This window comes from Vigna unguiculata, chromosome 9, assembly GCF_004118075.2.
Source record: "Vigna unguiculata cultivar IT97K-499-35 chromosome 9, ASM411807v1, whole genome shotgun sequence".
NCBI lineage: Eukaryota > Viridiplantae > Streptophyta > Magnoliopsida > Fabales > Fabaceae > Vigna > Vigna unguiculata.
Genome location: NC_040287.1, coordinates 38444806 through 38515194, shown reverse-complemented (window position 1 = coordinate 38515194; position 70389 = coordinate 38444806). Strand labels below are relative to the sequence as shown.

Here is a 70389-nt window from a genome sequence, read left to right as displayed (position 1 = left end):
ATTGTACTTATTTAAATTTAAAAAACAGTTATTAAAAGAGTAAAACTAAGAAAAAAAAATATATACACAATAAATAAAAAACATTTTGTCATTGAATAGTGAAAATATTTATGCTATGCACATGTTATTGTTTTTTATAATAACAAAAAAATAATAATTATTACTTATAATCATTGTATGTTGTTATAATTATAAAATTAATTATAAATAATATTTTTTATTTTATTGTAAATATTTTTTATTTATTTATTGGTTACTTTGATAATTAAAAAAGTATTAGGTTAAAAAAATGTCAAAGTGAAATAATTGGTTAAATTTAAATAAATAGTAATTTAAAAATAAAAATTGATAAAATAATTATTTTAATTTAAAAAAATATTAATTTTTTTTATTTAAAATATAAAATTGGAAAATAAATGTAGACACCAAAATGATAAATTTCCTTTATTATACACTAGTGTAAACACAGGCGCTATCGCGCCTGCGTGTACACATTTTTCGAATTATATTTATAATTGATGATATTGTAATGTTATTAAGTTAATGAACAAAATAAAAGTATATTTATAAAAATTAAAGTGAAATGTATGGAGAAAATATGAAAAAAATAATTGTTGATGAATAGTATGAGAAAAAAGAAAAAGGAGATAAATAAATAGTTTTATAAAAACTTGTAAAATTAACCGTTAATTTTTAAAAATTTAATAAATAATTAAATTGTAAAGGGTAAAATTGGAATTATGAAATGTGGACACAAAAGAGGGAATCCCCTTTATATATAGTTATAGATAGATATGGATAGATATAAAAATTTATTTATTAAATAGGTATTTTTGATGAATAATTAGTTAAATTTAAGAAAACAATTATTAAGAAAAATAAAACTAAAAAATAAAATTGTGTACAATCTTTCTTTGGTATAGATAAATATAATTTATTTTTCAAATCTGGGATTTTCTTCTAAATATTTTAATATATTTGTGATAATATTTTCTTAAATGTTTCAAAAAGAATTTAAAATGCAATTCTGTGCAGCAAATAGATTTTGGGATGTTGAGGTGTAACAAGAAAACTGTTGTCATGCATACTTAATTCAAGCCCAGCCCATTTCGGTTTGGTTTTCTTCTGGGTGATGGAAGAAGACAGTTAGGTGTGGTGTTTTTTTTTTTTTTTTTTACTGTAATTTCCTTCCTGCATAATTTATCTAATTTAAAACATATTTTAAAGGTAAGCAATTTAAAAACATGTTTTAAATTATATAATTTATAAATCTAAAATATATTTTTAATTTTAAAGATTTAGAGATTTATGATAAATTATGCAATCAAAAATGTATTTTTATATTATCTATAACAGATTTAGAAATATAGTTATTAATTCTAAAATATAACTCAGGTGATAAAACTGCAAAAAGAAAAGTTGATGTAGAGATGAAATAGGCTCTTAATTTTTGTCGCCATTTGTGCCCCAAAGCAAAAGCACTAGACTATCTCCATTGGACTAAACACGTGTACACAATTCATAAAACACACGCACTGCGCTCGCGGCTTTTCTTAGCCACGTTGCCGCTTTTACTCTTAACGTGCGCCACCTCCACCGTACCCACGACGGAAGGAATTCCATTTTGTCCGATCCGATCGTCCGAACCCTAGCTCTCAGTGATTCCCTTACTTTCACTTTGCATCAAAATTCCGATTCTCTCATCGTTGAACTCGGAATATCATATTATGATCTTCAAATTGTAGAAACAGAGAACCAATTTTTGACTTTTGTCGACGTCGGATAAGATGCAGAGACGAAGTCCTCCAAAGCACAGACACGATGGAACTTCGCCGCTGCCTCTCGGCATGGATTGGAGTCCCGCGCCTCGTAAATGGGTTAGTTGTCTTATTCTTCTAATTTATTTTTAGTTTTATCCGCGATCGAATGAAGGAGTTCTGTTTTCATCAATCAACCTCCTTGTTAATACTTTTCTCACTGTTATCATCGACGATCAAAGAGTTAATTGTTGCTCCCTAGGTCTCTATTGTCGAGATTTGATTTATGCGTGTGATCTTGATGACTGTATTTGCAAGCATAGTAAGTGTGAATTTTATTCAGCCAGTAGGGTGTGCCATTTTTCTGTTTACCATGTGCCAATGGTGCTTACCAATCTCCATGTGAAGCTTGGCTGAGATAATAAACTCTTTTTCTTAAATTGAAAAAATAGCAGCTGTATGTCAAATGTCAAATGGACATTGACAGGATTATACGGTATATATTACCGTCCTAGGCCATACTATAACTTCGCATAAAAGGGAGGAAAATTGTCTCAAATTCACTTGGGCCAGTGGAAAGTCTTATATGCATGTCTTATTTCCTGAGATTCAATTTATATGTCTATTGTGGAAATTCACTAATGCTAATCGGTTATAAGAAGAAATCTAACATGACATCAAAGCCTATAACTCATTTTCTTTGTTTCTATGGTCTGTGGAGGAGATCTCCAATGTTTCCATAGTTTTTGTAGTTTCCTTCCATGGAAAGTCCAGCCTGGTGTGTTCAATTACTTGGATGCAGTTTACATACCTATTGTGCAATTTTATTTAATGTCAATTAGTTTTAAGGTAAAATACAACATGTTTTTGAAGCCTAGAATTAAGTTGCTTGTGTGCTTTGGTGGACGTGCTCTCTACGACTTCCACAGTTTCCTTCCATGCAAAATCCCACACAGATTGTCTCTGTTAATGTGGTGCAGTTTATTGGTGTGTAAATAAATAAAAAAAAAGCAAGGATGTTCCTTAGTTAGTCAGCCATAGATAGTTCATAGCTGTTTGGTAGCTGCCTATAAACAAGGGAGGTTATTGTATTCTAGACAGCTGAATCAATTATTTCATGGTTAAAATTGATATTTTTTCTCTTTTTGGGACTTCTGGAATGTTAAAACATAAAAGCCAAACACCCAACACAAGTTATTTTAAAATCCAGTGTCCAAAAATCATTAAAACTTGAACGACATAGTTGTCTTCTCAATGAATCATGCATGAATGATGTGTTATACCCAAAATCTGAAACGTCTTCTACTCTAAGTACTAAATCTTCCTTTGTCCTGAAATTAGGTGTGGAAACCACCACCTTGACAATACATCTTCTTGTTGGTCCTCTGTTTTTCATAGTTATGACTTGATTGACATTCTTTCTTATGGTTATGGTGAACTTAAGTTTGATTGAGTGTTTTTAAAGTTCAACTATGTGACTAATCTATTTTATTTTTTCATGTTATTTGCATGGTTATATGTGTTATATTTATGTAAAGTAGAATCTAGTATCCATTTTATGATCCAACGATTTATGATCTTGTGAGTCTTTCACTATCTCAACCATAATCTTGAGTTTGACTACCTTAATGAGAATACAAGCGCAAATTATATGGAAAACACTGAAAATCCTCATTGATAACAATTGTTATTTCATGGAATATGATTTAGACAAGAGGTTGGGATGGAAGGAGAATGGGGCCGAACTATTTGCAGTGGAGGAAGCTAGAGGGAGGAAGATTGAAGGCGTATGCAATGCGGAAGCATTTTGAAAGGAAAATTTGCATGATGAAAATTTAACCTTTGATTTAAGGATTTGCATGTATGACATGGTGATGCAAATCTTGAGAGATTTTTTTTTGGTGAAGAGAAGTGCACATTTGCAGCCACCAAGGTGAAGTATTTAGGGCATATCATTAGTGAAGGAAAGATTTGTGCTGACTACTCTTAGAAGACTGAATCATACATAAATATGAAGCAGCAGGGAGCTTTCCTTTGGTTGTCTTATGGGCACTTCATCAAGAATTAAGGAGCTCTGGCCCAATCATTGACTAGTTCACTCAAGAAAAAAAGGGTTTAATTAGTCAAAGTCAGCATCACAAGTCTTTTAAATAGTGAAAAATGTGCTAGTTTCAGCACCGGTTTTAACAGTCCCAGTATTTTTCAAAGGATTTTGTAGTGAGAACTGATGCTTGTGAAGATGGTTATGACGCCGTACTTTTGCAACAGGGGAAACCTTTGGCATTTTTTGGTGAAGCACTGGCCCCACAGTATCAATCTTCTAATAGGGAACCAAAACATGACGGTGAAGTAGTTCATAACAGATAATTGTCTTGAATTTTGTTTGGAATTGTTCAACAATTTCTGTAAGGAGAATAGGCCTAACTGAGAGGTTTAATAGGAACATTCTAGACTAGGTGTGATGTTTGTTGTTGAGTATTGGAGTTCCAAAGGTAATTGGCAACATTTCTCATAATGGTGTTGGAAATCTCATGTTGACTAGGGATAAGGCCAATTTGTAATATATAAGTGGGTGCAAACCTCACCTTACAAGCCGGTTTTGTAAGGTTGAGTTAGGCTTAAAGTCCACTTCTTAACATGGTATCAGAGCCAAGTTAGAGCTTATGTGTTGTTTGTTGGATCTATTTTGCTACGCGCTATTGGACCACCCAACAATGCCTAGTCCCATATTAGAGATGTATATGTCTTGGCATGAGGGTGTGTGTTGGAAGTCTTACATCGACCAGAGGTAGGACTATTGTACGGTATATAAGTGGGGTAAACCTCACCTTACAAGCTGGTTTTGTAAGATTGAATTAGGCTTAAATTCCTGCTCCCAAGGGGTGATTTAGGAGTGCAAGCAACATATCAATGCTAGAAATTCCTCTTTTGTGGAAAAAGATGGTTGAAGAGGTCTAGTATTTTATTGAACACTATGATACATGTGTACAATGTATATATGAGATATTTACTGCCCTTGGACTTTTTCTGCCTCATCCTATTGATAGTCAGATTTGGTAGAGTATTATAATGAATTTTATCGAGGGCCTTTCCAAATTCAGTGGCATGGATACCATTTGGGTTATTATGGATTGTATGAGAAAGTATGCTCATCCTGTTTTCCTTTCACATGCAACACTTCCTTAGTATTTCATGAATCAGATTGACAGAATACATGAAAGAACCATTGCATAAGTAATTTTGTGGTGGATGCACTTGACAGAATATTTGCAGTAAGAGAATCAGTAAGAGGAGTTCTTAAACATCACCTACATATTGTTGTAATGTGATTAAGCAAAAAACAGATTCGAGAAGGCTTTATAAGGATTTACAGATTGGACAGTGGGTGTTCTTAAAGCTTCTGCAGCAACAAGATGCTTCAAAAACTTGCTACTAGGTATGGACCTATAAGATTCTGAAAAGTTGTACCCATAACCCTCTATTAAGCAAATACATCCTCCCATTGACTGTTCAGCTATACCATGTACTATGTTTCCTAAAGGGATTCTCAACAAATGCATAAGGGATGTATAAAAAACTTTAACAATATGAAATCTTGGTGCAGTGGCGTGATTTTCCTGACAAAGAGGCTAACTAGGTTTCTTATATGAAGTTTCAACAAGTCCTTACATTTGAAATGCAAGACCCTTGAGGAGGAGGATCTTCTTTTGGGGGTGGGGTATTGATATGTAAATTGAAATAAGACAAGGATGTTAGTTGGCTATTTAGTCAGCTATTGTTAGTTTATAGCTAGCTAGTTAGTCAGCTATTGCTAGCTCATAGGTGTTTCTTAGCTACCCATAAATAAGGTGGCTTGTTGTATTCTAGACAGCTGAATCTGGATTGAATGTTAACAACAGAAAAGCAGTACGCATATTCTTTGACCTCTATTCTCTCCTCTTTACCTAAAACATCCCTATTCTGTTTTTATTATCTCCTCTTTCTCCGTCTTTCTGTTTCTTTCTCCTTTTTGTTTCTTTCATATGTTCCACCTATATCATCTATATACCTACTTTGCAATTTCACTAAATGTCAATCGGTTTTGAAATGAAATCTAATAGAGTATGAAAATCTATTGCCAATTTCCATTTCTTTTTGGTTTTTGGAGGGGATTTCTCCTGTTTACATAGTTTCCTTCATGTATCTCCTAGTTGGCAAGCATCTATGATGTTTGAAAGTCTTTCAGCGCCTACCTCAAGTATTGGGATGCAGTTTGTATACTTATTGAACAATTTCACTTAATTTCAATTAGTTTTACAATAAAGTATAACATTGGCAGTTTTGTTCAAAACTATTCCATTTATAATAATGGTTCACATAGTTTGCTAGCATTATCAAAGGCAAAAATTTCTTCAAATTTGTTTACATCATTCTTCTAAGTGGATTAGAGGTGTGCATAGAACATCAAGCTAATAGTTTCTTGTTCTTCTCACAAGTATATATATACCAATTGTTTTTAAAAGTCTAAAGAGGTTGATAACTCTTTATCTCGATTTATTTGTTAGAGATTTTTCCAAATCTCTTCAATCTTAATTTGCTAATACAATTATGTAATTTCAAGAATGTTAAAAATATGGTATTGAAAGCTAATGTTCCTCCCATTTCCATTTTGAGCTATTATTTAATAGCTCATATTTTCTGTGACTTTTATCTCTAGAATGGTTTTCTTTTTGCAGTTAATTTTATTATATTTTTTTTATTTGACTTCCTTCTAATTCTGAAGTCCTATTGTACAGAATGGGCAAGATACAGTATGGCCACACAATCATCGTACTGGATGGAGTTATTGTGTCACGATACCTTCTTGGTCCTTTGTTCCAAAATCAAGGAATTCAGATCCTGTAGTGGTAAAGTTTATTGAGATACAAATTTTCATTCATGGCCAGATTTAGGACTAATTTTGTACAGCTTTTCTAGTTTGGATTTGTTAAGAGCAGAGGTAATATACGCAGTCAAAAGCAAGTGGAAGTTATCATATACTTAGTTTAGAAGTTTTGTTTAAATTAGTGTGTTTTAAAGTACAGTGAGAAAATTTGCAAGCATGAGGAGCTTTCCATCTTTCCAGATATGCAGTGAAAGAAACAAAAGAGTGTTGAAGGAGTAAATAATAATTAAAGATTTTAAAACCTAATTATAATGTTTGACCATTGTGGGAGTTTCCTTTATAATATAGTATACATGACACTATAACGAATTTGAAAAGAAAAGATTAAATAAAGTGTATTTCCACATTCCATTCATTTATAGTTTGTGGAGTAACAATGGCTTCCTTGTGAATGTTCATTTCTAACATCATTGAGGGACAGTTCTACAGGGTTCAAGTTGGTGTACAGTCACCAGAAGGGATTACAAGGCTCCATGGAGTATTAAGAAGGTTCAATGATTTTTTAAAGTTGTTTGCTGATGTAAGTGTACTCTTTTATAACTGCTGCTCTTTTTGTTCTTTTCATGTATTTGTACTTCATTCCCGATTCTGACTAGAGTTTTTATTTAAGCATTATTACCTCTACACACATATTGATTGGTACCCATTTCTGTGTTTAATACTCCATACATCCATTGAATTTATTATAATGTGAATGTAGTGAGGGACAAGCAAGATCTTTAAGACGGAATATTTAAACCTGTTTGATTGGGGTCACTTTTATCCATTTGTGTTGCCTTCTTAATTCATAGAAGATGAATGGCCCTAATTTTGTTTTAATAAACAGTGTAGCTCTTTTACGTAAATTTGAAACATCCTTTATCAAATCTGCAAATGGCTTTCTTTCTAATTTTCATATTAGACATTATTGCAGTGCAAATTGGAAGTTAATGAGTATCATGATTCTATAAGTATTTTCTATCCCAAGAAAAAACGGTACAAGGTGTAGTATATGGGCGTTTCAAACAAGAAATTTTGCCATCATAAAACATATGTCAAATTTCCAAAATTTGAAACTTTACAAGATCAAACGAAATTGAACATTAACATTTCACGTGAAAACACAGTCATGGATGGAAAGTTTTGAAAATAGAATGCCTTGCAATTAATGGACAACAATGGTGGTCTCACAAAAACATGAGATAAGCCTGTGTTTGGTCTTGTTTGTGTATGATAGATAAATATTTTTGATGTCTGTGCTTTGTTTAGGATACACTGATTTCTAGACTTTTGCCATATGCTGTCTTTGTAGCTTAAAAAGGAGTTTCCCAGGAAAAATATCCCTCCAGCTCCGCCCAAGGGACTCTTGCGTTTGAAAAGCCGAGCTTTGTTAGAAGAGGTTGCAAATCTTTTCTCTATCTAATTAATTGTTATCTTTTATCTTTGACCTAACAACAAGAAAAAAACGCCATTTTTGTCTGTGACTGCAACTACTTAAGTTTTCAGCACAATTTTCAGTTCAAATTTCTTCATTTTGAGTTTTAAATAAATACTGAAGAACTTTTACAGAGCCAATTTATATCTGAACAGACCGGAATGTATTTTATTTGCTTGTTGAACAATTCTTTCGATTGGATAAGGGTAATCAATTTTGGGGCATAAAAAATGTAGATGAAAATTGCATCCATATTGTCTTTATTTTTTTGGAGCTAAAGAGCTTATAGATTAGTATAAATTTTCTTGAAATACATGTAGCAGGTTTCTTGATATTAACTAACTGAATCTTAAACAAGGTTGTTTATATGTTCCAATAGCTGTTATCTACACTAGTTTAGACAACTGGGCAGGTTGCTCCGTCTAATTTTACAATCTCCAATTACAAATTCCATTCCACGATTAGATTGAGCTACTTGTGCAGTATGGAAAATTGTGAATGCAAGACTTAAATCAGTGACTGTAAATTAATACATTCTTTTGCTACAGAGAAGGTGCTCTTTGGAAGAGTGGATCACGAAACTATTGTCCGACATTGATGTATCAAGATGCGCTGCAGTGGCATCATTTCTCGAACTAGAAGCAGCTGCTAGATTTTGTATGTGATTGTTTTTGCAGCTTTGATTTAGTTGCCTCATACATGTTAGTATGGTCTATTTTACAGATTGATAGCTTTCCTAAATTTTGATACTTTAAACCTCATTTAATCACTTCTCAGCATTCCAAGATACAAGCCAGCAAAATTCTGAAACAGATCCTGATTCCAATAACACAGTTTATTCTGTGCAATCACCTCTCCAGTCAAGCTTATCGTTACTTGCTGGCAGTTCATCGGTTGCCTCTGATTATGGTAGTGATACCGCATATGAGCCATCTGACCTTGGAACACCAAGAGTTGGACGGGATGATAATTCTGATGTTGGTACGGATGATCTAACATTAGATGAAGATATGACAAATCCAATAGAAAAGCTTGTGAAATATGGCATATCAAATATTGACGAAGGTTTATTTATGGGTCAGACTATTCTAGAGCAATTGGAAGGCCTTCCTAGGCATAAAGCAAATGCCAGACATGTGAACTATGTTACACAGAAGGACAAAAATAATGGAAATTTATACGATTCTTCACTTTTAGGTAATAATACCATGGAGCTTTTCTCTGAGCCTGGGCATGCCAAGGTTGTTGGTCATGTGCGTAAGCTTTCAAATGAGAGTTTTGGAAGTGAAGGAAGTTCATTACGGGGTAGTGACATCTCTAATTTTGGGATTCCAAATTCCTCTGGTGAGGGCTCTCATGACCTTCCTGGATCTGCTTCGGTTTCAAGAGACACGGATATTATGGGCCACACAAAGTTGAAATCTACTGGTGATACTCAATTAGTCTTTCCACTAGATCAACGCAATAAATTGAACAGGATTCTTTCAACTATGCAACGAAGGCTAGGCACTGCAAAAACTGATATGGAGGACCTTATTGTTAGATTAAATCAAGAAATAACTGCAAAGGATTTTCTTGCAACTAAGGTATTCAAGTTGTGTGTGTATTTTTTTTTAGTTTAATTGTATGAGATTAATGAGAGACAAGTCAAGTTGAAGATAAATATATCTAGAAATCATGGATATATAAGGATTTTATGATTCTGTGACAAGCATATAAGCTGAATCTTTACATTGGATCTGTTCAGGTCAAGGATTTGGAAGTAGAACTTGAAACTACCAAACAGAAAAACAAGGAGAACTTACAGCAGGCTATTCTAATTGAGAGAGAAAGGTTTACCCAAATGCAGTGGGATATGGAGGAACTTAGACGAAAATCAATGGAAATGGAGATGAAACTAAAATCAGAAACGGTAGGAAGTTTTTGCATTTAATTTACATATATTTAACTTATTTGTACACCTCGTTGATTTCAACAATGGCTCATGACATAATATCCAGGGGGGGAATTCTTACCAGAATTCGACAAAGGAATCAATTGTTCTGCAGAATGATGTGCTATTACAGAATTTAGAAACTGCTAAAGAGCATCTAGAAGTTTTGTCAAAACAGTATGGAGAGCTAGAAGCAAAATCCAAGGCAGATGTTAAAGTTCTGGTTAAAGAGGTCAAATCTCTTCGTAATTCCCAAACAAAGTTGAAGAAGGAGCTTAGTGAGTCGATAAAAGAAAACAGTGAAACTGAGGTAGGTTACAAGTCTGCATATATCATATTCTGCAGGAGGTTTTCCCTCAACAGTTCATGCTTTTCCTCGGAAAAATAACTTTGTCAATTTACTTGTCTTACTTTGAATTGGTATGTCTCTGAATTTGTATATTATGTATATGTATATACTCTGCTTTTCTATTTGGGAAGGGCAGGGGGTGTGAAAAACACATTCTTCATTTGACTGTTCTTGCGTTTTTAGGTATTGCACTAGAGACTCCTTTCTTACGTATTTGTTATGCTATGCATTTATTTGTTATTCTTTACTTCTCCATGATGTTCTGTAATGCCTGTTTCTCTTAAGTGGGAATTTAAATTAATGTAATGAGCAGATCATAATATTCCTTGTTTGATATATGGACTTCATATCCCTAACGTATGACATATATGATGACGCTATGCCTTAAATTCTTGTGTATTTAGAAACAACTACTTCAGGAAAGAGAGAGGAGGGAACAGGCAGAAGCTGCACGGAGAAAACTGCTGGAGAAATGCAGGTTTCTTTTCAACCAGCTTCAGGAGTGCAATGTCAGTCTTCCTTACGAATGTGAAGATAGAACAGTCATGAATTCATCGTCATTGAGTGATGCTTTTAATCAGTTAACGACATCCGATGACCAAATGGACACCCTATTATCAGAGGTAAGTCATACATTTCTCTCTATGTTCTAGTCAGTTAGAGTTGAATTTTTTGTGACTACTTTTAATGCAACGCATTTATAAACAGTTATTTCCAGCAAACTCTGCAATTACTGAACTTGTTTAAATTTGTCCAGGTAGAAAATTTAGATAAGGAATATGGAAGTGCGGCTTCGAGTGTAGATAAAGCCAATGGCACCAAAGATGGTATAATCTGTGATGATGAAGTGGGTAAGATCATAGCAGACTTGTTGATGGATAATGTTAGACTGAGAAAACAGACAAACCGTGTCGCAAAGCATGCTCTGAAATTGGACATGACAGCAACTGAAGATACCCCTTCAATGGAAACTATATCAGGTATTTAGAAATATATGCGAAGTGCTAATATATATTGCCGTTCGGCTTTTGACCAAGAGCCCACTGTTTCTTATCCCGGTGGTTCAGCATTTGCCGTTCCTAATAGGTGACTTAATATATATTACTCAGTGCAGTAGCTCCCCCTGATGTATTTCAACTTGTACCAGTTTATCTTCACACGCCAATACGAGCCTTGCACCACATTTTTTTGTGAACTTAAAATAATGAAAAGCTGGAACTCATCAAAGATAAAGTTATTTTTCTTGTCTTTTTATTTTTCGTCTCTACTTTTTTAATAGAAAACACATTTATTGCTGTGATCATGTCATGGAGAAGCTATGCCAGCGTTATGTTAGTGGGCGTTTGGGGTCTCAGTCGTGACCCTGATCTTATCTTGCAGCTCATTTTCGAATCAACTACGTACTTGTTAGTATTATTGATAAAACTTTAAGAGAATAATTTGTTTTATGGTTTTAAAGCAAATTATGCATTGTTAATGTGATGTTAGATTAATCTAAGATTATGATTTATTGTTGTATAAATTTAATTAAAACAATTATCAGCACGCAATGGGTCGATGTTAGTTTTAATATACTTTTGCTGGGGGAATTCGTGGTGACTAGGTTTATTATTTATTGTGGGTTGTGAAATACTTAAGTAAAGTGTGATATAGCATCAATGAAAAGATCTAAGTTTGGTCCAAGGAACAGTAGTAAAATATTCTATAAAGTTAACAAATCCATGCTAGTCATTGGAATCCCTTTCCTCACCTAAAAGCGTGAACATATCAGAAATATGCGTCAACTTTAATTGTATCCATATGGATTAGTTGAATTAGCCACTTATTCTTTGATTTCTTTGCAGTCAACTTTAATATTGACACACTCAATTAATAATGATAGTTTAAAAAATTAATATAACAACTAACATTAGACACTATTATTAAGAATTCGTTTGATACTTTTCTTCTATCAAAGATAAATAATCATTGTATCAACACAGTTTTGCTGTATTGCAAAGCTTTTTAGGTTAAAATAAAACTTGAAAAATGTACTAAACGTTCTAGTTATTATAAGATAGCAGTGAAATGCCTGAATTGTATAACTGACAGATGAATAAGGTATAAACGATGTATGTTAGTTCGGCGATATCTATTCTACTGTGTTTTTCATATGAAAATTCGGAGAAAGCTATGAAACTAAATATTTGAACCAAGACATTATATTAATTCGATATGGCATGTCAAAATTCAAATTGAGATTAATTGATGTTGAAATAATGTTATCATTTAGTTTTTATAAAGGTATACTGAATTTGATATAGTATGTCAATATTAAAAATATACATTTTTTTTAAGATCAACTCAAACCGACTAATAAAATTTCATAGGAGTAGAATATATTATAAAAAAAGAGAAATTTATTTTAAAATATTGGTATGTTTACCATATGTGTGTGTGTTATTTATTTAAGTGAAAAGATAAAAATTAGTTTATTGATTTGAAAGTAACAGTAAAATTAACAAGTGTAGAATATGAAAAAAAATAAATTATATATGTTTATTTTCTAAACTTGTATGTACAATTATAATTTGTCTATGTCTCGAATTTTAATAGTTTAATCCTTAAATTTTAAAAATAAATAAATTTAGTCCTTATAATTCAATTATGTGAAATTTTTTTTATATGTTAAAAAATATATCATGTTGATGTTTGAATTGTTTATACTGTTTGACAAATTTGAGTTCAAATACCAACCTAAAACATCGTTTAATATATATATATAAAAAATGATAAATTTTGATATCGAGTTAAAATGACTATATTTATTTATTTTTTAAGTTTACAATCAAAATGTATCAAAGTTTAAAAATTCTAATTTTGCATAGTTTAAAGAATAAAAAAAATTTAATCCTAAAAAGAAATAATGAGAAGAAAAAAACCTTAGAAACATAAATAAAATCTTGAAAAATATTACTAAAATAACTAACATGTGTTTTTTTCTCTAACAGGTCTAATTTAGTTAAATAAACTTTTCAATTTATAAAAAATATTAGAAGCTAACTGAAAAATCGTAAAAATTCATGCATCTTTATTTTAGTTATTTGAAGAATTCTTCATTTAGGTTTTCTTTTGATGATTTTTTTTGCAAACATTTATGGAAGAAATATAAAAGAAAATATTTTTTCTATAATCTAAAATTAATTTATTCACAAACTAAAATTAATTTTTTGAAGAAGCTAAAATATTTTAACTTCCTAAGAAAATAAGGCTCCATTTAGTTTCATGTTAAGAAAGAAAATGCAAAATAAAAATAAAAACAAGGAGCAACGACCATTAGCTTCAATTATTATCCACAAAGTAGATGCAATACTTAATAAATGTATAAAATAATTTTAACTTTAAGAGAAGGTATCTGATTACATCTTTTTATTTATACGGAGAAACTTATATGATTAAAACTTTAATTTTTCAAAATGTGAAAAAGCATTACAAAACAAATAGCTGTTTGGAAAAAACCTAATGTGAATGTGTGATATGTTTTTCAAAATCGCTTTAATCGTTAATAAAGTGTAAAATAAGGATCTAATTTGCACATGTGGAAAACAACCAAAACAAACACGGCTATGCCTAGTGTGAACAGCCAAATTATAGCGTTAAAAGTTGTAAGTCAAATCTAACGCTGAGAATTTTGGAAAATAAATAATGACTTTTATTTTTAAAACTTTGCAAGATTTCTTGCTTTTTTTCGATTAAAAAGTTATACTAAATTAATTGATTTTTTTTTACTTTAATAACATGTATTGATCATATTTTTCTTAGTAAATAACCGAAGCACTCAATTGATAAAATACAATTAAAATAATTAAGCGAGTGAGCTCCAAGTATAAAAGGATTTTTTAAACAAATTGTAATATAATGTTTTCATTTGTTGGTGAAATGAAATAAAGTAACTTGCTTGTGATGGAATAATGAAGAGATAATTGAAGAAATGCAAGAAGAATCCAACCCTTCTTTAATAATGATTGTTCAAAAGTGTTGGCCATGATGGCTAACATGTACAAGAAGATAAAGACATGAATTCCCAGAATGATATTTTTGCCATTTTCCAGAGTCCATGAGCCGAAAACTTATCACATTACGCTCTCTCTCACCAAACTTCCTTTTCTATGATCCAACTAACATCACATCTGCATCAACATGCATAAACACTTTTAGACAAATCATTCGTGTTCTTCTAAGGATAGGATAATACCTCAAAAAGCAAAAACCAGTGTTAGATTTCAATAATATAGGTCTTTTCCTTCGGCCAAAAGCAACCACATTGCGGCACCCATATTGGCCCCTTCTGCAAATCAAGGGTCAAAACCAAACCCTAGGAAACTCTCTTTTTTGTTTTAGGTTCATAGGTATATGTCAAACACATAGAACAGTTAATGTACTTTTTTACACTGTTCTCTGTTCATAATTTTATTGATTTTACTTCTTTTATTTAATAAATAAACTTGCAGGTTGTTATGCACAATATATGCTCATTTACGGTTAACCCTAAAAGTGCAGCCTCATTTTAGAGGGCACACTAGTCAAAACTGTAGAGCCTTCACTTTATGAGATTGCCATAAAAGGCAGCACCAAGGGTCAAAAGTCGCCAAAAAGATATGAAATATGTTTACATTGTGAGAGAGCACGAAGCAAAACAAACTTTTCTTAAGGAATTAGTGGTTGGTGGCGTACCTTAATAACATTTATCTGCTTTACGCGGCTCAACAAGAACATAAAGTGGCTTTCCAATGAGTCTGCACTGCCCCTGAAAGAGAAAAGTTTCAAAGTTTGAGCAGAATATCATTTTTCAAAAACAAAATGATGTTTAACATCTAACAGAGGATTCCCTTTTGGTGTTTGGCATTATGCAGAAGTTGAAAACGTTGTTGTTAACCATCCAGCATAGAAAAGAAGCAAGATTTTGGTTTAAGAATTTTGAACTTGTGGTGGTGAGGTTGAACAGCATAGAAAATTCTGAGAAAGGTAAACATAATTAGTGGTTACCTTGACATCAGGCACACCAATGACACAAGCACATTCCACTACTTCAGCACCAACACGTTCTACAAAAGAAGTTGAAAGAAGGCATTGGGACCACATGCATTGAAGCATCACAAGTGAAATAAAGAAGAAAAGAATATGTAGTAGACAAATCACCTAGAAGTTTTACTCCTGCTGACAGAGTTCCACCTGTGGCCACCAAGTCATCAATTACTATGGCCCGTTCACCTGGCTGGACAGCACCAACATGCAACTCCAAACAATCTGTCCCATATTCTAGAGCATATTTTTCTGAAATCACTTCACCTAAGCACAACATTCACATTAATTTAACATTTCATTCCAGCTAACACCCATTTCAGCTATTTAAAACTCTACATGGAACCTGATTTGGAAAACATGTTCAAACCTCATCAATGATATGTTTGACCCCCTTCACATCATCAATTTACTCAGTTTTAGAGGAACCAATTTGAAATTCTTGCAACAATGAAAACATTACAAGGCTTGACGTTGTCTTACTCTACTCCAATTCAGTATGCTACAGTTGCTGTATCAGTTAAACTTTAAACACACCATTACAATGATTACTGATCCTAAATGACTTTCATCTGATGCATGTGCTTCAGTATTCAGTACATAAAAGTAAGCTCAAAATGACCTATATCAGTTTTGTACAAGCACCTCCTCAAAAAGAATTTGGTGTAAATTTTCTACTGCATGGAATACAGTTGGATCCGATTTTGGCCTCCAGTAGTTAATAGGTTGAAAATGAATGGCAAGGATGAAAAAAACACATCAATTCCCAACTCAAGAAAAGTGGTTGAATGCAGACCAGGCTACTAACACAGAAACTCAGAAAGTGATCTCCATATTCTGTTGTTTTGGTGTCAAAGTTTGGTACTTTCAAGTCTCAGATTTGACCAAGTTTTGACACAATCTCTTATTGAAGATTTGAAAAAAATATATATATATATACCTGGCAGCTTCCGTGGTTTGCGTAAGGGGACAAACTTTGCTCCAATGCCCAACGCAATTGAAGGACCAAACATGAATCCTCTTGCCTCAATTCCTACATGTAAGTCAAGTGCATTAATAATCAACACAAATCAACCAAAGGAAACAACCTCAGCAATTGCCATTAAATCTACTTAGCCCCTTCATTCGTTGACGGGTTACTGTTAAGAATAACAGTGCTTTAGATTTGTTTTCTCGAACAGGCTATCATTACAAGACATGTATGTGGCCTAAATTGAGGTTGCCATTATTTTCTCAGTCAAAAATCAGAATCAGAATCGGAAGACTTCCAAGGTAGAAAAGAAAATACTTTGAATGTTACAAATGATGCCAACCCACGACCTAACTCTCAAGTCCACCGCAAAAAGGTATATATTTTATCGCCGTGAAAATCAAAACACCAATAAAATAAAATAAAAGTAACCGCAAACGCGAATAGAAAAGGGGGAAACTGAATGCGAAGCATTTTTTATAATAAAATAGGTAAAAAAAAATACCGCAAAAGAAATTGTGTGACAAAAAACGAAAAGAGGGAAGCGTAAAAACTTACTCCAAAGAAGACCCAAAAATAAACCCCATAATATAAAATATTTAAATATTTAAGAAATGGAAAAACACAAGAATTAACAGAGACAAATAAGGAATCAGAACAAGCCGTGGTCTCATTCTGCAAATGAAAGGAGAAACCTTGGTGCCAAAACTACCACCCCATAAAATTTTAACTTCACATTCTGAAACTTTAACTCTAAAAAAAAAGTTTCCGCTCTGGAAGCAACAAGAGGATACAGAAAAAAGAAATGTTTTTTCTTTTTAAAATAGTAGCGGACAGAGTGGAAGAGAAGGTGATGGAAGAGTACAGTACGGTACCGGCAACAACGGAAATGTGCATGTCTCTGTAACGATCGACAAAAATGTCGACCGTATCTTTAAACGCCTTGTGATCCAACAACAATGTCGTTATGTCCTGGAACATTATTCCTGCGAATTTCACCACCCCCATTAGTTTAATCCACCAAAACACACTCCTTAAAAATAAACAAAACTAAATGAACGGCCGCAGATCTGTTGGGTAAAAGTTGAAACTGCAGCAACAAAACAAGAAAAAGATTTCCAATAATAAAATAAAAACAGGAAGAAGAGGAGAGAGCGAAGGAGAGAAGCTTCAAACAAAATAAAATAGTTTGAAAAATCAAAGAGAGAGAAAGAGAGACCATGCTTGGGGAAGTGAGGGACGACTCTGATGGCTTGAGAAATGGCTTGAAGTCTGGGGTCTCCCTTAAGGCCATTCTCTTCAGCAAACATGTTTGTGTTGTTGTTTTTGTTGTTGTCGTCGTCTTCGTCTAGGTTTTGTTTTGAATAAAGTGAGAGTGTTGTGTTATGTTTGTGTGTGATGTGTAGAGAGATTGAAAAAGGTGATTTGCTTTGGGGCTTTTTGTGTGTTCCCTCCGAAACTGTTACTGATGCTGCTCCTGCTGCTGCTATTACTTTTTTGTTGGTATGGAAGAAGAACCAAAGCTTATATAAACTTAACAAAGTGTGGGCATTTTGTTTCAAGCTTATTTATTTATATCCAGCGTCACTCCCAACCCACCACATTCTAACTCAACTCATTATCCTCACGCGATTTCCCAGCCCCTACTCACACGCACTTTCTTTCTTTTTTTACACTTTTCTTTTTTTCAAATCTATCATCAATTTTCTACCTAAATTCTGAAAAAATATAACAATTCGTCTAATTACTTTCATCACACGTTGCTTAACTGCACTCTTCTCAATTAAATATTTATTAATTGTAATAAATACTTTTGTGCAGTTTCAAATTGGCAAATACGTTTCATTGTTTTACTTTAGTGAATAGTCTTTAATTCATTTATGAGTATTTAATTGTATTAAATATTTTTATTAAAGAATGCCCGTCTCTATTTAGTTAACTTGAACGGACCTATAGTATTTAATTGAAGATAACAAAAGAGTTGTGTTGATTGTTTTTACTTTAATAGTTATCCCAAACTTTAGTCTTACATATGTAATTACATTAATAATTCGATATAAAATCTATCGATGTACTAAAGTCATGTTAACGTTTTTATAACCGGTTAAAAATAATTAATAAAGTAGTTTTATTTTTATGAAATATCCAACTTACATAGCATTATCGTGCTTGTGTACACATTTTTTAAATATACATGATATTATATTAGTAGATGATAAAAAATAATATTATTAAGTTACTATATAAAATAAAATTATATTTATTAAAAATAAAGTGAAATATATAAAAAAGATTAGAGAATAACAGTTGATAGATAGAGATAGATAATTTTATAACAAAGTTTGTAAAAGTAACGAACAATTTTCAAAAGTTTAATAAATAATTATATTTTAAAGGAAAAATTGGTATTTTAAAATGTGGACACAGAATAGAATCCTCTTTATATATTGTTATAGATTATATATAATTTTGATATTAAATAAATTCTGACATTAATAATTATTAATACAATTTTATTTATGTTTATAAATTTTATACAATTTTAATTAATAATTTATTTGATGTATATCAAAATTTATCATTCATGCGTATTCAAAACAAAAATAATAATAATTTGAACGAGTGACAAAAACAATATGAAAAAATGATAAAATATTTCATAAAAAATTACAATCTTTTTATCACATTATAATTTGAAAAATAATAAAAATTTCAAATAACTTTTATTTTTGCAAAACTTTAAGAACTTACCTTTCAAAGCTTTCAAACTTTTACACTTCAAGTTTTTTCATAAAGAGGAAGTCTTCAACATCGAGATATTTCTCTTTACTTCTCGGTGAGAATGTGAAAAATTCTAAAATGTTTGATTTGTTGTTAGAAAACGATGGTACAAATAAAAGACAAAAAAGTTATTTTCATTTTTAAAAAATTTGTTATATAAATTTATATTTTTAATTAGTGAAGTTAATTATTTTATATTTTAATATAAATGCGGTGAAATTAATGATCGTTATTATAAACTATTTTAATTAGTAGAGTTTAATATTTGAAATTTTATAATAAATATAGTAAAATGAAGGATTATTGAATATATCTTAAAAAATGTCCTTAAATAGTATTAATTACATCCCTTTTCAAAAATATTTTTATAGGAAATCAAAAAATTCTGCATAATTTTATTCTTTTTCATTATTACTTTAAAACGGTTAGTTACTATTTTTATTAATGGTATGACTTTTCACGCGCGTGCTCTTCTAAAATAAATATTTTCCATGTACATTTAGATTTTTTTCTATTCAATTATAGGTAGTATATTATGCTTTCATTTTTTGCGATTTTTTTTATAAGTAAATACTTTTATCATATTCAACGTACATGCCATGTTTTCTATATTAATAATCTAAAAATATTTAGGATAAAACATTTCATTATTCTTATATTTGTTCGTTGGAAAATCTCATCTAAATTCTCATAATTAGATTGAGTTTTTAAAATGTATAACAATTAATTAATTTTTGTTAATACTACACTAATACTGTTAGATATGTATCTTTAGTTCATTACCTTTTTTTGTTTTTATTTATTTATTTATTTAATTATTTTAAAAAAATATTTTATCACGTGTCAAGTCAACATCATGTCATATGTTTCAATCTAAGTTTAATATCTGTATTTATTATTTTAATTCAATTCAAATTTTTTTTAAATTAAACAATTTTATTTCTTTTCAAAATCAAATTTAATCTTTATATAAATATTATAATCATCTTTTTATTAAAATTGATATTTTAGTTTAATATTTTTTAAAATGTTAAGTTTTATTTAAATTAATATTTTAGTTTAATATTTTTTAAAATGTTAAGTTTTATTTAAATTAATATTTTACATTAAATTTTATTTAAATTTTGTTTTTAATTTTAAATATATTTACTTTATATTATTATAAAACTGTTTTAAATTTTGATATTTAAATTTACAAAATTATTATTTTGAAATCAAATCTAATATTTATATAGAAATTATTGATATAGGATGTTATACAAATATTGAAATATAATTTTCTAAATTTTATAAATTTATATACAATTATTTTAAATATTAATTCAAATAAAAAAAGCAATATAAAACTTGATGTAATAAAATATCAACCCATATATTTAAAATTTAAAAATAAATAAATAAAGTTGGATGTAAAACATGAATTTAAATAAGTATAATATTATTTAAAATATTTATTAAAAATATCTATGTAACATAGCTAAATTTGGACGAAATAAAAAATTGTTGGATTTAAAAAGAAGACGAGACTAAATGGAATCAAAGTAATAAATGATCAACTAAAATCCAGACACCGACTTGATGTAATAAATATTTTCCACAAATTCAAATTAATGAATAAACATCAAATTAAAGGTGTTAAAAAATAAATGCATATTAATTAGAGAAAAGTATAAAATAATTTCTCTTATAATGGATATTTCAAAAATATTAAAAGCGAAAGTTATTGCATAAATATCACTTACGGAGTTTAATTATCATTTCCTTTCAACAATATGTTAAATAAAAATATTTCTTACTTCCTTAGATAATTCGTGAGTCCAAAAATATATTTGGAAGAGATTTAGATTTTTCACTTTAATAATTAAAAAAAAACTTATTTAATTAATTATATTGTTCTAATATAAATAAATAAGTATATAAATAACAATTTAATCAAGTATTAATAATAATTGATCAAATGTGAAATGTGTATTTGAACTAAACTATCTTACTTGTTATAGTATAATTTATCACTACCAATTTAAATACACAAAAAAGAATTAATTATTTCATTATTATCAAGGAAAACAATTATTTTTATAATTATAATATAATTAAGTAATTGAGTTGTATAAATCTGTAGAGGCTTTTCTTTCATAATCACTGCTAATTTTTATGAGAACAAATTAGTTGATTAATATAAGGAGTTTGAGTTTGAGTGAAATGTACAAACTATGATTTTATGTATAAAATTCATAGTTAAAAAGGACAATACTAAAATGAATTATATTATATACATACTAAAAAGAATTAGTAGTACTATTCTAAGATTGTTGGTGAAATTTTTACTTTTCCGTGAAGTGAAGTGCTGAAAAGGGTAAGTAATAAATAAGAATAAGAATGAGAATTTATTGAAAGCGATAGATATCTTGAAGCTGAAGTTATTTTTATTTTTATTTTTGAAATTTGACTTTAATATGTTGAAAAAAGTGGTGGGAAGATAGGTGTCGGGCAATAGGACACTCACCGAAATGCGTACAGGAAAAAAAGATTTTGTTACAACATATGTATCCACGTACTTTTCTCAACCATTATCATTTTCTTTTTCACTGATACAATGGGTTGGCAGGTGTGTAGCTTTTAAAATAGATAATTCGATCCGATGCGATTAATTACAAATTAATTATTTAATGAGTTAATTTAACTCAATTTATTTATTAATAAGTTAAAAAAATTAAATATTTGGTCTAATTTATCATAGGTTTGTAGATTAAACGGACTAATTCACATGTTCATTTAATTAAAAAAAATACATTTTTATTTAATTTTTTTTCAGTCGAAACTAAATTTTAATTATAATTTAAATTTAAATAAATTTTAATAAAATATAAATACAAATCAAAATCACAAAATTACAAATTATATATGTGTTGACTAAACAAAACAACTTAACATGACCGAAATGCAAAGTTCAACTTAATAAAAAACACATATATGACCCTTTATTTGTGGGTTGGTGAGCCAATCCGGTTCACCACAGGTTCAACCCGAGTGAACAGGGTTGTAGATGAACCAAATCAAAAATCAACTCGTATTAAAATTTGTAACCTAACCTGGCCCATATTCATGATGAGTCAGGTTAGCTCGTGGGTTTCAACCTATTTTGACAACTCTAGATAAGTGGATTTCTACAAATTAGATGTTTAATGTTTATAATACTATCACCAAAATCCATTTTTACCGACCTAATTAAAAAACAAACATTGAATCTTTTAAACATGTGAAAACATAACACATCATAATGAATATTTAATTTAAATTAAGTTTTACAAGTAAAAATAAAACGTCTCATTATTCATTTTATTACAAATGATAATCTATTTATAAATTATTTATTTCACTTCTCTTCAATATGAGTCACATATTTGTCATTTTCTTGTTCAAACCTTTACAACTAGAATATAAACGAGTATAAATTTTGTTTAACTTATCAAAATCTTGATTTGAATAAGTTTATGTATTTTTCTTTAAATGTTGAGTTATTTGTTTTAATCTCTATTGAATATGAGGTATATATTATCACGTGTGGCAGGATAAAAAAATAATGAATATTTGTTAGTTTAGGTTTGTAATTATATGTTTAGTTTTTTTTTTTATCAAATTTCTTATGCTCAAGTTAAAGAGTAAGAGTAATGAGTTTCAAATTAAGGAAAATTGTGTTGATAGTTATGGTGTAAGTATTTAAATTTTTAGAAGGATTAAATCATATGATATACAAGGTGATATATGATGATTTTGTTTTAAATTTAATTGTGAGTTAGTTGAAGAATTTATAGTTAATTTATATGTTTTAAATGACGAATCTGATTTTGGTTGGATAGTGTTTTTAAATATTATATATATTAAATTTGACACTAGATGTTCTTTATGCTATTCCAGTATTAGAATCAACTAGACTCAAATATATATTTTTTAGTTTTGTTCAATGTAAATATGTATTTTTTTTTTTGGAAAAAGTTTAGCTTTAGTTTAATAGCATAAAGTTCTTGAGTTATTATTGTTTCCATATCTCACTTAAATGTAGAGTTTATCAATCAAATAAGATTGACTTTTTTAATAGCATAAAGATCTTGAGTTATTATTGCACTTTTTATTTGAAAAAAATTACTTATTGTGGTATGAAATCAGAGTTGATTTAGGAAATAAAATATGATATGATGAATGGAAGCATGCATGCATAGGTTAAATGTAGGTGGCATTGAATGTGCACCAAACCTTGTTTATGAACACAACACAACCATTACTCCAAATTCAAATTGCCTGCCACATCCTATTCACTCTTAGATTTTCTTAGGTCCAAAAGATTTTTTTGGTACAGTTAGGTGCACCGGATTTTATTTCATTTATTCTTTCCTTTTTCCTTTATCCACATCTAGTTGCAAAATTATGATTGAAATACTCAACAATTTAACGTTTTCTAATTTGGTCAGAGTTTTAAAATCTATACAATTGTTTTAAATAAATTCAAAAATGAAAACGAGCTGTAAGTAAATATAATACAAAAAAAAATGTGTATTCCCTGCAATTTAATTTTGATACATATCTGATGATATACATTTAAATTATCATTTAAAATAAAAAATACCAACTTTTCTCTTTCAATTATTTTCTTGAGTGGAAAATATTTTATGAATATTCTCTATGAAATTTCATCTTATATATTATTAGAGAGAAAATTGTTTGTTTTAGTGAGAATCACAGATTCACCGATTCAAACTGGAATTTGAATGAGCCACAAATTTCAGCTTCTCAAATCATATTATTAACTCCTTAGTTCAATATATTACTTTGATAAGCAACTTAAAATCAAGAGTATAACCACAAAGATATCTTTTTCCACAAAAGTTTCTAACCTAACTCATTTTCACATTTGAAACACAAATCTATAATAACAATCCAACATTTACTTCAATTTACACAGTTATTGTCATTATAACTCATAAAATTACCACTATCGAGAGTGAAATCAAACCTCACTGAAAAAAAAATCCAAAAATTAATGAAAGGTAAAACTTCTTTACATAGAAAAAAGAGGAGCTAAAAAAATATTCTTTTATTCTATTTATTTTTAGTAAAGATATGGTTAATATGATGTCATCATATATTGTAAATAAAAATATAATTTGATCATGAATAATGATATTTTAATTAATTTTTTTAACTTATTTTTAATTTATTATTTTAATTACCATTAGATCTTTATTTTTATTTTTTAATAATATTATATGGATATTTAATTGTAATTGAAATAATAAATTAAAAATAGATAAAAAAAGTTAAATTATTATTATCTTTTGAACATACGTGACATTAATACTCTTGTGTGACGTGAAATAAAAAACTAAAAAGGAAGAAAAGTAAGAATGAGAGTGGAGAGTGAGAGAGACGCGCAGAAATAGGAGGTGGGATTGAGGTGGAAGGAGGACCCACATATGAAGGCACTGTTGATGCGCACGCGAGCGTACCATAAAAACATGATAACATGATCATTAATACCTTTAGACCATCCATCACATCCCTCCGATTCACATTTTATTTCCCTTTTCTCTTCTCATTATTCCTTTCACTTTTTCTTTCACATATAGATAAAAATAACCTCTCTATTTTTCATCCTTCCCTTATTTTTTTTTTTATTATTATGAACAATGTGTTCGGTTTATAATAAAAAAATAATAATAATGAAATGATGGTGGTAGAGATAGAGGGTGATGGAAGTAGATCTTCTTAGGATCGGGGAGCCCACAGAGTGTTGGTGATGATTATGGGTTATGAAATGCAATTTATATGTAGGCGGGGACCTCGTACTTTTTCTCCCTTATCTGGAATTACATATTAAACCTAACCAAATCTTTTTATTTTAGTCTTTATCACTAATCATAACACATGCTTACAATTTCTTTATCGTAATCTCAACAGTACTTTAATTATTTTTATCTGCTCCCTATTTTCAGTTTTAGTCACTGCATGTACTTTTAAATAAATTAAATCCCAAGGACAGGATCAGATCCTAATTCCAGATCCTGTACTTCCATGCTTTCCATACCCTTTTCTTTTTCCTAATTCCATAATCAACCTTTCTTTTTACCATATCTATCCCCACATATTATTACAAATACCACCTTCCTTGCTTCACTTTCAATAAAAAAACAATTATTTATTATATTTTCGTATTAAAACAACATTCTCAAAGTACACGATTTACATGGGAGGGGCAGAAAAGGAATTCTCCTAATCCCGTTTGTTTATTCTCGTACTTCATTCACTTCATCAAATAATGGAATTCACATATTCTTTCCACCGGTGTAAACACATTCTATCTCACTGTTTCTATCGTACTCTTTCTACAAGCGCAATATATTCTTTAATCAGTTAGAAGATATCCATCTTCATTTAGATATATGAGTTTGATATCTATTTTTAAATAAAATTGAGTCTCAATTCTTAAAAAATATTTCAATTAAATTTTTTTTAAAAAAAATTAAGTATTGATATTTATATTAAAATTTAATAGTACAAATTATGAATTAAGTTAATACTCTAATAAATTTTGTGTGAAAAAGATTTAATTAAGACACTTTTTAAAAAAAATTAAACTAAATTGACATATTTATAAAAACGAAGATCAAACTGACAAAATATGAGAAGTGAGTAACTTCTAACTAATTAAATATAAATAAAAATTACACCATATTTTTAAATAATATTTATATTCATAATTACTCAAATACCTTAATTTTCTTTTTACCACCGTAATCTGCAGTTACTTGATATAGGAGGGGAGTAAATAACTGACACCCTCTGGCACACAGTTTAGTTTTGGCACTGTTTTTTCCTCTGTCTTCTCAAATTGGTTCTTTTTTTAGATTTGTATAGATTTTTATTTTGTTTCTCTACCACTGTGGGTCCTTCTTCTTTCTACCTTATTCTCAATTACTATGTTACTAGTATCATCATTTTATTATTTTGGCTTTTTAGTATTTAATTTTAAAATCTAAATAAAAGCTGGAAAAATAATAAGTTTAATACACTCATTTGTATATCATGATTTTAGTTATTAAACTATTTATATGCTCAAAAACAACAGTCTACATTCAAGTCATAAATATTTTAAACAGTAAAATATCTTATTAAGTTTTCACTTTTACTTTTATAAACACTTATAATTTGTAACTTTAAATTGGATACATAAATTCTAATGTGATTACTATGTACACAATTTTCTTGACATTCTATAAAAAATATTTAAAAAATAGCAAAATGTCAAATTTTCTTGAAACCTAACGTAATTAAAATAGGATAAAAATAGTTGTGTTTAACTCGAGTTATTTCACCCCTGTTTAACGCTTAAAGATTTTATTTCCAAAATTTGAACTATTATGAGTATTAAAATATCTACTCGAAATGATAAAAAAAGTATAAGATTAAAGAATTATATATCTTTGTAGTGAACCAAACCTTTCTTAACAATATATAACTTACCATCACATCTTAATAATTGAAACTGCATTAAATTAATACAAATAGCATAACTTGTGTGTACCAATAATTATATCTTTTTTGCAACAGCTAATTGGTTTATTTATCAAAATTTATACGGATTATTATAATTTATGAATTATTGAAGCTGTACAATAGGGTCAATACAACCATTCAGTTATATCTTAATCGAAAATTGTACATTTTGTGTCTGATAATCTGATGATAAATATAAAAGAAAAAAAAACTTTAAGATATAAATGAGCACAACCAAATCTAAATAAAAAAAATGATATTTCTATAAATAGTAAAATATCACATCAAACTTCTCCAGGTTTAGAAGTTATAGGTAGATTCCCTGATGAACTTTTTTGTAATCTTTAATACTTTAATGCAAAGTGTTATTGTTACATGACGTGTTCCATTACATGTTTAATTCAATGTTTTTATTATGACATTTTGAATGTTACATGCAAAATTAAATTTAATTCAGTTTTTATATTATGCCTTTTTGAATGCAAAATTAAAGGTTCACATAAACAGGAGAATTTGTGGAGCTTGCTAGAAAGTAGGAACTAGAGATGGTAAGAAAAAATCATACTTATTATATTCACAGATTTTTTTACAAATATTTAATAGATCATTAAATAAAAAAATAGATAAAAAGATAACATATAGGGACTATCATTGTCTTTTTGATGTGATATCAATCAATTAGACTACAAATTAAAAAAAATGTTAAAAATTATAATTTTGAGATATTAATTAATTAAAAAATAATACAGTCTTTACACCAATCAATTCATAAATTCGTGAGATAAGTCATACTAAATTTATTTAAATTGATTTAAGATAATACAATTTATTCATAATATAAATATAATAATAAGTCTTAGTTTGAAGTTCAGATCACTTATTTAAAATCTATCACCTAATTTATAGAAGAGATAGTTGAATTATTAAATTCGACTCAATCACAAATAAAGTTCAATTAGATCATATAATAATTCAACCTAATAAACATACTTATTATTACCTCGATGCATAATTATATTATATATTAACATACATTTCAGAAGGTCTAATAGTATTTAAATTACACATCCCATAGTGAATTTTCTAATATTATTGTTGGTCATCCGAAGTAGTGAAAATCCATAGAAAAAAAAAAACTATTAAACTGAAAAAGATTTGCGACAATACTTCTAATTTATCATGGGGCTCTAGGCAGTGAGTTTATTTTATTTATTACTTTAATATTACATAATACAATGTAATTAAGATTACTAGTGTAAACACAGGCGCTATCGCGTCTGTGTGTATTTTTTAAATATGAATGATATTATATTAGTAGATGATAATAGTATAATGTTATTAAGCTAATATATAAAATAAATATATATTTATTAAAAATAAAATGAAATAAATAGAGAGAATAATTGTTGATGAATAAAAAAAAGATAAACAATTTTATAAAGTAGATAAAAATAATTATTAATTTTAAAAAATTAATAAATAATAATATTGTAAAGGGTATATTTGGTATTATGAAATGTGGACACAAAAGAGGAAATCCTCTTTATATATTGTTATAGATTTTTGTTTTAATTGATTATTAATCTCCTTTTAGGTTTTATACGTTTCTTTATTTTTTGTCCACATAATGATCATATGTAGTTTAAGGAAATTTATAGCGGATTGATATTCTTCTATTCTAGTTTCTCTCGTCTAAAATATATTAAATAAAGATTTTAAAAAGTATTTAGTTTTTATTTTATTTTATTTTATTTTAAGATTATACTTATAATATGTGAGCTTATAAATAAATTTTCTCATATAATCTGTTTTGTGAACAATAAATTTAGAGATTAGACTCTCAGAATATTTCAATATCTACACAATTCAAATTTAACTTCTATCAGTTAAAGTAGCATTTTTTCACAAATAAATTTAATTTCCATAATTAAGAATAGTACCCGTAAAATAATACACAAAACTACTTTCTATTAACAGGTATCATAAAACAGTTATTTTATAGTTCTTTTTAAAGATCATATTAGTAATTTTATAATCAATCTTAAATTTTCGATAAAATCACAGTAAACAAAATGAAAATTTTATAAAGTTATCATCTTATTTTCCTTGATAATTGTTTGTAGCGTTGATGACCTATTTTTTTCATTTTTACATAGTATTTTTAACTTTTTAAACTTTTTTATCCTCTTGATTTATATTTCTTCACTTTTCTCTTACTCCATCTTTACGTTGTTGTCACCTTTGTGGGTCTCTTTTCCTTAAATTGTTCCTGCATTATCAATTCCTTGTTATTATTAACCTCCTCCGTAATGATGCAAAAGACATTCACTTTATTATCTCATTTAAATATTGTAGATGCCATGCTGAGAAAGCTTGAAAATTGATGTTACTCACTACATTAAAATATTTAAATAGCAATAAATTATAAAGATAAAAATTAATTGGTCATATCAATTTAAATACTAACTTTTTTTATAAACAACACTTTAATAGTTAATCCAATTTAGAATAAAATTTATAAATTAATTATGATTTTTTAATTATAACAGTGAATATTGTAATGACTAATAATTTTTAATTTATAAATTTGTATCTAAACTATTTATTATTGTAACCAATTATTTTTTATTTCTAAAATTTTTTGTTATTTAAAGATTTTTTTTTATAATGATTATCATAATAAATATTTTTCAGCATCGACTTCTTATTAACCTGTACAATTAATTAAATGTGTTATTTATGCTTATATTATACAGTGCAATAAACACATGAGAGACTCCAATTGTAACTATTATAATGCAAATGGATCAAAGCTACTGTACTAGCCGAAGTTAAAATAGATCTGACTAAATAATTCACCATGTTCAATTAAATCATTGGTAAATTTATTGTTTACTATATATGAATATTTTATTTTTACTTTTATTAACACTTTAAGCTAATTGACATATTAAAATGATTTTTACTTTCAATCTAACTTATTTACAACACTTTTATAAATATTTTACTACAATTAATAACTTTTTAATTTATTTAGAATTTTTTATATACTTTATAATAATAAACAATTTTTAAGTATGATTACGTTTAAGTTAATAATATACTGAAAATAAATTTTGGATGATCATTATAAATATGAAACGTTAATAAATTAGTTGATGAAGGTTTGGAATAATTATAAAACTAAATCAATATTAAAAAGTAGACTAAAAACGACAAAGATTGTGACTTTAACAATAGTAATTGAAAAATACCTTTAACAATAAAAAAATAAAACATATGACATTGAAGTCATAACCATTATTGCATACTCTACATTTGATAACAGTTATATTAAATCATCTTTAAAAAATTAATGTGACAACGATTGTCATCTGTCGCTATAGGAACACCTTATTTTCAATCCAGTTAAAAAATAAATAAAACCATTGTTTAAAGAATTTAAGTATTGATAAAACTTTTTCAGTGGTGATTACTTCGTAAGAATATACTTTAATCGTTTAATTGTAAGGCCCCATTTCTTTTCTGCCCTAAAAATTAGTGGGCTGCCCTTGTAAGTGGGCCTAAGGTCGGCCCATAGTATAAAACCCTTCAGGTTGCCCTAATTTCCACTCTCACTCTCACTCTCGCAGAAACGCAGCAGCCGTCACCCCTTGCCCTCACGAAAAGCTCTGCTAGGGTTTGCCCTAAGGTCCCCTTCACCCAAGCTCAAACTCAGTTCCCACTCCATGTAAGTGATCCTGACCCTACTGTGACTGCTTCCTAAAGCTGTTATTCACATTTCCCCGTTTAGAATCGAACTAACCCCTTTTTTTCTTCCACTATTACGCTGTTCTGCCGGTCCGCAAGTTCAGCGCGCAAGCTGCCGTGCTCCGAGGTCCCGTGTCGAGGTTCCGTTAACCCTTTTCCAGGTACGGGAAGTTAGAGCTCTTGTTTTCCAGTAGTTTTGGTCTGTGATTGCGTGGATTTCTACTTGTATGCTTTAAAATCCTTCGATGTGGGTATGAGAACGCTTTGCATGATGGTTTGGTTCGTTTTCATGGCTGTGGCAGCGAAGAACAGTGGCGAGACCTGTTAATCTCGCCCAAGCGAGTTTATCTCGCCTAGGCGAGGTGAAACAGGGGGCTCGCCTAAGTTTCTTGCACGAAAAGTCGCCCAGGCGGCTCGCTCAACTTTTGAGCGAGCAGGCAACTCGCCCAAGCGAGAGGGATCTCGCTTAAGCGAGATCCTGTGTTGCCCAGGCCCTGGTTTTCCTTGAGCCCTCGCCTAGGCGAAGGGGGGCTCGCCTGAGCGAGCCTGTCTCGCCTGAGCGAGACCCTTCAGCCTGAGCGAGGGGTTTGGGCGAAACAGTGTGGTGTTGGATTACATTTTTTTGTTCTCTTGTGCTTGGTTTTGGTTGGGTATGACCACTATGATAAGATGCATGTACTGATGTATGAATATATGCCTAACGAGTTGCTATATATGCGTGACATGATTCATAAATAATGAATGATGAGTGTGGTGGGGACTTAACATATGAAATGAGTATGCGGTTTGAAACTAAAGGGATACGTGATTAATATGAGACGAGGCCCTAGACTCATTGGGGCGGTGATGATCAGAGGTATGGATTTGGGATGTGATTGATATGAGGATTAAACTCCAAGGGTTGATATGGAATTGAAAAATATGATTTTATTATTCTCTTATTGCTGATTTACGAACGTTGGTCCGTGTCAGCGTGTAATTCCTTGGGGTCTCTAGGTGAGACCTCCGGGGTCGCGCTTCAGTGGTCGGGACGTAATTCCATGGCCCCTGTTAGTGGGTGCCCATGGTGGTGCCCCATCTGTATAACCAGGTAAGGATTCAAGGTAAGGACTGCATCCTGACGCTCTAAGGGGCCAGTTAGTCTCACTTAGAGCAGACTGACTCCTGTGGTGAGAGTAGCAGGAGGCCTGAAATTCATTAAGGGCTAACCTTGTGGTGAGGGAGATTTGATTTCATCGTAACACTTGTAACACACAGCTCGGAGATGAGCAGCTCAGAGTTGAGCAGGGATATTCACCACAAGTGCAAGCATCCGCTGAATCCGACCAAGTTATACGTATCCGGATGAGTCGAGTCGAGTCGTAGTGTATTGAATGAAGAGTCATAACATGTTTGGTTGCTATGTGGATATGAGATGAGGAAAATATATTTGACTGCATGATGAATATGTTGTTGGCTCTAGCTTACCCGTTTTGTTGCATGGTTGTGATGTATGTGGCTGTTCTTTCTTGCGATGATCATCAACTTGGTTGATGGGAGCAGATGGGCGAGGTCCTCGTGGTCAGCAAGGAAATGGAGATTCTGCCGCTTAGTCCGCGTGGATTGGATTATATTCGTTGTTGTACTTTTCTTTAGGGCTATGGCCCTGTATGTCGTTGTTCTTGGTTTTGTAAACGTTCGGTCGAACCGTTATTCTGTTTTGGTTGGCATCGCGTTATGCCTAGTTGTAGGGGTAGATTTATGAACCCCAGGATTGCATCGTTGATTATCTCTGTGTGACGTTTCCTTTAATTTTACGTATATAAATTAAATGGGGCGTTACATTTATGGTATCAGAGCAGTTCGTCCTTAGGATGACCTGAGGTTGTGGGTTTGTCGTTCCTTGCGAGCGTAAGTAGTCATGTCTAGTCGAGTTGTCAGTGAAACCAAAAGCTTAGGAACAGAAAACGCCTTGATAGAGTGATGAGGGTGCACACTCATGACTAGATTAAAGGTTGTTTTCCTTTCTTAATTCTGATGGTTCGGGGAAATAGGGGCGACAGACAAAAAGGGGTTCGTTGTCTGTAAGTGATAGACTGTTGCTTAGTATGATCTAGTTGGTCTTGCTGCGTCTCTGTGCTTTGTGTCTAGTGTTTACGGAGATAAGGGAATTGAGATTTAACGTCTTGGAATAATAAACTGGAGAATATGCTAGAGTTCCCAAAATAACGATTGGTCAGAGGGAGCTTTAAGGAGAGACTCTTCGAAAAATAGATACTACAAGTTTTCTAAAAGGAGTTGAATCGAAAGGGTAATAACACTAAGGGGTATCAACGCATGCAAGTGCCACATCGTTTAAGGAAATCAAGCTGATTCTACACCCCGACGATGGTGAGGTTCCGAGTTATGAAAATGCATACGGTGTTAGATGGAGTGTCATTGGATATAGTCATATGGTCACATCTAGTGCTTCTTGGAGTGGTGTAAGAGGAACAACTGGCAAATCTGAGGTCGCTAAAAGTGGAGGAATTGCTTAACGACAAGAAAGGTAAGAGAGGAGGAGACTGGGAAGTGCAAAAAGATGGCAAACCTCTAGTGAGAGACTGAGATGGATAAGGGCTACTGATCAGTTAGGAAAGATAACGTTCCTGAGTAGGGGAAGGAACAATTGATGGATAGGGAAGAAATGACATAAGGGATTCATACCAAGATTAATAGTCAGCAGGTAATGATGGGTACTTTCAAATTTGTGAGTGGGATGCTTCAAGGGAAAGTAGTTCCCATGAGTAGGACATCTGACCCTGGGTATAAAGTGAAAGGTTTCACGTACTAGAAGAAGGGGCAAGCCTTTAAAGGGTTATTCTCGTATGGAAGGACAACCCAACTGATGTCGTAACACCATGATGGGGGAAATAAAGAGGGAAGTTCTGAGTGGTTGGCATAGTGTCTACGATGGTTGATGCTAAAGTGGTTAGCACGAATAAATCTCATACAGAGATGTGCCTTACGAAGAGATGCTTGGACTAAGGGCCGATTTTCTTGGGATCGTGTACTCCTTGATGTCGTCGGTATGGTAGATGAGTGATGGGTGTCTTTAAGAAAGGACTGAAGTTGAGACGATGGTTTCGCCAAAATTGCGACTAAGTGGAGACCCGCTCGAGGGTATGGTGCCTTCGGGGTGATTAAAGTATTTGAATTTAAATCCGATCCGAATTATGCGATGTTGGGACGTAGTCTCAAGGGTGAATCAGTTGTTTCCGCAACCTCATCCTGATGAGCTGGGACAACCCACGAGGTGGTGTTCTTGGATTAAAAAGAGATGATTCAATGGTGGCGTGTGAGGTATGGACCAAGCTAAATAGTGGGGACAAAGCTTCACGTGAATCAAAGACATCTGACGAGGGAAAGTGGATGGTGGACGAGGAGGATCTCAGTGGAAAAGGAGTTATAGACGTACTGTGGGACAAGTACCAGAGTTTTGACCTTGGTGTGATAAAATTCCCCTTTGCGTTGGTGCCTGAAGAGGAAACTTGAGACAATAGTCCCTAATGGAATGGTTTCTACAGCGAGTCTGAAATAAATACGGAGGTGGAGGAGATGTCGGAGAAGTAGTGGTTTATACCGAGTACGACCACAAGGATGACAGCAAATTTGGTGAACATCAGAGGAAAGGTAGTGGTGGAATAGATTGTTCAAGGGAAAACGTTAGATAAGGGAGGATTGACTTTTCGGACCTATGGTTGTATAGAGTGGAGAACATGATGGAGGTAAGGCAATCTCAAACATGTTAACTGTGTCGTCAAGGTTTAACGGCGAGTATCCAAGTGCGAACAGAGTCTTTAAAATGTGCAAGAAAGGGTATTGACAAAGGATGAAGTGCCTAACAGGACGCATAGTTAGGAAGGGTGGATGCAATGTTGCGAAAATGAGACGCTAAGACTATAAAAAGGTGAGTCCAAAGGATTTTACAAGTTGCATAGAATTTTTGAAAGAAGGTTTCTCGGTGATGATTGATTCCTTGTCACGGCAGACATGAAAGGGGCATCATTTTGAGTAAATAAATGAGTGGCTTTTTGTGGTGATCAGAGTAGCGCAGCGGGATGATGGCAAATAATACTTATGAGGGGTAAAAGGTGTGTGGAAATAACTATCTTACTTGTGAACAACAAATGTGTCGTTCTTATGAGTATCAGTTAAGGATGTTCAGTTACCAGTTAAAGTTGGAATTATGACGTTGCTCAAAGAAAGTTGTGCAAGAGAAGTAGGGGATGGTTTGAGTTATGATTTCAAGTTAGGGTGCCAACTTGGAAGTGAGGAAGCGAGAGTAGATGTTTAGCCGGAGAAGGGAATTGAAGATCCTTGATTTGATGAAGTAAGAGTGAGAGTTGGTTGAGAACCATAAGTGTTTGGGTTGGGAAGAGAATGTGTGAGGGGATTTCATTAGTCTCGTCATCTGACTAGCACTAGTGAGTCTCTCAACAAGGTTGAGAAAAGCCGAATCAGAGTATCTTAGTTTGAGGTGTATCGGGGAGTTGCGTGGTACGAACCAGACTATAAATTTGAAGTCAATGGAAGTTATGGTTCAGAGGCTTTGTGGAATGTTGCCTATAAGTTAAGGGGGGATTTAAGATGAAGATAGGATGCTGATGCGATATGATGAAAAAGGCAGTTGAAGGTTTAAATGAGAAGAAGATGTAGGAGTCTCAATATACATAAAAGTGGTCAAAAGTGTTGATGGTGTGGCAGTAGACCAACACTCAAGAGAGTGATCAAGTCAGTGGAGTGATGCATAAAGGAGTGAACAAGGTGATGTGAAGTGATAACGAGCGTGCCTTGGTAGGAGACTTAAGGTCGTCTGAGAAGTTGATAAAAACCTACAAGAGGTAGCGGAGAACATACAGAGAGTGAGTCAGTATGTTAGATACAAGTTAGTGGGGCATGCATGGAGGAACATTCGAATTTTAAGGGCTGGAGGATTTGTAGTGCTTCGAGAGTAGTGGCTAAACTAATCTACATAGTTGGACACATATCGCTTAGCACAGAGGCAAAGTTTCTAATGACTATAGGTGTGGGAGTCGTTGTATATGTCGTGTTTGAGTAGTGGTTCCCAGAGGAGATAAGGAGAACATAGCTCCTTCCTATCTCATCGATGAATTTTCGAGGACGAAAATTTTCTTGTTGGGGAGAATGTAAGGCCCCATTTCTTTTCTGCTCTAAAGATTAGTGGGCTGCCCTTGTAAGTGGGCCTAAGGCCGGCGCATAGTATAAAACCCTTCAGGTTGCCCTAATTTCCACTCTCACTCTCACTCTCGCAGAAACGCAGCAGTCGTCACCCCTTGCCCTCACGAAAAGCTCTGCTAGGGTTTGCCCTAAGGTCCCCTTCACCCAAGCTCAAACTCAGTTCCCACTCCATGTAAGTGATCCTGACCCTACTGTGACTGCTTCCTAAAGCTGTTATTCACATTTCCCCGTTTAGAATCGAACTAACCCCCTTTTTTCTTCCACTGTTACGCTGTTCTGCCGGTCCGCAAGTTCAGCGCGCAAGCTGCCGTGCTCCGAGGTCCCGTGTCGAGGTTCCGTTAACCCTTTTCCAGGTACGGGAAGTTAGAGCTCTTGTTTTCTAGTAGTTTTGGTCTGTGATTGCGTGGGTTTCTACTTGTATGCTTTAAAATCCTTCGATGTGGGTATGAGAACGCTTTGCATGATGGTTTGGTTCGTTTTCATGGCTGTGGCAGCGAAGAACAGTGGCGAGACCTGTTAATCTCGCCCAAGCGAGTTTATCTCGCCTAGGCGAGGTGAAACAGGGGGCTCGTCTAAGTTTCTTGCGCGAAAAGTCGCCCAGGCGGCTCGCTCAACTTTTGAGCGAGCAGGCAACTCGTCCAAGCGAGAGGGATCTCGCTTAAGCGAGATCCCGTGTTGCCCAGGCCCTGGTTTTCCTTGAGCCCTCGCCTAGGCGAAGGGGGGCTCGCCTGAGCGAGCCTGTCTCGCCTGAGCGAGACCCTTCAGCCTGAGCGAGGGGTTTGGGCGAAACAGTGTGGTGTTGGATTGCATTTTTTTGTTCTCTTGTGCTTGGTTTTGGTTGGGTATGACCACTATGATAAGATGCATGTACTGATGTATGAATATATGCCTAACGAGTTGCTATATATGCGTGACATGATTCATAAATAATGAATGATGAGTGTGGTGGGGACTTAACATATGAAATGAGTATGCGGTTTGAAACTAAAGGGATACGTGATTAATATGAGACGAGGCCCTAGACTCATTGGGGCGGTGATGATCAGAGGTATGGATTTGGGATGTGATTGATATGAGGATTAAACTCCAAGGGTTGATATGGAATTGAAAAATATGATTTTATTATTCTCTTATTGCTGATTTACGAACGTTGGTCCGTGTCAGCGTGTAATTCCTTGGGGTCTCTAGGTGAGACCTCCGGGGTCGCGCTTCAGTGGTCGGGACGTAATTCCATGGCCCCTGTTAGTGGGTGCCCATGGTGGTGCCCCATCTGTATAACCAGGTAAGGATTCAAGGTAAGGACTGCATCCTGACGCTCTAAGGGGCCAGTTAGTCTCACTTAGAGCAGACTGACTCCTGTGGTGAGAGTAGCAGGAGGCCTGAAATTCATTAAGGGCTAACCTTGTGGTGAGGGAGATTTGATTTCATCGTAACACTTGTAACACACAGCTCGGAGATGAGCAGCTCAGAGTTGAGCAGGGATATTCACCACAAGTGCAAGCATCCGCTGAATCCGACCAAGTTATACGTATCCGGATGAGTCGAGTCGAGTCGTAGTGTATTGAATGAAGAGTCATAACATGTTTGGTTGCTATGTGGATATGAGATGAGGAAAATATATTTGACTGCATGATGAATATGTTGTTGGCTCTAGCTTACCCGTTTTGTTGCATGGTTGTGATGTATGTGGCTGTTCTTTCTTGCGATGATCATCAACTTGGTTGATGGGAGCAGATGGGCGAGGTCCTCGTGGTCAGCAAGGAAATGGAGATTCTGCCGCTTAGTCCGCGTGGATTGGATTATATTCGTTGTTGTACTTTTCTTTAGGGCTATGGCCCTGTATGTCGTTGTTCTTGGTTTTGTAAACGTTCGGTCGAACCGTTATTCTGTTTTGGTTGGCATCGCGTTATGCCTAGTTGTAGGGATAGATTTATGAACCCCAGGATTGCATCGTTGATTATCTCTGTGTGACGTTTCCTTTAATTTTACGTATATAAATTAAATGGGGCGTTACATTAATCGTACTTAACTTTTTTTTTAACACAAGCAAAACACTTTAATTCTACTGCCTGAGCAAGTGTGGGGTTCTGCAAATTATAAAAAAATAAAATAAAAGAGCAATGTTTATGAACCATTTCTTTGTATAAAAAAATGGATTCCGAATAACCTTTTCATAAAATATTGTTAGTTGCAGAAGCTCTCATCATAGGTTGTTTCTTTCGGCGATAGCTTTCGTGATAGGCTCGTGAGGACTTTGTTTTATACACTAACTATAATATATAATATCCTAAGAGTTTCTGAAACGAATAGTATCATTTTACATACGAAATAAATCATTAAATTGAGAATAGTCTAAGTGTGAGTTAAAGTTTCACATTGAATAGAATACACAAAGTTAAATACTATATAAAAATAATGATTTATAACAATCTTAATGTTTTTTGGATAATATTAATTTTACACATATAAAATGAACCAGAGTCTCTCAATGACTATATTCGTAATCCAACAAAACTAAAATGACATCAAAACTTAAATTTAGCGAAAATGATAGCATCTGGTTTTGGTAAGGAGGACACGTGAGCATTAAACAGCAGATACGGATGCAAATGAATTTGTAAGAAGTATTTGATAAGTTTGAAAGAGTTAGGAAATCTTGGGTGGTCCATTGTTATTTTGTTTTATATTTGGCATTCTTTGATCCTTTCTACCTCAATATGAATAAAAAGAGTATCTAATCTAAGTCTACCATAATCTCCATAATCTCATGCCAGCATTAAAAAATATATTTATACGGTGGACAAAAGAATGAAGCTGTGAATCCGAAGCACTAACAAGCCAATGAAGAGAAAGACGTGAAGGAACAGAGAGAGAAGCGAATCAGGTCGTAATCTTTGAAATCTGCATGTGCGTGTGTGTATGTGTAGATTAATTGGGTACGCAAGAAAGAGTTGAAGATGATTGATTCTTCAAAGCAACTTGGCATCGGTGACGAAAGAGACATTCTAGCTTGGGTTTTAGTATGGTCCGAGGTTGTAATCATGGTGTTTCTGAAAACCTAATAAAGAAGCCTTTATTCGTTGTTACATTGCGTGCTCAAGTCGGTATTAGAAATGGGAACAAAAACAACACCTACCTTACTTTGTTTAGGAATAGCCTCTTCAAATCTTTGCTTTTGTTGTATTTATCTACGGATAATAATTTACATTATCTTCCTTAAATAGTATCAAAATCATTTATAGGATTTATTATTCAGTCTATTGAATCTCTCAGATACGTTTAAGGAGAGACTCCTTCCCCTTTTTTCCTTTAAAATTAACAATTCTTTCCATTTTTTACATATCGATATATCAATAAGCACAAAAGAGTAATAGAAAAGTTACCTGTGATAACAACAATGTTTTGTAGAGTACAGTACCTCTTTACTTATTTTAGTGTCCAAAACCCAAAAGCAGAAGTGCAGGTCTAATCGTATCAGATTCTCTGCGACAGTGTCTTAAATTTGTCTTCGTGATAGTGGGCTAGTGGGAAAGGGTGCCACTTTCACTGCCTTTAAACAACTGTACGTGCGTTCACAGCTTGCATAATTTAATACTGTTTTAAACTTTGAAAACAGTATTTAAGTAAAAATCTTAAAAAAAGACAGTTGAAACAGAAAATAACAAAAAATAATTAAATAAAATGTGAAACCAATACCTTATTGCAAATTTTAATAAATGTGTTTAGAATGTATAGGAGAGTATCTTGCAAGCATTTATCAACATACTTCACAACTTCAACGGTACAATGCTTCAGAAAATTTAATTAATTATACCTTCATTAGTTGCTTATTTCATGCTTTATTAAAATCTGGACAAGTATATCATGAATTTTCCAGTGTGTTTACATTTTATGGAAACTAAGTATGAACTTTTGTTTGCAAGGCATTTGTACAATTTTTACATTCAGTGTTGGCCATGTTGGCATCTATACATAATTACAATTCTCAAGTGAGATGTTTGTCAAACAGCAACATGGCAGAACAACTGATGAACACCTTCAGAAGTTAGATATCCGATAATATTGAGATTGAAGGGGTAAAAACTAGCGGCCAGTGGACATGTTAACACCTTCTCTGAAAAGGATGTTAGCTACTGAAGATGTCCATGTAGAAGTAGGGCTGCTAGCATTCTGGCTTTTATCAGTATAATGATTTTCATTCTCCATTGCATTCACATTCATGTTCCTGCCAATTTTCTTTCCAATTGACATCCCTAGTTTAACAGTACTAAGAAGGCCAAATGCAATAAGAACAGGTCTAATTGCCCAGTGGTGATCCTCTACATGTTGATACTTTTCTACCATATTTGGACAATTATTGAAACTAACCACATCAACCTCAGAGGGATCAGCCAAAAAAGTGTTTGGTGCATTCCAGATGTTCAACATGCCTGGGAAATTCACAACTAGACATCCATTTGGTAGGATCCAAGAGATCTTACCAGTGGCCCAGGTACCTCCCCTTCTACGCAACCATTCAAACCGGGGACTTAGAACATTGGGTTTCAGCCTAATAAATTGCCCCACACAGTAAGACTCTGCCATTTCAAGTTCTGAAGAGTTTCCTTTCCAAAGAGTTCGCAGGCCTATAAATCCAACAGTCACTCTTCCATCACGATTGATAGAATGAAGAATACCCACTGGCGAGTGTTTATCATCTTCTTCTTTGATGCGGACCCAATCCCCGGCTCCTAAACCATTGGTGACACGTTCAAGAGTTGACGCGTGAATCCTTACAGGGTCATGAACTCCATGGAGCCTCACTAAAACAAATCCATGATCTGCATTACCGACAACATTTCCTTCTGGGACCTCCATGTTCTGTGGATTGCATGAATTGGAAGGCTTTCTAGAGCGCACTGTGTCGCCCACCTGAAGATGATCCTTTGAGAGGGACCACTGTGTGTAGCCTGTGCTACTTGATTTTGCTAATGTTTTGTGAATTCCAAGATATCTCCATCCTCCATCATTGACTACTGCATTCCGTGAGCTGCAAGGTAGGCAGAACAATTACAAATAAAGAACTACTGAATATATAAATAGAATTCCAGTGAAGTAATCATGCTTGGAAAGAAACAAATGCAGGCTTTTCCCACAGCTTTAACACTTTCTAGAACAAAAAAATATCTCAGGTTATTTTTAAACACAAGTGTAGAACAGTTTAATTCTCAACAAATTCACTGTCTATTAAATGTTCAAAGTTCACAATCAAGCTTTGCAAGATTCAAGTTACAATGAGTGGACAACATCACCAGCTAGATGATATGGCACCAGATGCTTTGTCTTGGTGTTTTTTCAACTAAACAAAATGTTTCACATGTTATGCAGTCATGTACAATCGTAAATTATAATTGATTGATCTAAACAATATTATGTTTATTCAGACGATGTACTCATGACACTAAACCATAAAAAAAACGTAATTTTTAGAACTGGTGAGGACTACCTGAGCGTTGTAAGCTCTTATTAAGCTGTTTCTCTAGTTGTTGTAGGACTAAACACCCCCTTTTAATTAAGGAAGCTGAAACTGGAGCAAGGGTGAGTTGAGGTAACTCAACAACACTCCCGTTCATGCCCAGGCCAACTGACCTGGAGCATATCAAATGCAGGTTTTCATATCATCCTAGAAAATGCAGGTTTTAATGTCAAATGCAGGTTAAAATCCCAACTTCAACGACAATTTTCCAAAATATGAATGTCAAGAAAGGTTAGGAAAAAATACATGTGACCCAAAAGAAATGTAACTTAACTTGGAATATCTACCATAGTAGGCTATATGTATAAAAAAAGGCCACCTAATCATAGAAACTTCCTTTAAACGTTGAAACTAACATACCTTCTAAAGACAGACAGAATATCTACCATTGAAGGGCGATTCCTCAAGTCATATTCAAAGCAGCCACTGAGGACATTTTCAATTGAAGAAGGAAGGCCACTGGGAATCTGGGGTTTTTCATACTTTTCAACAACTGATCGATATACTTCACCAACAGGACACCCATACCAAGGTTGATTACCAATCAACATTTCCACAATAGTGCACCCAAATCCCCATGAATCTGTTTCAAAGGATACAGGGCCTCTGACTTCTGGTTGCCATTGTTCTGGAGCCATGTAATTTGGACTACCAAGCCTATTGGCAGTATCTGAGCTTAGGAATGAGGAACCGAAGAGAAGATTTGGAATACCAACATCTCCCAGTATTGCTTGATCAGTATCATTGAGAAGCACGTTGGATGGTTTAAGGTTGAGAACTAGGATCCCTTTTGAGTGAAGTTCCATAATACCTTGAGCCAGATCGATACCGTACCTGAAGCCCATTCCACAACCTTAGCATTGAACAATATTTTTCCCTCTCCACCATGTATTATAAAGATAACATGTAAAAATATTTTAACAAACACACCAAACTCTCATTACCTAAGAACATCAGGCAATGAAATCCTTCCCTCTCTGAGTCTAGCCATCTTATCACCAACCGAACCCTCATAAAAATTCATAATGATGCATATCTGTGAATATAAACAAATATATTAGCTATATAGCAAAGTCTCAAAAAGGAAGTTAAAGATCTCCCATATACTGAATATAATGCATAATCCATATCTAACCCTTCCATTTAAAATTGAAATCCCAAGTAGCCAGCACACCCTAGCCGCTCCTTGGCACTGAAAATATAACTCAAAAAATTTCTCTAATGCAGTCTTCATATGTTCCTCTCTGATAGGAGGTAGCATCTTGGCAGCAACTTCATGATACTCATCATAATCTTCAGTTGACTGATGATGAGTTGCTAACCAAACATCGCCAAAGGGTCCCCGGCCAATCCTGTGTCTGAGTTTTAACCTTTCAGGTTCAATCCATGGGTCTGTGCTGCTAGATGAGGCTTTGACAGTTCCAAGGTTCTCAGGATCATCAACCAAGAGTTCAAAATCAAAAGGAACTGGTGGATTACCAATATCTTGCGCCATTCTTCAATCTGATGTTGTAACATCCATAAAATAATTCAGCAGAAATGAAAAAAGCACGACACAAAATAAAAGAAGAATCCAGCAAATTATCATGAATATTCGCCTAGAATAGCAAGATACCTTTTCATTACCGGAGTAAAAAATAAAAAATTGACTAAAAAGTACTATATTCATACCCAAATTCATCCCTCACAAGGCTGAGAGAGGATGATCCTTAAAAGGGGCGAGACATCATTCCGTGAGAAATATAACATATAAAAAACCCACACAATCCATAAAAATCAGACACACCCCATACATGTTCTTTCTCTTCTCAGCAGAAAGAAAATAGATGACTCTAGGGATTAAAACGACTTCTATATTTTTAAAGACGAATATATTTTCCTCTAAAATTGTCAGGAATCAAACCGAGTCACTACTCAAAATAATACAGCATAGTATTCATTTGGATCATTTCCCTGCTGAACCTCAAAAATTCAATCTTGCGGCAACTAAAGCCAGAGTCAATCCCTCTAAAGCTCTACTTGCAAAGAACTGAGGTAGTCTCCTAAACACAACTCCAACTTAGAATACAAAAGTAGCGGTTCAGTCACTGATACAACCAACCATGCTAACACATGCAAACATTAAACTACTTTTCGCCTTCTCAGAACTAAAGAACAGTAATATAAAAATCAGGTAAATATACATATATGAAAAATATAAAATTTGAACATGAAAAACAAGCAGAAGTCAAAAACAAAAAATTCAGAAACAAAAAAGGTACCAAATTCACTGGGCACGTACTCAGAAGAAGAAAGAAGTGTCTTTTAGCGAGCGGGAGCACTGGGAAACTTGTTAGGTTTACACAAATTCAATAAAAAAGAACAGAAACCAGAACTAAACTAAGGTCGTGTGGGTTTGTGTTATTTTTGTATGAAAATAATAATTACAAAACTTAAGGGCAGGAATGACATTTCAGCAGGTGACGTGATTATTTTGATAAGATTAAAATTTTGGTAAAAGAAAGGCTTAAATACTTTTTTCCTATTTTCGTAGTGTTTGTTGTGAATGATCTTCATTTTCACATCATATTTAAAATGGTCCTTATTTTTATCGAATGTTTAGAATGATCCTCATTCTCGCAATTCGTATTTTATTTGATCCTTTTCTGTAACGCCGTTTAAATCATTAACGGAGCATTGTACATGTGGCACAATTTGTATTAGGGTGTGTTAATTAACGTTAATTTTTCAATTTAGGGGTAATTTTGCAATTAGGGAAATTTTTTTATTTTCGTCTTTCTTGAAAATGAGGACCATCCGCAACAAATACTACGAAAATGAGGACAAAAAGGTATTTAAGTCTAAAAAAAAAATTGGTATTATATTGACATGTAATATGTTTGATTTTCATTCATAAACCATACGATAGTTTTTAATAATCAAGTTAAAATTAATATTTATTATAATTTTCAACCAAGAGTGTTTTTTTATTATGAAAACAGAAATTGAGTACGTGTGATATGTATCTACAACTAGAAAAGGAAAAAAAAAGTTGGAAAACTGCTTTAAACTGAGAAAAAGGTTGGAATAAGTAATTGTCATGATTATATTTTAGAATGTAAGATGTGTTCATTTGAGTGGAGCTATACAAAACAAATCATGAGTAAATTCATATAAAAAAAATTATGATATCACTTTTAACTCATATTTGACTCCGACATTGCAAGAACCTGTGATGTATTATGTTATTTTTTGAGTTTCAATTTGTGTAAATAGGTTATGAGGTTTTACTCAGTTTCTCATATTTCAATAATTTTATGGAATATTTTAACAAAGAGAGTGATCACATCATGCAAACGTAACGATATATGAAAATTGTATTAATAAAGCGTGGAAGCACAAAAGCCTAGTGTCATTATGCGTAAAGGAACTTTCACTCAACAAAATAAAAAAATAAAAAATTGCATAAAGGATTAAAATAGTAACACCAAATCACATCTTAGCACAGCAGAAACTTATCATTGAAATAAGTTTATAATTAATTATATTATATGATATTGTTTATAACTTTTATTTTTATTTTGTCCACGAGAATGCTCTATGGTGGTTGTGATTTTAATTTTTATTAATTTTGAACTTATATTTTTATTTAAAAATAAATAATCTTTATTATATTATTAGTTCTAGTTATTTTCCATGTTGCATAAATAATTACCAAAGTTTGTTGGAAGTTGATATTTCATGCACATAAATTGGGCTTGAAAGTGAGGTAAAGTTGCTATATCCAAATTAAGTTAAACAATTACAGGGGTTGAGATTTAACAGGAGATAGGAGATGGGTCACTAGAATTTAGAGTGATTATAGTTCTTTATTTTTCTTTCTATCGAAAATAATGATATTTTAATTTATTTTTTTATTCATTTTTAATTTATTATTTTAATTATCATTAGATTATTTATTTTAATTTTTTTTAATAATATGAATAATGATTTAATGGTGACCGTAATTAAAATAATAAATTAAAAATAAATAAAAAATAATAAATTAAAATATCATTATTTTCTTACAAAATATTGATTTCTAAGTATGGGTTTGAATGATCAATTCCGAGACATCCCATCCACACTGCAAAGCTGATCCACATGCTCAATCAGTTCAGCAGGCGAATTAGGAATTATTATCAACAAAGTCCAAAAAGGTTAATAAACTAGGAGAAACCCAACCAATCAATACTTATATAAAAAAGAATCAAATTTTTAAATTTATTTTTTTCCCATTTTTCTCATCATGCAATCAAGGTTGTCAAGCTTGAAAGTTTTCCTAAATGGTAAAACTTCTATAAACTTGATTGTAGGAGTGGAATTGTAAACAAATGAGTTTACACCGTAGAAAAAATAATATTAAAAATTATAGTGACATAGGTTTTACAAAATATTATTAATAGAATAATACTTCAAAGTTTCAATTTCAAAATGATACAAAATAGCAACGCACAGTAATAAAGTTTAGTAATTCATTAGTATCAGATAGAGAATCAAAATACATAAATAACCAAATTATTATACAACAGTCAACAAGAGTAAAAAATAGAAAACTTTTTTTTAAATGATTTTTGTCATGATAAAGGATGATCACTGTAGGCTCAATGTGAACATCGGTTTATTTCAATACTTGAGAGTGTACTTAACTTTACATAAATTAATTTTAAGTTATTTCTTTTATTTCTTGATGATTCGAGAGTCTATGTAACCTTACATCATTTTAACGAATATAGAACAATTTATTGAAAAAAGAATTTGATAGAGCTAACTTGTTTATATTTAGAAAATTTGAATTCTCCATTCAGTTTTTTCATATTATCTCTCAAATATGTCTTTAAAATATATTAACATATACTAATTTTAATATTTTATAATATATTAAGGATAGGATACAATAGATGAATGGTACCAAAAAAAGCAGTTAGACTTTTATCTATAACGGTAGGAGTTAACTAAAAAATTTGACATCCATGGATGTAATGATTTCTCTCTCTCTATATATAATCGAGTTGACAATGAAATCTTATGAGAAGCTCAAGCACACAGCAGCGAAGAAGATATCCATTTGGAAATAAGGTTTGAAAATTTTGAATACGTTCCTTTTTCTGGCAATGACTGGCTGTGGTTCTAAGATATCATATTAAACTTCATGGGATTTGAATCTTCTCAGTAACCTATTGAAAACGTAAATACATAAAAATTGCAGCAGCGACTGGTTTTAAGGAGAGCATTAATTAACCATATTTCCTTGTTCTTTTAAGGAGTATCCTGTTATTCTGTTTAATTTCCGTTGGCATAGGCATCGCTTAACCTGACCTTTGATGAGAAAATCAAGCCAAATGCTTTTCACTGCACTCTGGGGGTCGCATGGATTAAGCAATCCTTTAGGCCACATTGATTTTTAATATTAGTAATGCTTTGTTAGGAAACAATCAAATTAACCAAACGAATCCACATGATACTTCCTAACGACCCACTTAGATTCTATCCATAAATTCATTTTCCTTCAATGTACACTAATCAAAGGTTCTGCAGAATCTCCAGCAGCCTTTCAGAAACACACATGTCACAGCTTCCATTCTTCGTCATAAACCAAAAGCACCAACACATTCCCAAAACAAAATTATAACTCAATGTCTAGGCAAAGATCGATCCTGAAAACTTGTTACTGTTTCCTTGCCCAAAAAATTTTGACATACAACGACAAGGGATGCACATAGCTGCATGATTCCCAACCACAAATGCAGCTGCAATATAAAGATTTTTTAACTCACTGCAAGCGCAATTACGGGTGCATTTTTTCAAAATATAAAAAATTGTCAAAAATTGCAACCTATTTAGAACCAAGCACGGCTCGGGGAGGTTGGTAATTCAAACGTGAATATCGGATTTTACATTGACCAGTGTAGCGATTAAACAAGAGGCACATCCAAAGGAGAAAAGGTAGAAACTATGAATTCTTCTTTGGTGGGGGTGGGGGATTGAAATGAAAATTACATACATATATTTAAGCAACGGGAAGAACCTTTTTAACAATCTCCTCGCTAAGATCTGCAATCTGGGAATCAAGGGACTTGATGGTTTCTTCCTTTTGCCTCTCCAAGTTAGCCAGAGCCTCTTGCAGCTCAGCCTCCACTTTCTTCCTTCCCTCCGCAATCTTTTCTTCCACCTCAGCCTGCGTCTCCTTCTTCATCGCGTTCAGCGCCGCCGCTATCTCCGCCCGAGCAGCCGCCATCACGGCATTCGCCTTCTCCTCCAGCTGCTTCACCTCCGACGACGTGTCCTTCACGCTGTTTAGCTTCTCCCTGATCATCGCGTCCCTCTCGTCCATGAATTTCCCAAGTGGGGTGAACCATATTTTGTCCAGCGCAACCATCAGAAACAGAAATTCCACCATTATAATGGGCAGGGTCAGGTTGAAGTCGAATAGTGCAGCTTTCTCTATTTCGCTTGCGAGGGAGGGCTGAGCCAAAATCAGTGGTGCTATTCCGCCCAGGAGGGATAGCATTTGGGGCTTTGAAACTGGGAGTTTCAGTTTAAGGGTTGGGACTTTGGGGAGTGATAATTGGAGAATGGGAAGTTTGGCTGTGGGAGAACGAGAATTAGCGTAGATTGGAACCAAAGGTTTGGTGGAAGCCATAATCATGTTTGCCATGGCTAATGCTTTGGGATTAGGATGTGTGTCTCAGCTCAGTCTGAGGATTGGATTGTAGAGAAGAAGAGGATTTGAGAGGAGGGCTATCTAAATTCTTCGCCACACAAATTCATGAGGTTGTATGGCAGTGGCTGGCTAATGGAGTCTGGAAGCTGGACACTCAATCAAGTTGGAATGTTCCACATCTAAATGGATCAGGCCTTGGCCCATTTATTGTCTACCCAACTAACACCTATCCACTTAATTCTCCCTAGGCCCAAATACACAGATTCGGGGTAGCTTACTTGCAAGTAAGACAAGAATGTGGACTGAATAGTTAAAACGAAAATGCCGTAGCATTAAGTGCACAAGAATGTCACGGTCAAAATCAGCTGCAATTGAGTTAAACAAACCAACAATTTTAATGACTTTCTACCTTACCACAAGTTGGTAGGAAATCCTTACCCTTAGTTACATTAAAGCAACTGAAAAACCGTTTCATTGTAGGTAGGCTTTGACCCCAACTGCAGCAACTAAGTAATCTAAAGGTTTGCCGTGGCTGATAGACTTTAGCATTGTGAGTTCTACTACAATTCCCAAGGCACATCGTTCTGTACAGTGAGAGTCCAATCGCAATATGGTACGAGCCTGTGTTTCGTCCTGTTATTATTGTCTCTATCGCTGAAGACAATAAACTAACCAAAGCAAGTACTGTTGAAAAATTCTTTACAGGGGTATAAAGACAAGAGGTTAAAATGATTAAAGTGCAAACTTCATCAAAATTCTCTCCATGTGGGTCTCCGAGAGTAATGCTGCCTCCTCCAATAGCGTAGAACTCTTCTAGTTTTTGTAAAACTGCCCACAATAAATCTGGCTATCATTGAGCAGCAAATCCTACCCTCAGTTCCTTGTCTTCTCACAACTGGCAGACGGCTGTTTGAGAACAGTCTTCCCAAAAAACTAGATAACCAGCTCTTTCCTCCTCGAATTTGTTCGGCCTTGTACTTCTGGATATTCCCCTTCTCTATGACTATACCATTCAAACCAATGTCGTCTTCGTCATCGTTAAGTTCTGCCCGTTGATATATATTCAGTTGATGAGATGACCTGCACCTCCATTGATATCATCCAAGTAGTGTAAGGACTTGTTTGAGAACATTATAGCAACGTGCATGAAATTCAACAAGACAAATTTCCAAATTTCCCATCTTAGTGGTTCCACACCGTTTCAAAGAAATTCATTTTAAGTTCTAATAAAATAATCATAATGGTAATCTTCGAGGCATATCACATATTTAAGACCTCTCTAACTATGGTGTATTCTATGATTTTAAATTTTATATCTTTAATAAAGAAACACACTGTACAAGTCTGCAGCATCTACTTATGTCAATATTTGACATGTAACTGAAAAGGTTAAATTAAAACGGATCGTGTATTATTTCGTGAATTTCATTTGGAAGGCACCACAATGCATCAACACAGTTTAATTAGAAATGAGACAAAGTTCTAGGGTAGATAGCTCATAGCCTGATAGAGCTGATTTTCTACAACGCCAGTACAAAAGCCAAATTTCATCACAAGCAAGATGAAACAGAATGTTTTGTATGGTTATATTGAAAACTGCATACCTCCTGTGTTTATTTTTCAAATTGAAATCTCGTTTCTTTGACTGCTTACTCTGGTAACTGCCAGTGTCAGATATATGGCGCACGAAATGAAGCTGCAAAGACCAAAACAAACATGAGTCAAGGGTCATGAGCGCCACAGGCTTCTAAGTTCTACATCCTAAGCACAACACATCATAAGAAAGAAACTATAGTACAGTAAAAACAAAGTTTAGACTCCATTTTCAGATCTTGGGTAGAATGTATTATTTTCACGTCAAAGTCACACGAAAAATATAATCATAGTCTCTGTGAAGGCCTACAAGGATGAAACTGGCTCTTCAATAAATCTGACACAAACCTGGTCACCATCCTTGATGCCATAATCTCGAAGGTAATCCGTCTCTGTAAGTAATTTATGTCCTTGATAGGATAAGCAGAATTGCCGCCAAACAAGTGGCCTACATAAACAAATAAATAATAATTCAAATAAAAAACCAGGCAACATATTATGATGATAAACTAATTAAGTAAATAGAAACTCCAGAATTAAAAAAAAAAAAAAAACTAACAAAACTCCCCTGTTTTACCTATAATCAAAACGCATAGAATTTACAAAACTAAATTAGCGAAATTACACATTTAGAAACATACGTAAGATATTTATTAAATTAATCAATTAATACACACCACAATATTTTCCCCGCGCCCTTCAGAGGCACATGAGCGAAAATCTCCTCCACAGCCTGCTTGAGTTTTGCAACAGTTGCTTCATTTGCGACTTCAATACCTGCAAACAGAATCGTGCATGAATTCAATGTCCAGGAACGTTTGACGAAAATAAAACGAGAGAAAAAAAAATTGAGAAGAGTTCCAAAAATAGGAGAAAGAGAATCGAATTACGGAAGGAAGAGGCGTCCAATTTGATTATGGAGAGGTTGAGCGTTTCGGAAGGAGGCTTGTAGTAAAATGTGTCGTCTTTGTTGGTCATGCTGGAGGATCGTTGATAGCTTCCGTTGGAAAGAATCATTATGCTTCCCTCACCCACATTCATCACGAAGGCTGGATTGTGATTCATTAATCCATGGTGTTTGTAGGAACCAGAGGGAGATTGTAAATCTGAACCAAACGAATAATTAACGTGGAAATCGAGCCAGCGTTCCTCAGTGACTGACACCGATCGGCGGAGAACGGTTGTCGCAGAGTGGCTTCTGCAGACATTGATGACGGTTACGTTCCGCCCAAACTTCTGTAACCGTTATTTCGCGCCCCCTGCTCTTCCTTCTCTTTTACTTATCAGGGAAGAGAAATAAACACATGCTATAGACATGATTAAATTTTATAAAATCAAGTTGAGAAATTAAGAAATAAAGTAAAAGTCAATTTTAACAACATCAAGACATTTATCTCTGTTTGTGTCTCAATGACATTATTACAATTATTGTTATTTGTTTATAATATATACATAATACATGTATATATATATATATATATATATGTATTGGATAAATAAATATATAATATGTTATTCAGTAAAAAAATATTGGATAAATGAATGTATTTTTGTGCTCCATAATCTTAGAATTGAAAAGGACTAGCTTAGTTTAAAGGATTGGTTAGTGAGTTAAAAAGAGAATATTACATAAAAAAAACAATGATACACATAGACCTTAATTTTGTTTACACTTATTACACATTTATTCTCTTTTATTTTTTCTTTTTATCACATCATGTTACCTGTAATTGATGAGAATGTTAATCAATCATAAACCATGCTAAATACAATTTTTAAGTTGGATCGAGTGAGAAATTTCAAAATTTTGAGTATTTGGTGATGCTTGTAATTAGTATTGTTTTAATTTTTGTTTGTATGAATCAATTCAAACCTTTTTAATTTAAATTTCTTAATTTGGACAGGGCAATTTAATTTCCACTGTATATAAAAAATTAAAAACAAATTTAAAAAGTTAATTTTAACGACATTTGCAATTTTAAATATATAATTTTAGAGGAGTAAAAAACAGTAAAAAATACTTAGATGTCAGATAAAGAAAGCAACAATAATTTAAAATTATTATCTTTGTGAAATTTAAAATTAAACCATTTAAACTATTTATATTTGACCTTTGGCTTTTAATTATTCAAATAAAATTGAATTGGTATAATACAATTGCAGACATTTCAGCTATTTCGGTAAGTAAGCAATTTTTTCGGTAGTTATTATTTTATTCGATAAAATAAAAATGAGATACATGGGGCAAAAAATCGAGAGACCAAAGAGAAGCAGCATAAGTTCTGTTTGGGATATAAATATGATCTTATAATTGACTCTCGTTTAGCTTACTTTCCCAAAAGTATAACGAACAGATACATGTGAAGTCCAGAAATGGATATCTATATCCTACATTCGAACCTCAAAAACTGTTAAGCTTACTGTCCCTTCTCTGATCCTGACTTCTTCAACCACCCAAAAAAAATGAATAAATACATGTAAACTCAAAAAAATTCCCTCCATGTAGGTGAACTCATCGCTGGATCAAAGGCAGGTAGAATGTACTAAGGCCATGAGATATGTATTGATATCAATTTTGACAACAAAATCTCCCTATAAATTAGATTAGAGTACTGTAGAATCAATTCAGATATTTCTCCTTCTAAAGGTTCTCCTTGTAAAGGGATGTAGTGAAGGTCAGATAACAGATGCAAATGGTAGTTCCTAACCCATGAATACATCAACTGCACAAACTTGAGGGAGTTATTTGCCGATGAGCTTATTGTAGGCAAATAAACCAGAGCCCACAAAACCCAGAAGTTGTCCCAATACATTCCACTGCAACAAAAAGGCATATCAACAAGAAAAATACCTCAAATGATAAAAAATCAGTCGGGACAAGAATACTCACAAAATCAAATGGTAGCCCACCAAAAATTATCCAGCCAAAGCTAATAGTGAATAGATCCTGGACATTTATTTATTCAGAATATTTAGAGTCCGTGCATAAAAATCAAATACAATCCTCAACTATGGCAATAATCTAAAATGAATGTAAGAAGGACTGTAGAAATGAGTTTACACCACAATATATACCTTAATCCAATTAAAATGAAGATATTGTAGTAAGTTTTAAGTAGGCCGCGTCAGGTAAACATATCCTATCTTTGGTGTATTCTAAAATAAGAAACAAAGCACAATATTGTGTTGAGAAGTGGCATATTTTGATTCAATAAAAAGGGAGGAACCAAAGATAAAATCCTACTCTAGCACTAAGTCTTAATTAAGGGTTTCCCTATGTCAATCAAAGATCATTACTATGACCCATCAATCAGAAACAACTATTCTGCACTAAAATGTGAAGTCTTCTTTTTCATCAATTGTTTAATGTACATTTATCATTACAATTTATCCTCTCTGACGAATACGAGAGCCAAATTCATATTTAAATACCCCTCACTATTCAGAGAGTACAGTTCGAATTGCCTCACAACCAAGTGCACCCTATCCTCTTAACACGAACCAATGTCATAAGCAATTAATAGTTCCTTATACTTGCTCCCTCTCTCTCTCTCTCACTCCACACCAAAAAGTACTAGTAGATTTCCCCAGTTTCCAAGTTTTAATAGGCAAGTGCACCACCGCACCTCTGTTTCTACCCTAATAATTGTCAAATTTATAATTTACCAGAAAATATTCACTCCACCTACTTGGTCCTTGCAAAAGTCAATGCAGTAATTAGGTACTATGATGACACCATAAAATAGAACGCTTATACATTATCAGTGCCAATCTGGAACAATACAAAACACATTTATGGCAACACAGCTAACGAGTGAACAAACCTTCAGATTACCACATATTGTCTGAGCCAGAGCTGAATTGAGAGTTGTGTTCAGAAAAATACTGTAATTCAGGAAGAAAGCAAGTATGCAGGAAAAAAACAAAACAACCTGCACCCCAAAACACATAAAAACTACAGCTTGTCAAAATATAAATATTAAGACGAACCTGGATTTTAAAACTTGAACCAGATTGCTATAACCCATTTGGCAGTTGTTTCTCTATGAACTAACGTTATGGACATTTAAATTGATGAAAAAAAAAAAAAACTTTGGCCACGCAGTTAAAATGAGCCAAAATGCTCAGCAGATTGCTACAAAATACCATCAAATTGTCAACAGAATAGCTATGTGGAACACATGATAGAAATCACACTAGGCCTGTTTGCACTTTTTCAAGTGTACTTTACTGCATAAGCATATAACCCTCTTTCCAACAAAATGAGACAGAAAATAGCCCAAGCTAGCAAAGTGCAGAAGAGGGAAGAAGAAATTTGATTATATGATTAATTCTAGACAACTTTGAAGGATAGAAAAAATTATATTTTGGCAAGTAAGGATCAATACTGCTAATTAGTAAATGGAGAAAGCCCAACCGTAACATACAATAAAACCAGGTGAAAAAAGGTATGGAAAGTTGAGTGTCATCTTCAAGTCACCCTGTACTAATGTCCAAATAAACAAAAAGGGCCCACATATGATACCTATATCACCAAAGAAAAAAATATTTCAAATCACAGAGATGTTAGAAGCAAAATTGCTTTTACCACCGAAAAGAAAAGTTTGATAGGACATTTTGTACAATCGATCAGCTTACCATTGCACCACATAAGGCCAAAGCTATTAAGGCCACTAGTTTTTCCTGAAAAAAAGACACAATGCAAAGCAAATAAGAAACAGCAGTCCAACTAAGACAAAGGGTATAGAACTTCCAGTTTCTGAACGAGAGATAGGATAGGAATACGACCAACACGGGCTATCATTGCAAGATATATAGCTGTGGTGATGTTTGACAGGAAAACAAGGGCATAGCCATAGGTATCAAAGGAGAAATCCCGTGCTCCCGCAATAAATGCACCGAAGACAATCAAGCCAACACTGATAACAACCTTACAAATTTCAGTTAAATGAAGGAATCAGGGAGATGCTCAATCAAAGAACAATTTTCAACTTTAACTTCATTGAGTTATAATGGACAAAAGGGAGACAAATATATAAATAAACAGATAACCATTAGTTTTTCTTTTGAGCAAACACTCACTCAGTTTGGTCATCCAAAGAAACACCAGTCATTACAAAACATCAGTTCCTAAAAAGTTTTAGCCACCAAATTAATCCTTCAGATTCTTTTTTCACTGCTTTAGTCCTAAAAATATTTTGTCACTAAATTAGTCTCCCAATGCCCTTTCTTGCAAAAGGCCACTGGGCTTAAGTATCAACAATGCACAGTGCACGAGCCTAACCACTAACCACTTGGTCGTATAGTGTCCAATTCTATGTTAAGATAAGCTATTAGGAGAAGATACATGAATGGTTTATTGTATTTCTAGGACTGTGGAACATTTTCCACTCTACCTAAATTATACATTTCACATACGTCACCAAAATTTCACATGCATTAAATAATCAAAAATTTATTTGAGCACAATATGGATCTGTAATTCTGTATGTCATATCATGCAATTGAAAAAAAGTAATCTACCTGAAAGCGACAGAAGATGTGTACCTATGCCCCATCAGCATATATTCTACAAGCATTGTAAATACCACTGTGGTCCTCCTAAGGGTGGTGTACATTGGAACATTTACTCCACGAACAGACTCCATAGTGACTAACTTTTGAACAGAAGTGGATGAAAAAATAAAAAAACAGAACAAATTACAATCGAAAATTTTTCCTACAAATAAAAGGAAGGGCATACCATGTAAAGTAAATATGCTCCTGCTAGAGGAAGAGTGTGCTTCAAAGTCCTCAGTGGCACAAACTTCTTCGAGTTATCTGCTGTAATAACTGATTCGCCTGCTATGAGAGAAATCATCCTCCAGCGCCTCAATACATAAAGAAAACAACATGAACATACCATCTGCAGTGGTAAGAAGCGTAGAATTATGTTTAAAAGTGTGAAAAAGGTCTAATGAAGATCCAGGATGATTTGATTTGTATTCAAGTTGCAGGGCCAAAGTGGTCAACCAAGGTATAGAAACCACACACTTTCGTACACATTTGACATTTAATATACCATTTCAATATCAAGTGTGAAATGTAACTTTTGCATTATTTCTTTAACTAACTTGTATAAACCTTAATTTAAGAACTTCAACTACTGTAGGGATTTTGTTTGATTGCTAGAAACCTAAGTTTCAGTTGAGAAAGAAGCTCAAAAGCATGGATAGAGCAAATCGGAGGAAGATATGGCATGGCACAGTAGCAAACTGGGAAAAATAGTGAGAGTCAATAAATAAAATGAAAATGCAAGCTTACTGTAGCACAGTCAATTTATAGATTAAACCTCCATTTTAATCTCCTAAATCTGAAGGAGGAGAAATTTTTGTTTTCGAAAAAGCATTCTCTAGTTTTATAAATTTTTAAGACTAAAGAAATAAAATGATAAATTAGTATATATTTAGAGTTTAATTACTATGTGGTGTCAATAGATTAGAAATCATCATATGATCTCTAAGGTAGTTATTGTAAAATTTAACAAATTATTATTCATGACTGTCCATGAATAGATGATAGTGAAAGAATTCTTTACACTCAATGCATATACTATCTCTTCATAAATTAGTTTAATTTTCATGCAGTGGCAAAAAATTAAATACTGCAAACAATCAAGAATAATCATAAATATGACTTTTTAAGTAGTTATTAAAAAAGTTACAAACTAATCTTTCATGGCAACTTATGATTGGATTATAGCGATTAAAATTTGCGACTGGAAGTCAACGCACGATAATTTGTGATTTTAATATGGTGTAAAAACCTTTGCATCATTTGTGCATTCAAATTAAATTCTAAATTTGTCCCCTCTTCCCTTTTCCCCAAACATACCCTGAAGCTACATGAGTCATCATTTTGGTTCTCCAAAGAATTTTGACATAAATTATATCCCTTAATCATGGAAAGTGGCATCAAGGTGAAAGTTTAACCTTATTTACATGTCTCATAGATTGATTCTCAATCACTGAGAAACTAAGGACTGTAACAGGAGTATAATCAGCCAAGCATTCTTGTAGTGACAAGATGAGGAAAAACCAAAAAAATCCTTAAAACTGTTAATCTTTCCTCTAAGTTCTTAAAACATACATTAACGTTATCACTTCAAATCACATGTTGCATGTAAAAGAGATTGACTGATTGAATGCAGTTCCAAGGACTTTCTTTCCAAACAGGTGATTTACCCTTACATCAAGAATATCATGAGCCTGATCATAGTCCAATTCTAACCATTTGATTTTAACCTTTGGCAAACAAAGGAGTCCCAGACATTTTCCTCCCCCGACATTCTAGTCCAGTTCATAATTTCCTATTGTTCAGAGTGGAAAGAACTATAATTTTAATGCAAATAATAATAATGAAAATGAAAATGTAGAACAACCTGAAGAAGCGTGACGATACTCGAAGACGGGAAGCCATAAGAGGAAAGAACAGCTTTATTGAACAGTATCAAGAGCACTACAAGGCAACAAAAAACTGAGATTAGCAAGTAATTAATCAAAATCTAAAAACACGCGGAGAATGAAATGTGGTGTTAATTTTTGCGATTAGTTAAATAATTGGAGAATTAAAAGAACACAAAATGCACCAAAAACTGAATAATAAGAGTGAGCTGAACCTGCACATGACATGTAAGAGATGGCAGCGTAAATCCTTCGTCCTCGGAAGGTCTTACTATCGCTCTTCAAAAGCCTCTCTCTGTCTTCTTCGTTGGGAGGATCCGATACCGGAAGCATCAGATTCTCCGCCGAGTACGACGGTTTCAGAGACATTCCGCAATTCTCAAACCTCGATATCTGAGTTTCGCGATTCGGAACTTAACTCGGTTCCTCCACTTCTTATCTGCCGTTGCCGAAACCCGCAGGCGTCTCTCTCTTCTCCGATTCAGATTCAAATTACTGATTGGTAAAAGGGAGATGAGAATTATTTCTTACCACAATATGTTATAAACTTCTCACGTTAGGGAGAACAATAAGAAAGAAGAGGGAATTGTGAGATGAAGAGAAAACTAGAGGAAAAAACATGTTGAAAAATAATCTAAAATGGAATATCCACTCTCTTTTAAATATTTTTATCCTTAAATTAAATTAAATATATTTTACACTAATATCACATCGTAACTATTAATCGAGAAAGAGTATTAGTTTCTTAAAAAATATCGGTTAACACGTATAATATCTTTTGTATGAAAAATTAATAAATATAGGTGTACTGATAATTTTATATATATATATATATATATATATATATATATAACTTTCTAGACTAAAAAATTACACGCTTAAATACATTTTTGGTCATCATTTTCATAGTGTTTGTTGTGGATAATCTTCATTTTGACAGAATATTTAAAATGGTCATCATTTGTATCGAATGTTTTAAATGGTCCTCATTTTCGTTATTCGTGTTTTATTTGGTCTTTTTCTGTAACGCTGTTTAAAGCATTAATGAGCATTGTACAGGTGGCACGGTTTGTATTAGGGTGTGTTACGTGTACTGTACAAGTGGAGTAATTAGATATTTGGGGATAAATAATTGAGCTAGGATTTTGGTAAGGAATGTTTGAGCAGTTTGTGAGTTTTAACAATCTTGTTCCTTCATTCCCAATTAGTGTTGCTGCAATCTTCTTCTTCTTGCAATCCCATTATATAGGTATGTTACGGTCTCAATCTTCGTGCACTTTTGGTGGTTCAACGAGAGATGGATTAACCTCGAGTTGTAGCTGCAGAGAGATGACAACTTTGAGGATGACAAGAACTCCAAAGAATATTGGTAGAAAATGTTGGGTACAATGTATTTTTATTTTTCTGTTAATAATAAATTGGTTTTAATTTTTGGTTTATTGATTTATAAAGTGGTGGCTCCAATAATGTAGGCTGCAACTTTTTCAAATGGTAGTGTCGATGAAAAGGATGTCATCATGATGACACAAATGAGACAAATTAATGATTTAGAGAAGTCATTGAAGGTTGCTGAGAAGAGACTGTAATTAGTAATATGGTTCACTTGTGTTGTTATTGTATTATTCGTATTGTTATTGTGTGTAATCTTGTAGAGTCCAATCTATTTTGTACTATTGTTAAATGAAGAAATTAAATAGTTTGATTATGTTGATATTAGTCCTAACATGTTCAAAATGACATCTTCATCTGAGCATTGAAGTAAGTGATATTGATCTAAGCTTGGGAAAAATTAAATTAATCTAAGATCTAAGTTTGGAAGAAGTTAAATTCATAACGTTAATTCATCATTGTCAAAATGCACTACATCAATGTTTGACAAAAGTGAGATTGAACGAAGTTTAAAGAAAGTCAAAATGCAGTAATGCTATCATGACTTCCTCCTAATATGTACTTTCATCATAAACTGCTGAGATGGTTCTTCTGGTGTAGGTAGTGGTGCTGCTTGAATCTCCACTTCATTCCTTGGTAGTTGAGTTGTTTGAGTTCCAGCGGTTGGTGCATTCAGCAGTTGGTGCATTCTCAGAAGTTTGGGCATCTAGTGCAGAACATCACAACAATCGAAAGACAAATAAACCCCAAAATAGTATTACGAAAACCATAACTCACGAGCAAACACAACCCAGAAAATCCTAAACCCACTTACCTCGTTGATGATGATTTACTGGAAGATTGAAATGAAGAGCGCAACTGCAACCCAATGATGAAATGTCAAGTATTAGCTGCTTCCTCTACACATCCGAGCTCAAGAAAGACGAATATGAAGAAAATTTTCTAATTGCAAAATTTACTCTAAATTGAAAAAATGAACTTTAATTAGCCACTTGTACAGTACACGTAACACACCCTGATACAACCGTGCAACCTGTACAATGCTCCGTTAATGATTTAAACGACGTTACAGAAAATGACCAAATAAAACATGAATTGCGAAAATGATGACCATTTTAAACATTCTGTAAAAATGAAAACCATTTTAAAATTTTGGAAAAAAAAGTTGAGTTAACCTTTAAAGAAATTAGTTAAACTGTACATAAAAGTTAACCTTTAAAAGTTACCAATACAATTTATTATACTAATAAAAAATACATATTAGTTGAATTATAGCTGTTATATCTTATGTTTATTAGACTAACTATAAGAAATAAGTAGTTTTATAGGACATAATAAATAAAAAATAATCATATTTATACATTTACACTTTCGTTAAATCTATATTATTATATAGAAAGATCTACTTTACTTACCTTTTCACTTTTACTCTTTAAATAAGTAATTTAAAAATTAAAATAACTATTTTGCAAAATTTACTTTTTAAATAAATTCGTTTTCATCTTATTTAACTATTAATTAAAGTAACTATTCATAATAAAAATTACTTATAAAATAAATAAAAATTTTCTATAATTATAAAAATAATATATAAAGAGATTCCTTCTTTTGTATCCATATTTTAAAAAATCAATTTTACCTTTTAAAATATAATTATTTATTAAACTTTTTAGAATTGACTGTTATTTTTACTTTTTTTCTCTATTTATCAACGGTTATTCTCTCGTCTTTTCTAATATATTTCACTTTATTTTTAATAAATATAATTTTGTTTTATATATTAACTTAATAACATTACATTATTATTACATACTAATATAATATTACGTATATTTAAAAAATGCGTACACATAAGTGCGACATGACAACACATGTGTGTATATAGTCTATAATAATAAAAGTACATTTTTTATTTTTGTTATTAAATATATATATATATATATATATATATATATATATATATATATATATAATTTTGCGCCTTTAACATTTAAAAGTTGTCTTACTACCTAAGGACTCCTATGCTTCCTCTCAACTTTGAGCAGCAATATTAAAAGAGCTCCAGAAAGAACGCAGATTTTGTAGCAGTTCAGTTGGACAACACGTAAAAGAAAATCAGAAATGTCTTCACTTTGTTTCCTCTAGAAAGAAAGTTGTTCTGGATTGCTACGATAAATCAAAGCAGATAATCATGATTTGCACACATAATAATTATGGTTTGCAATAAAGAGTTTGATTTAACATTACCATACTCAATGTTTGTTCCTCACAACAATCAACAAGGAGTTCAATGCACGCTTTGGCTATTGTGCTTTCACATTATCAATTAATTCAATTTCTTAAAATCTATTTGTCTACTTCAGCAGTTGAAGGCATATATGCATATGCAACTCACACAAAATGAGTTTGAGCACTAAACATAATGGAAGAGATTAATAACTAATATAATTAAAGTTATTCAAACTAAAGATAATTGAGAAAATTGAATTATTAGGAGTGAACGAGTTACGAGGTTATCTTAATTAAGCGAACAGAAAGTGGTTCTAATGCATAAGACGAAAGTTTATGTTGTCCTTTAATCGAAGACAAAGTTAGGCACAAATAAAAATTGGTTTGGGAACTCTGAAAAACATAGTGATAATGTGTTGATGCATATCGTTTCCTTGAAGTGGGCCATCGAATAAACTTTAGAACAGAATCTTTTCGCCATCAAGATTCGAGAGGGACACCGAATCCATGATCGGTTCACATTGCTACTCAAGTTAAAGTAAATTTTATATTTCCAAACTTTATTCCAACTATCAAGAATAGCTTGTAATTTTATCTAGATAATAAAAAAAATCATTTTAATGCAATCAATTTCTGTCGAATTTGATCTAATCCGTTCGTGAAACTAAATAAAATTCAAAAACCTGAACATGTGATAAAAGCTTCAAAATATATAACTCACTAATCGAATTGTGATAATTAAAAATAGAAAAATGAAGTTAGTAAAACTTCTAAAAATGTAAATATGTTCAAAAGGTGGGTGAGTTCATGCTCTTTAATATCTGGAATTGAACAAAAAATGTCTTATATACAAAATTGAGTTAGAATTATTTAAAATACGAAGTTAAATGATAAGCGTAAATTTTTAAAGAATTTTGGAAGTGGAGTTACATTAAAAATACTCTAAAATAAAGTTAAATTAGAAATGTTAAAAATCTAGAGATAAGATAAAGATGTTTATGGATCAATAATCAAATGGTAGAATTCAGCAGTAATTAAGTTGACAAGTTATTATATACAAATAAATTTTAACAAAATGCACTAGTTTTACATTTTTTTCTTTAAAATGAAAAAATAAAATAAAAATACAAGGTAAAATAGATTTTGAATATTTTAAATGAACTTATTCAATTTTTTATTTTATATTCAATTCATGATTAAGTTTTTTAGTATAAAACTAGTTACTAGTATTTCATTACGAGTATATTCTTTTTTATTTCACCGTTCGTAAAAATGTTATGTGATAAATATAGATAAAAACTAGCATATAAACAATATAAATATCCTTCTAAAGTTTGTGTAATTTTTATTGACTTTATATCTATCTCGTTTTCCCCTTAAAGAGTTTAACTGCACCCATATATGACACACTCCAATGGAAACTTTACGAAAAGATTATTCATAAAAATAGAAATGCTTTCATATACTGCTTTAAAAAGATCGAAAATGAAAAAAGAAAAATTATAATTTTTCTTTCAAGAATTCAAAAAATTACATATATAATAAAATTTACATCATAAATACACAACAAATATGAGAGTGTCCTCTGGTTGATAAATAGTTTGATATTTAATTTTTTTACATCTCACACCATGTTTCGTTAACCTTTATTACAAAAAGTGTTGTTTAAAGTAGAAAATAACAATATTAAACAATTATCATTAATTAATTCTTATAAATTATATAAGAGTTTTTTTTTTTTTCAAATCTTGATCGGAGGACAAAGAAGCTTATGTTGAAAGTTTCCAAGAACAAAAGTCTAAATCGTCTAAATCTATAAGGGCAAACAATATCTATAAATTTATTATTTTAAGATTTTTAGATTAAAATTGCTGTCAATATCTTATACATAGGTTAAATTCATATTTGATTCGTATTGTATTTCGGGTAATTTGATAAAAAAACCCAACAGATTATATGTTTAGGAATTAATGATATGATCCTGAAAAGTAGCATTAAGGAGAGACAAAGGTGGGAGTTGTGAAGAGTGATGGTTACCCAAGTGTTGGATGTGGTGAGTTGTAGAGAGTGGGAGCAGTAATCAATGCCAGGTAAAGGGCAAACAAGGACTCAGACCTTTCATATTTTTGGGGTCCTAGGATTCTTCTACTTTGCATCCTTCACCGCACCACAACCAGATACAACCTCTTCCACTGCTCCTGCAACACTTTAGTCAATACCTCTATACCTGGACCAGCACCCCATTTTCCTCTATTCATAGCCCTACACTACCATTTTCGTTTTCGTCCATGGACCATGCTACATACCTTTCTCCACCCATTACTTCAAACATAATCAGAAACAAACTATTGTTTACAACACTAACATGGTACCAGGTTGCTACGGGATTAATTAATTATTAATCAACCCATTAATTGAAAATTTTATTATTATATATCATCAAATAATCAACCAAGGTGAAGCGTATGTGTGCATCAGTGGAAATAGGGAAGTTCTGAGTTCCTCTAAAATCATGATACGTTTGACGGACATCAACCTACACATTGGACATATTAGCAAACAATATCAACAGGTGCATGAACTGCTACTTTCTTTCTTCTTTTTAAACATTTTTGCTCAAGAGTTTGATACAAGTTCAACATGATTAATCAGAATCAGAGGGGGGCGACAAAAAAATTGACACACGATGTTAGGTCATAAAGAGATTCCACTAGAAAACGAAAAAGAAAACCAATCGTATCTTAAACAAATACAAGTTGTTCCGTTTTGATAAATAACGTAACATTATATTATGTTATATATGCATTCTTTCTGCTTATCTGTCTGTGTCTCATTTATCTTGAAATGGATATCAACACATCGTGTTTCCAAGATTAGATTCTTCCCCAGTTGATGAACCTAATCTGTAGTCTTTTCAGAATGATCATCTTCACCCAATTATGGTGTTAATGAATGCGATAGTTTCCTAAAACATTAATACATGATTATTATACTAAGTATATAATAAATTAACCAAAGCAATGAAAAAAAGAAAAATTCTAGAGAGAGAATATATATGTAGGTGGGGACACATGTAGGAAAATTGAGACAACTAAAAGAAAGCGGGTAAAGTGGTTGTGGCACGTTGCTGCTCTCATTCCTCAACTAGCTTATGATGCTGCTTCACTTTTAGCCGACCCAGTTTCCATGTTGTCTTTAACTATCCTTCTTTCATAAGACAGTGTCCTTTTCATTCTTATGCCTCACTCACACATGCACACAAGAACACACTCACACACACACACACACATATATATATATATATATATATATATATATACTTATTGCAAGTCTCAAAGGTCTAATAATAATCTCAATAACTTTGGTTATACCACGTGCACACATGGAACTTCAGTTAGGTCTTGCTCTCTCTACCGCTGAGGAATTCAAGTCCAAACAAATAGTGAGTTCAGAGTTATGGAGACCCAGTTGCGGTTCTGAAAGTGGAAAACATGTCAAACACAAGCGCAACTTTGAAGAGTCCTTTCAACGTTTTCTGAAACCTTTCCCTTTACTAGTATGGAGTGGCCAGCCAAATGAAGAAGATGACCGTAGTCAAAAACTGCGTAGAAACATTCACACACCCAACAAGTAAGTTCTGTTTCCTTCTAAAACTAGAAATTATAACATTTGGATCATAGAATAATTGCACTGTGGTTTCTACTACTGCTGGAGAACTAAAATTTCTGAAAATAAGAAACTATATCTTAGTTTTACTTTTATGATGTACATACAGGAACGGTAATGAAGAAAACCATTTGGTGGGGTGGCCACCAGTGAAATCATGGAGAAGGAAAGAACTTCATCAGCATCATCCTGGAAGAGGCGAAATCAGGAACGTTGGGATTCAAAATCAAAGTAGAGGACCAAACTCTTTATATGTCAAGGTTAACATGGAAGGAGTAACCATAGGAAGGAAAATCAATTTGAGGCTTTTCAACTCGTATAAAACACTTACAAACGCCTTGATCAACATGTTTGCTAAATGTAAGTGAATAGTTCTGCATTTTTTTTCTTGCTGTTTTGAGGTGTATATGGTGGATTCGGTTTTTGATTTTGTCTATACACTGTGCAGACCAAAAATTGGAGGAAGCTGGAGAAAGTTACACACTCACCTTTCGAAACGAGCAAGGGGATTGGCTGCAAGTAGGACATGTTCCATGGCAGTAAGTGCATATTTTATACACAGATTGATTTTATTTGGATAAAAAAAGTGAGAGTTTGGGAATATTATGATGAAATGTTAAGGTATCTGAAGAATAACATTTTGTTGATTTGCAGATCATTTGTTGATACAGTGCGGCGTTTGGTGCTACTGAAGAATGGAAGTGAAACTATTTGATACAGTTTATATAATTTTGCTATGATGCTGTTTATGGTGCTCCCTTCGGAGAAAAAGTATTTGCTTTGAAAAGGTTGCAGAGAGCAAAATATGAAAAGTTGGATTTCAAGTAACTGCTTCAACTTTAATTCTTTAGTAATAACTTTGTGTTACAGTTGTCTTACCTAGTTTGTGATTCCACAACCTTATTCCTCCCATACAAATAACTGTAACTGCAGACTTTTCTTTGTGATTAAGGATTGTCTTCAACACAATAAATTCGTTATTTCTCTTGTTTTATACTTAACTTGATATTTTTTATGCAATATTTTCAATTAAGTAACATTAATCGTTTAAATTTTAGTAAAAGTTACAATTATATATAATTTGTTATACCTTGAGTATTTTAGTCCATTTTATTTAAAAGAAAATTATTTTTTAAGAAAGTTTTATTAACAAGATAATGTACGCCTGATAGTATTTCAATAAATGAAAAAAAAAATAATATGACTTAAGAAAAGAAAAATATTTAATATATATTAAAAATAAATTTTATCAAGCTTTATAAAAAAAATTGTTAAAATATCATAGTTTATTTAAATGCCGGACACGTATCACACGTATCACAATTAAACCAAAAAAGTTGTTTATTCTTCTTCTACTTTTCGAGTTACAAAAGATGCCAATTTCGCACAAATCTTGAAATGTTTGACAATATCTTTCTAAAACAAATTACAGTAATAAAGTGGGAATAATTGAAAAACTAATAAGGAACAAATTATGGGTATGTAATTTGCAGAAGTTTAATTGTAGTGAAAATTTAATTTCTTGTTTAAACCTTTTCTTTCTTCAAAAAGGAAGTATGAAAATTTTCTTTTATGTAGTTGTTTTGTATATTATTGGTTTCCTTTCCCTTTTTCTTTTGTCCATTAAAGTGAGTGATGACAGCCTTAAAATCACCACAAATTTAGTTTTAACAATTTTTTCTGATAAGTCACCCCATAGAGTATAACTGCCATTTTAGTGAGATATACCTAACTTCACATCCACTTTGACTACAGTGGTTATGGTTGCTTAAATGGTTTTCTTCATCTTTGCATTTAATAAATAATTCTATAATTTATTTTATCTTTCTGAAATGTCTTACTCCCTTTGACTCCATCATTCTGAAAAAAAAAAAGTGAAACCTTTTATCAATTAAAATAAGAAGGTAAAAAAGGAAAAAAGAAAAATAATATAAATTACTTAACTCGATGATGTTTTCTAAAAAAAATAAAAAAACGATCACGGTGGGACTCGAACCCACAATCTCCCGCTCCGGAGGCGAGCGCCTTATCCATTAGGCCACGCGACCATTTGATATTATAATTTGAGACACAATTTACTTTGTAGGTTAAATTATGCAAAACAACATACACGTAAAGATGTGAGTGGTTGTTCATCATTGCCCAGCGACCTAACTTGACCACTGTTAGATTAAGACTTTATATTTTGTTTAATAAAAGAGGTCAACATTTTATATGCATAAAAGGGTTAAGATTTAATATTATAGAAGTTACTTTCAACTTATGGGCAAGTGTTGAGGTAAATAGATATAACATTCGCTTAAAGGCTCATTAATAAATTTTTTTTAAGAGTTTACGATAAAAATAAAAATTTTAGCACACAGTTTCAAGAAAGTAATTAAAACCTGCAACAACAAAAATTAGTGATAATCAAATTCCATAAACAGAAGACCTGAAAAAGTCCTTGAATGTTGTGAGGTTTGGAAGGTTTGGTTGATTGTTTCCGCTTTCTATCCTTTGGTCACATGGATTCCAACGGGGTACGAAGTCGTTGTTGAAAAAAAAACACAAATTCAAAGTCTAGATTTTAATAACTATTGAATCAATTTTAACTCCAACGACCAAAGAAATGGTTTAAAGAGTCAAAATAGAATTCAATAGAAAGCATGCGTTGGATTAGAATTCAACAGCTAATTACTCGTTCAGAATCAGCTGTGATATAGATGCACCGTAATAAAAAACATTTTTTTCCTTTGTTTTTGAGCTGGCAAGTGAACACTGCTACCTGTATTGTTTAAAATATTTATAGTTTTAAGATTTTTCTACTAAACATTATTGATTTTAACGGATATGGTTGTATTCAATAATCATATTTGCCTCGTTCATTTTCTAACTTGACCCTTTTTCCAATAGACAAACTTATGAGCAGTAAATGAGGAACATGCTTAACTATCACCTTATTATAATTGATTAACCGCTAATTTAAGAGATAATTATTATTCGTGAGTTGAGTATTTGAGGATTAGAAAAAACAATTTGCATAGAATTAAAGATTATTATTATTATTATTATTATTATTTAAAGTAAAAGAAGAAAAAGAATGAAGTGGAAAAAAAGGAGAAAAAGGCAAACACAGGAGACAAATGCTAACATTGGTTGCTTGGGATGAATCCAAGGCATTTCAGATTTCAACATCCCACCGACGACTTGCGAATTCTACTTCAGGAAGTGGGACCCATCTAATCAGAGAGGCAATGGGGTTCCACGTGTTCACATCGCAACGGAAAGATAAAAAACAAAATGGGTATGAGGAAGGAGGAACGCTGTCCACGTCACCGTAAGCCGTACGCACTACGCGTCGCAGCGAATCGCTACCCTCCCTGCAGATACAGAGAGTTTGGGTAGGCGGTAGCTATTGGTATTAGAGTTTATTAGAGTTTACAAGAACAGGCTTTTGTTTGTATTTCTCTTTTTTCTCTCTCTCTCTCTCTCATCGCAGATCTGAGAGTCTCACAGATCACAGGGTTCCACGGAGTTCACGCATTTTGACCCTTTTATTCTCCGCTGGCTATTCACCCGAACGCCACGCTCCAATAATCTAGCTCCGATTCCCTCCAATCGGATCCCCGTACTCGAATTCGCGCGGATCTAGGAGCTCAGGTAAGACCAGAGGATTTATCAATTCAATCTGAACGGATTTCTGGTTTTTCAAGATTTGTTGATTGATTCAGTGAGGGTTTAGTGTGTGAGTGAGTAAGGTTGGGGTTTGCGATGGCTCCCACGACGATCCGGAAGGCGATTGGGGTGGTGAAGGACCAGACCAGCATAGGGATTGCGAAGGTCGCCAGCAACATGGCGCCGGAAATGGAGGTCGCGGTGGTCAAGGCCACCAGCCACGACGACGACCCCGCCAGCGAGAAGTACGTCAGGGAGATCTTGAACCTCATGTCGCACTCGCGCGGCTACGTCCACGCATGCGTCTCCGCGGTGTCCAAGCGTTTGGGGAAGACGCGCGACTGGATTGTGGCGCTCAAGGCGCTCATGCTCGTGCACAGGCTCATGAACGAGGGTCCCCCCCTGTTCCAGGAGGAGATCCTTTACGCCACCCGCAGGGGAACACGGCTCCTCAATATGTCTGATTTCAGAGACGAGGCTCACTCCAGCTCCTGGGATCACTCCGCTTTTGTGAGGACCTATGCTATGTATCTCGACCAGAGGCTTGAGTTGATGCTGTTTGATAGAAAGAGCACCGCCGCCGGTGCCGGTGGTGGTAGTGTTGGCGGCGGCGGTGGTGCTGATGATAGGTTTGGCGGAAGGGACAATTTCCGGTCGCCGCCGTACGAGTACGGTGGTGGGGACTATAGAGGGGAAGGTAGTTATGGGTATGATAATGGGATGAGGAGGACGAGGTCTTTTGGGGACATGAGTGAATCGGTGGGCAGGGGGGATGAGAGGAGTGTTGTTGTGAGTGTGACTCCTTTGAGGGATATGACTCCGGAGAGGGTTTTCGGTAAGATGGTTCATTTGCAGAGGTTGTTGGATCGGTTTCTGGCTTGTAGGCCTACTGGGTTGGCGAAGAATAGTAGGATGGTCTTGATTGCTCTGTATCCGGTGGTTAAGGAGAGTTTTCAGTTGTATGCTGATATATGTGAGGTTTTGGCTGTTTTGCTTGACAAGTTCTTTGATATGGAGTATGCCGATTGCGTGAAGGCTTTTGATGCTTATGCCAGTGCGGCTAAGCAGATTGATGAGCTTGTTGCTTTTTATAATTGGTGTAAGAATACTGGTGTGGCGAGGTCCTCGGAGTACCCTGAGGTTCAGAAAATTACCAGCAAGTTGCTTGAGACGTTGGAGGAGTTTGTGAGGGATAGGGCCAAGAGGCCGAAGAGTCCCGAGCGAAAAGAGGAGGCTCCACCTGTAGAGAAGGTAGAGGAGGAGCCGGCACCAGATATGAACGAAATCAAGGCATTGCCTCCTCCGGAGAATTATACCCCTCCTCCTCCGCCTGAGCCTGAGCCTAAGCCCCAGCCGCAGGTTACAGAGGATTTGGTGAATCTGAGAGATGATGCAGTCACGGCAGATGACCAGGGGAATAAGTTTGCTTTGGCACTCTTTGCTGGCGCGCCTGCCAATAATGCAAATGGATCATGGGAAGCATTCCCTTCAAATGGACAACCAGAAGTGACTTCGGCCTGGCAAAACCCAGCTGCAGAGCCCGGAAAAGCTGATTGGGAATTGGCATTGGTAGAGACCGCAAGCAATTTGTCGAAGCAGAAGGCAGCTTTAGGTGGTGGTTTGGATCCTCTATTGTTGACTGGCATGTATGATCAAGGAATGGTGAGGCAGCATACCAGCACTACCCAATTGAGTGGAGGGAGTGCAAGCAGTGTGGCATTGCCAGGACCGGGGAAGACTACAACCCCTGTTTTGGCTCTCCCTGCCCCAGATGGATCTGTTCAGCCAGTTAATCAGGATCCATTTGCTGCATCATTGAGCATTCCACCCCCATCATATGTCCAAATGGCTGATATGGAGAAGAAGCAGCATTTGCTTGTGCAGGAGCAGCAGGTGTGGCATCAGTATGCAAGGGATGGGATGCAAGGCCAATCTAGTTTGTCCAAACTGAGTGGCCCTGGATACTATGCCGGAGGTCCTATGCCCATGATGCCTTATGGAATGCCCCCAGTCAATGGAATGGGACCTCCAACCGGGTATTATCAAACTCCTTACTGATATCCCTTTCCCTCTTTTGTGTCACATATCTATAGGTTGTTTCGTTTATTTTTTACTATGACATAGTGTTTTCCTTGTTTCAAATGATGTCATCTTATTCTTGAGATCTACATATTAGTACGACGGGGATGCCAAGGGAACTGAGAGTTGAAAGGGACAAATTCGTGTTGGGTTTTGATGCCTGGGAGATGTGTAACTCATTTGTGATGTCTCTCTGTATTTTGTAATACTAGCATTTTCTTCTCGATTTTGTACTTGCTCCTTCAAAAAACAAACGATTAACTACTGTAAATTTTTATTGAATGCTGGTGCTGATGATCTTGATTGGTTATACCAAATGATATTCCATCCTGTAGGAACCTGCTTTGACGGCCTATTCTTAAACTTTATCGGCAAGTAGTTGTTCCTTTATAGTGGTGTTAGTGTTAGATATATTAGGGAATAGATTTTC

General features: G+C 33.1%; 8 protein-coding genes, 2 long non-coding RNA genes and 1 other non-coding gene across 18 annotated transcripts; 5 read left to right on the top strand and 6 right to left on the bottom strand.

Annotated features, from left to right (window-relative positions):
• The first annotated feature begins 1454 nt into the window (after positions 1 to 1454).
• On the top strand, positions 1455 to 11680 carry LOC114162384 (PX domain-containing protein EREL1-like). Its single transcript, XM_028046253.1, has 10 exons — positions 1455 to 1877; positions 6533 to 6643; positions 7103 to 7201; positions 7973 to 8059; positions 8644 to 8752; positions 8873 to 9681; positions 9843 to 10007; positions 10096 to 10338; positions 10782 to 11000; positions 11135 to 11680. Exons 1-10 carry the CDS (start codon positions 1788 to 1790, stop codon positions 11363 to 11365), a joined length of 2163 nt encoding a protein of 720 aa, XP_027902054.1. The 5' UTR covers positions 1455 to 1787; the 3' UTR covers positions 11366 to 11680.
• Positions 11681 to 14339: 2659 nt separating this feature from the next.
• On the bottom strand, positions 14340 to 17961 carry LOC114162385 (adenine phosphoribosyltransferase 5). The gene is made up of 7 exons (XM_028046254.1): positions 17628 to 17961; positions 17284 to 17394; positions 16379 to 16471; positions 15556 to 15705; positions 15403 to 15461; positions 15091 to 15163; positions 14340 to 14546 (listed from the first exon to the last, which is right to left on the bottom strand). Exons 1-6 carry the CDS (start codon positions 17716 to 17718, stop codon positions 15092 to 15094), a joined length of 576 nt encoding a protein of 191 aa, XP_027902055.1. The 5' UTR covers positions 17719 to 17961; the 3' UTR covers positions 14340 to 14546; position 15091.
• A 12410-nt stretch (positions 17962 to 30371) lies between these two features.
• Positions 30372 to 32196, top strand: LOC114162176. The gene is made up of 3 exons (XR_003599151.1): positions 30372 to 30470; positions 30595 to 30651; positions 32033 to 32196. It is a non-coding gene; the product is annotated as an uncharacterized LOC114162176 (long non-coding RNA).
• A 3605-nt stretch (positions 32197 to 35801) lies between these two features.
• On the top strand, positions 35802 to 37667 carry LOC114162132. Its single transcript, XR_003599143.1, has 3 exons — positions 35802 to 35882; positions 36007 to 36063; positions 37445 to 37667. It is a non-coding gene; the product is annotated as an uncharacterized LOC114162132 (long non-coding RNA).
• A 1842-nt stretch (positions 37668 to 39509) lies between these two features.
• Positions 39510 to 43610, bottom strand: LOC114164395 (E3 ubiquitin-protein ligase KEG). 3 transcript variants are annotated; one of them, XM_028049060.1, is made up of 5 exons: positions 43487 to 43610; positions 42361 to 42728; positions 42170 to 42261; positions 41586 to 42059; positions 39510 to 40739 (listed from the first exon to the last, which is right to left on the bottom strand). In XM_028049060.1, exons 2-5 carry the CDS (start codon positions 42718 to 42720, stop codon positions 39794 to 39796), a joined length of 1872 nt encoding a protein of 623 aa, XP_027904861.1. In that variant the 5' UTR covers positions 42721 to 42728; positions 43487 to 43610; the 3' UTR covers positions 39510 to 39793. The 3 variants fall into 3 exon arrangements, with proteins under 3 accessions (XP_027904861.1, XP_027904860.1, XP_027904862.1); XM_028049059.1 differs by having other exon boundaries at positions 43507 to 43610; XM_028049061.1 differs by lacking the exon at positions 43487 to 43610 and adding an exon at positions 42897 to 43359.
• A 3468-nt stretch (positions 43611 to 47078) lies between these two features.
• Positions 47079 to 48054, bottom strand: LOC114164486 (ATP synthase subunit b', chloroplastic). The gene has a single exon (XM_028049180.1). The coding sequence runs from the start codon at positions 47899 to 47901 to the stop codon at positions 47254 to 47256; it is 648 nt and encodes a 215-aa protein (XP_027904981.1). The 5' UTR covers positions 47902 to 48054; the 3' UTR covers positions 47079 to 47253.
• A 124-nt stretch (positions 48055 to 48178) lies between these two features.
• LOC114164485 lies at positions 48179 to 50770 on the bottom strand. Its single transcript, XM_028049179.1, has 5 exons — positions 50391 to 50770; positions 50178 to 50277; positions 49849 to 49948; positions 49512 to 49603; positions 48179 to 48987 (listed from the first exon to the last, which is right to left on the bottom strand). Exons 1-5 carry the CDS (start codon positions 50563 to 50565, stop codon positions 48657 to 48659), a joined length of 798 nt encoding a protein of 265 aa, XP_027904980.1. The 5' UTR covers positions 50566 to 50770; the 3' UTR covers positions 48179 to 48656.
• A 1019-nt stretch (positions 50771 to 51789) lies between these two features.
• Positions 51790 to 57555, bottom strand: LOC114163366 (UDP-N-acetylglucosamine transporter UGNT1-like). Of its 6 annotated transcripts, XM_028047639.1 has the most exons (10): positions 57158 to 57555; positions 56921 to 56997; positions 55244 to 55405; positions 55024 to 55157; positions 54289 to 54419; positions 54139 to 54183; positions 53928 to 54025; positions 53325 to 53432; positions 52391 to 52447; positions 51790 to 52317 (listed from the first exon to the last, which is right to left on the bottom strand). In XM_028047639.1, the coding sequence occupies exons 1-10, from the start codon at positions 57309 to 57311 to the stop codon at positions 52243 to 52245; spliced, it is 1041 nt and encodes a 346-aa protein (XP_027903440.1). In that variant the 5' UTR covers positions 57312 to 57555; the 3' UTR covers positions 51790 to 52242. The 6 variants fall into 6 exon arrangements, 5 of the variants coding, with proteins under 5 accessions (XP_027903440.1, XP_027903438.1, XP_027903439.1 ...); XR_003599412.1 differs by having other exon boundaries at positions 51790 to 52447; positions 52576 to 53432; XM_028047637.1 differs by having other exon boundaries at positions 51790 to 52447.
• A 6323-nt stretch (positions 57556 to 63878) lies between these two features.
• LOC114162756 (auxin-responsive protein IAA28) lies at positions 63879 to 65220 on the top strand. The gene is made up of 4 exons (XM_028046722.1): positions 63879 to 64190; positions 64336 to 64586; positions 64675 to 64765; positions 64881 to 65220. Exons 1-4 carry the CDS (start codon positions 63943 to 63945, stop codon positions 64939 to 64941), a joined length of 651 nt encoding a protein of 216 aa, XP_027902523.1. The 5' UTR covers positions 63879 to 63942; the 3' UTR covers positions 64942 to 65220.
• A 981-nt stretch (positions 65221 to 66201) lies between these two features.
• TRNAR-CCG lies at positions 66202 to 66274 on the bottom strand. The gene has a single exon. It is a non-coding gene; the product is annotated as a tRNA-Arg (tRNA).
• A 1329-nt stretch (positions 66275 to 67603) lies between these two features.
• On the top strand, positions 67604 to 70297 carry LOC114196297 (putative clathrin assembly protein At2g25430). The gene is made up of 2 exons (XM_028086896.1): positions 67604 to 67865; positions 67948 to 70297. The coding sequence occupies exon 2, from the start codon at positions 67977 to 67979 to the stop codon at positions 69936 to 69938; it is 1962 nt and encodes a 653-aa protein (XP_027942697.1). The 5' UTR covers positions 67604 to 67865; positions 67948 to 67976; the 3' UTR covers positions 69939 to 70297.
• Positions 70298 to 70389: the final 92 nt, after the last annotated feature.

Coding starts and splice junctions, on each gene's coding strand:
- LOC114162384 (XM_028046253.1), top strand. CDS start 1,788: ATGCAGAGACGAAGTCCTCCAAAGCACAGACACGATGGAACTTCGCCG. Junction 9,682..9,842: donor AGGATTTTCTTGCAACTAAG/GTATTCAAGTTG, acceptor GGATCTGTTCAG/GTCAAGGATTTGGAAGTAGA. Junction 11,001..11,134: donor TGGACACCCTATTATCAGAG/GTAAGTCATACA, acceptor AAATTTGTCCAG/GTAGAAAATTTAGATAAGGA.
- LOC114162385 (XM_028046254.1), bottom strand. CDS start 17,718: ATGTTTGCTGAAGAGAATGGCCTTAAGGGAGACCCCAGACTTCAAGCC. Junction 16,472..17,283: donor GCACATTTCCGTTGTTGCCG/GTACCGTACTGT, acceptor ACTTACATGTAG/GAATTGAGGCAAGAGGATTC. Junction 15,706..16,378: donor CAAACCACGGAAGCTGCCAG/GTATATATATAT, acceptor TGTTGTGCTTAG/GTGAAGTGATTTCAGAAAAA.
- LOC114164395 (XM_028049060.1), bottom strand. CDS start 42,720: ATGGCGCAAGATATTGGTAATCCACCAGTTCCTTTTGATTTTGAACTC. Junction 42,262..42,360: donor TTTCAATTTTAAATGGAAGG/GTTAGATATGGA, acceptor TTATATTCACAG/ATATGCATCATTATGAATTT. Junction 40,740..41,585: donor ATTCTGTCTGTCTTTAGAAG/GTATGTTAGTTT, acceptor CCTACCTTGCAG/CTCACGGAATGCAGTAGTCA.
- LOC114164486 (XM_028049180.1), bottom strand. CDS start 47,901: ATGGCAAACATGATTATGGCTTCCACCAAACCTTTGGTTCCAATCTAC.
- LOC114164485 (XM_028049179.1), bottom strand. CDS start 50,565: ATGAATCACAATCCAGCCTTCGTGATGAATGTGGGTGAGGGAAGCATA. Junction 49,949..50,177: donor GGCGCGGGGAAAATATTGTG/GTGTGTATTAAT, acceptor TTGTTTATGTAG/GCCACTTGTTTGGCGGCAAT. Junction 48,988..49,511: donor TTGAAAAATAAACACAGGAG/GTATGCAGTTTT, acceptor ATGGAGGTGCAG/GTCATCTCATCAACTGAATA.
- LOC114163366 (XM_028047637.1), bottom strand. CDS start 57,311: ATGTCTCTGAAACCGTCGTACTCGGCGGAGAATCTGATGCTTCCGGTA. Junction 56,998..57,157: donor CTCTTACATGTCATGTGCAG/GTTCAGCTCACT, acceptor GTTGCCTTGTAG/TGCTCTTGATACTGTTCAAT. Junction 54,420..55,023: donor ACATCTTCTGTCGCTTTCAG/GTAGATTACTTT, acceptor GGTTGTTATCAG/TGTTGGCTTGATTGTCTTCG.
- LOC114162756 (XM_028046722.1), top strand. CDS start 63,943: ATGGAACTTCAGTTAGGTCTTGCTCTCTCTACCGCTGAGGAATTCAAG. Junction 64,191..64,335: donor AACATTCACACACCCAACAA/GTAAGTTCTGTT, acceptor ATGTACATACAG/GAACGGTAATGAAGAAAACC. Junction 64,766..64,880: donor GTAGGACATGTTCCATGGCA/GTAAGTGCATAT, acceptor GTTGATTTGCAG/ATCATTTGTTGATACAGTGC.
- LOC114196297 (XM_028086896.1), top strand. CDS start 67,977: ATGGCTCCCACGACGATCCGGAAGGCGATTGGGGTGGTGAAGGACCAG.